This window comes from Hydractinia symbiolongicarpus, chromosome 6, assembly GCF_029227915.1.
Source record: "Hydractinia symbiolongicarpus strain clone_291-10 chromosome 6, HSymV2.1, whole genome shotgun sequence".
Taxonomy (NCBI): Eukaryota; Metazoa; Cnidaria; class Hydrozoa; order Anthoathecata; family Hydractiniidae; genus Hydractinia; species Hydractinia symbiolongicarpus.
Window position 1 is genome coordinate 20271089 of NC_079880.1, and position 72089 is coordinate 20343177.

The 72089-nt window shown below is 33.3% G+C and overlaps 5 protein-coding genes and 1 non-coding gene across 11 annotated transcripts in view; 2 read left to right on the plus strand and 4 right to left on the minus strand.

The window, feature by feature from the left end:
• Window positions 1-29587: 29587 nt before the first annotated feature.
• LOC130647450 (uncharacterized) lies at window positions 29588-30891 on the plus strand. 2 transcript variants are annotated; one of them, XM_057453313.1, is made up of 4 exons: window positions 29588-29890; window positions 29963-30225; window positions 30379-30499; window positions 30679-30891. In XM_057453313.1, the coding sequence occupies exons 1-3, from the start codon at window positions 29596-29598 to the stop codon at window positions 30496-30498; spliced, it is 678 nt and encodes a 225-aa protein (XP_057309296.1). In that variant the 5' UTR covers window positions 29588-29595; the 3' UTR covers window position 30499; window positions 30679-30891. The 2 variants fall into 2 exon arrangements, with proteins under 2 accessions (XP_057309296.1, XP_057309295.1); XM_057453312.1 differs by lacking the exon at window positions 30679-30891 and having other exon boundaries at window positions 29963-30464.
• A 597-nt stretch (window positions 30892-31488) lies between these two features.
• Window positions 31489-32658, minus strand: LOC130648166 (uncharacterized). Its single transcript, XM_057454203.1, has 6 exons — window positions 32472-32658; window positions 32321-32407; window positions 32155-32220; window positions 32030-32075; window positions 31799-31950; window positions 31489-31723 (listed from the first exon to the last, which is right to left on the minus strand). Exons 1-6 carry the CDS (start codon window positions 32656-32658, stop codon window positions 31515-31517), a joined length of 747 nt encoding a protein of 248 aa, XP_057310186.1. The 3' UTR covers window positions 31489-31514.
• LOC130647451 (uncharacterized) lies at window positions 32368-33485 on the minus strand. 2 transcript variants are annotated; one of them, XM_057453315.1, is made up of 7 exons: window positions 33348-33485; window positions 33176-33266; window positions 33017-33102; window positions 32835-32928; window positions 32679-32757; window positions 32472-32603; window positions 32368-32407 (listed from the first exon to the last, which is right to left on the minus strand). In XM_057453315.1, exons 1-5 carry the CDS (start codon window positions 33473-33475, stop codon window positions 32734-32736), a joined length of 423 nt encoding a protein of 140 aa, XP_057309298.1. In that variant the 5' UTR covers window positions 33476-33485; the 3' UTR covers window positions 32368-32407; window positions 32472-32603; window positions 32679-32733. The 2 variants fall into 2 exon arrangements, with proteins under 2 accessions (XP_057309298.1, XP_057309297.1); XM_057453314.1 differs by having other exon boundaries at window positions 32368-32603.
• A 476-nt stretch (window positions 33486-33961) lies between these two features.
• Window positions 33962-37088, plus strand: LOC130647449 (uncharacterized). Of its 3 annotated transcripts, XM_057453310.1 has the most exons (5): window positions 33962-34057; window positions 34142-34448; window positions 35327-35411; window positions 35657-36070; window positions 36357-37088. In XM_057453310.1, coding segments are annotated over exons 1-5 (828 nt in total). In that variant the 5' UTR covers window positions 33962-34037; the 3' UTR covers window positions 36359-37088. The 3 variants fall into 3 exon arrangements, with proteins under 3 accessions (XP_057309293.1, XP_057309292.1, XP_057309294.1); XM_057453309.1 differs by having other exon boundaries at window positions 35657-37088; XM_057453311.1 differs by having other exon boundaries at window positions 35738-37088.
• A 9099-nt stretch (window positions 37089-46187) lies between these two features.
• On the minus strand, window positions 46188-46277 carry Trnay-gua (transfer RNA tyrosine (anticodon GUA)). The gene is given in 2 exon segments: window positions 46188-46223; window positions 46241-46277. It is a non-coding gene; the product is annotated as a tRNA-Tyr (tRNA).
• Window positions 46278-68979: 22702 nt separating this feature from the next.
• LOC130647585 (uncharacterized) overlaps window positions 68980-72089 on the minus strand; it is a 9323-nt gene continuing 6213 nt past the window's right edge. For both annotated transcript variants that reach the window (XM_057453500.1, XM_057453501.1), the window contains 4 exons: window positions 71289-72089; window positions 70814-70919; window positions 70089-70564; window positions 68980-69293 (listed from right to left, as the gene is read on the minus strand). The exon at window positions 71289-72089 is cut by the window's right edge. In XM_057453500.1, the coding sequence (XP_057309483.1) occupies window positions 69285-69293; window positions 70089-70564; window positions 70814-70919; window positions 71289-72089 (1392 nt within the window). In that variant the 3' untranslated portion in view covers window positions 68980-69284. The remainder of the gene's footprint in view (window positions 69294-70088; window positions 70565-70813; window positions 70920-71288) is intronic.

Sequence of the window (72089 nt, forward strand, 5' to 3'; positions counted from 1 at the left end):
TTATGGAAGCCGAATTTACTTTTCGAAATCAATGCTGTACATTTAGTCAGAAAATAAAAGCACACAATGCAACAAATCAGATTTTAGCATTTCAGGTATAGGACTTAAATGCCACAAAAGGGGAGTGAGAACCATATTTTTGTGGAAGATTGTAGTTACATTTTAGGCAAGTCACAAAAGAAGTGTTATTAGACAGGTCAAGTTGTAGGTCAGGAAATTGTGTTTTTTAACCCTGGCAGTAAGAATGCAGCAGTTCCGGTAGCACGTAGAAAAAACATGGGTTCGCTCGTTCTCTTATACGGCATTGCATGACATAACACAGACATAATACAGTTGTTCCTTATGGAAAAATCCACGGGATCGTCCGTCCTTTATATATCGCATTTCGTGTTTCCGCACACTAACAGACGACGGCTACAATAAATTTTCAGACATTTGAAAAGTCTGAATTTAATAACGTCCGAAATTTTTTGTGTCCAAATTTTTAAACGTCCAAAATTTTTCAAACCACTGTTTTTCGCCAAACTTTTCAAGACACTTTACTTTTCAATGAAACTTTTTTTTTAAGATTTATTATCTATACAAAATTCATAGTTTTCCTCGGTTGCTTCGAAATTTTAAGAATTTTGGTGACTCTCTCAGTAATTTGAAGCTTTACAAAAGTTAGGCAAAAGTCCGAAATTCGGCTGAAAAAACGCCCTAAAATTTAAGGTCCGAAAATTTGAAGTCCGAATTTTTTGTACATAATGTATTATTATAGACTAGACTTTAACCCATGGAAAAATGTACCGGGTGGCGCGTTCTTTGTATCGCATTTTTTGTTTCTGTACCACGGCGCTTTTCTCGCAGAGAGACGAAATTTGGGTACTATTAAAGAGACTGGGTGACCCGTCCTTTATATATCGTATTTTGTGTTTCCGTAACAGAAGGACAAACAGACGCACAAAGAGACAAACGGAAAAATCCACGGGTTCGCCCATTCTTAACACGACTTTTTCTTCGCGCACAGAGAGAGGAATACGACTATTATTAAAGAGATAGGTAAAATTACTTGACCTCCAGGCTTGCCACTTATATTTTCAATATGCTCTTGCTGACCTAATTGTAAAGGGTAGTACAAAACTATATTTCGGGAAATTTTTACCACTCAAATTACTACCACCTCCCCCTATTGAAAAATGTTTATTAAAAAAGTAGCCCCTCCTCCTCACGAAAAATGCAAGTATACTTAGTAGAGTTTACTACGTTATTACAGATGCCGATAGTCACATTTTAGTCAGTACAATATGGTCAAGAAAATATCGCTTGTCTTTTTTCCCAAAGATTTTATACTAAGTTTAGTCGCTGATTTCAGGCTTGTCAGGCATTTCTTTTAAATTCCTAATTTCAAAAGGGTCATTGGCAACCCAGACTCTTTGGAACCGTGCTTTAGCAGTCTTAAATAATTAATACTATTTTGAAATGTATTTTTTTAGAATAGCTTAATTTAGACACTTCCGTTTCACACAAAAATATTGGATCTATTTTCAATGCAATATTTAAAACAAAATTTTATAACGGTTAACCCTTCGTAAAACAAGAGTTAACCGTTATAACCGACAAAACGTTAAGTCCATACACCTTAGTCATTGTTTACCTAGCAAAGTTCTATGGGCGAAATGTTTCTTTTAAAAGTATTTATTTCACATTTGCCCTGAAAAATTGTTTAGCAATTGGTTACATTCTGGGCAATATTCGGGTCCATTTTAAAATTAGCATTGTTCATTAAAAAGTGTACCTCCTTCTACGAAAGGTTAACAAAATAACAGTGAATAAGTTATAGATTAGTTATAATAAGGTTTAAAACGACCTCGTCGCCCACCACGACCTTGTTACGTCCAAAACGGTCAGGTCCATAGACCCGCTATGAGAAAAACGAAATTGCAAGAACTTCGTCCATACGTTCCCTTAAAGAAAAATAATTTAAGGTTAATTCAATGCATTACATAGATAATACCCAAGGTATACCTTAGTTTTACATGCTAACAAAATTTTAAAGATCTAAAAAAGTGATTTCTTACTTAGTTCCATGTCTGGAGCCGTTTTGGTGGGGTCTTCTTCGTTGGTCCACTCGACCCCACCCTGATTAATATATCGGCCAAATGACCGATAATTCATGGAGCCAGGATGTATAATCCTGTGCTCCACGAATTTAGCATATAGTGAAACTAAAAAGACGAGGTCAGCGATAATTTTTTTATTTCTGAATACCACTAATAGCAACAATAAGAATAATATACTTACCAAGTTCTAAATCGATTACAGCAGACGACATAATTTTTTAATTTGCTAAAAAATATAAATAAATCAATTGCAAAACATCACAAATTATTGCTATGAATTATTCCTAGATTATCAATATAATTTTGGATACTTAGAAAGATTCTTTGTTCAACAATGCCTTATTAATGGTCAAAAAATGCTACATAGTGACAAAAAAATACAGTAGTCAATTTTATACATATTTATTTGGTTACATATGAACATTTTATTACGTAATATGTGAACAATCCCTTAACTGTCTAGTATACTAATATTCTTTATTCACTACATACAACTTTGTACAAAGATTATATCTTAAGGGAATTCATTTCGCGGAAGTCCTATTTTTGTGAGAAATTTATTTTTCTTTGTTTATGCTGTCTTTTTATCGTCAAGACATGGAATAAAACTACTGAAGTTAAAATGTATTCGTAGTAAAATTAGTACGAATAACGTAGTCAAATTTATTTTTCATAAAGAAAAGTTGAGCAAGAATGAATTTTCGCAAAATGGACAAAAGCTTGCCAAATTAATTCCCTTGTGGTAGCTAAAAAAACTAAACTCACAAATAATCTATGCTATGGAACAAAACAATATCAAAGGAAATATTCAGTGCCAAATGGTTTTATATAACAAGTAAATGTAGCAACATATCTCGCCTACTATATACGGCCATACGTATCCAGAAGACGTTTAACGTAAGTAGCTTCAGAGGTAATTTAAAATCTTGATTTGAATTCTACGTGACGTTACTGCTACCGTATAAAAGTAGACCTAACAAACAAGTTGAATCTGTCTATTAACTGCAATACTGGTAAACTTCTAATAGTTTTTCTCACTTTGCAGCCTTGTTGTCACTAGCAACTATGAAGGGTCCTATAACAGTAAGATATTATACTAAAAACTGATCTAAACAAAGGGAATTATTTGAGGATTATGATGATTAGAAAATTGTGTAACTCTTAAAAATAAAATTAGAACAATCAAATTTCCAAACACAGGCTAAAACTAAGGCTCTACCACTCCCCACCCTTAATGCTACGCTTTCAGAAAAAAACTTGTAAAGTATATGCTTACCAAATAAATCCTCTACGTATGTCTCATCCTCTACCTTTTTCCCATATGTGATCAATTGCCAGGATGCTTCATGGATATCATTGTTAATGTAACGAAATTTCCTAAATGATTTACAACTAGAATGCTAATTTTCGTACTAAAGTAGCTACATTATGAATTAAGAAGTCCAAAAATCAAATTGCATGATCATTTGACTTTCCAAACTCTCTGTGACAGAGTAGTCATGAAAAATACTGATGTGAAAACTTAGCGAAAGTGGTACAATGACATAATCATGTCAAATTTTTTACAGAAGGAAATTTAAAGAGGGTGTGGTTTCAAAATTGTTAAAATAACTTAAAAATTACATTACACAATGAAAATGGTCTCGCCTTTATATATAGTAAACATTTAAATATAAAATTAATTAATAAGAGGTACTTGTCTGATTGTTTTTCATTTAAAATAACTGCCATGTTATATCTCCCAGTAGAATTTGAAAAAACTTGCTAACGTCTTCTACAAATTCCTTGAAAGTTTATTATAGTACCTGAAAACAGGAAAAAGACGAAAGAGAGCAACGAAGGAACTGAAACTGTACAGTATCATTCAAATTACAAAATACATTAACTTTCACATATTTAATGCAAATTCAATTCTTTTTTAACTGATTGTACCTTTGCGTACAACTTATTTTTGTGGATTTGGCTGAAAAGTGCAAAAATAAAATCTGTGAAATATTTTAAAAATCTCTTATCCGTAAAAATGTTTTATTTGTTCGTACTTTAAACCAGAACCTAGGACATCAAGTTTTTTGTTGCACATTTAAAAATTCATTTTTTTTGAATACCTTTACTACCTTTTTGGCATCTGCAAAAATTTATACCTCATATTTCTGGAAAATGAAGTAATCTAAAAATAAAGCTTTTTGGGCCAGATCCACAAAAATTTTGTACGCATAAGGTATTAATTGCCGGTCTCCTCCATCCCCTTATAACCGGACCTATCCTCACCGATATATCTCTTTAACGTCCTCACATTTTTTAATTTTTTTCCTTCGTGGTTTAAAATCAAGACTGTGTGATATCTTAGGGGATCATAAGTATCATATTGGCCAGTTAAGAATTATCATATAATAAAATCTTTTCATAATACTCATTTTGAGGAACATCAAAGTGCCAGATTTGAAATTTCAGGATTTGCTGACATTGGTTTCAATAGTTACCATACTCAATGATGGATCATACTTAATTTGTAAAAACTTTTGCAAAATAAACACAAAAAGTTCAAATCTAATTTTTGTGTTAACTTAGTAAAGCTTGAAACTTAGTAAAGTCAATCACAATGTTGAATTTCATGTTATGCAAAAAACATTTCTTTGTTGGCTTAAAAGTTTTCTCTCAGTAACGTTTCCATAAATTAAGTTATCTGAACCCCTGGCATAATTTTAAGTATATATGCATACGCAATATATGTAACTAAATTTTTAGAATGTCATACACTGTAAGCTTTTATTAACACATAAAATTTAGTACCAAAAAGGGGACTTAGCTTAATGTTAAAAACCTTTTGTTTTATATTCTTAGAAGGAAAAAAGACAAGAAGGTAAATCAACTTAAAAGTCAGGTTACAAACTTGATTATATTAGGGCCTTCAGTAACTTAAGACTTGCTATGTGTTAATGAGCATGTATTTTAGACAAAAAGCCTGGTAAATAAAAGATTTTTCAGTGTTAAATAAGGACAACTTAAATTTGATGCACAAATTATCAAAACTTTAATAAACTCTGAGTTTACACAAATGCTTAGGCTTCTTACAGGAAACGAGGATTAGTTTGCCTTTAAATTGAGTTTGTTGATAATAATCACACATCGTGATGCCTGATGTTAGGCGGAGTATTTTTACTTTATTTTAACCATGATTCTTGGATACAGCTTACTATACATTGATATTATAATCAAGTATTTGACTTCGGCTTATTACATCCAATAATTACGAATTCATGGGCAGACGGTTGTTTTGAGAAGCAACTATTCTGTCTGTTGAATTAAAAATGTTTACCATGATTCTTGGATACAGCTTACTATATATTGATATTAAATCAAGTTTTTGACTTCAGCTTATTACATCCAATAATTAAGATTTCATGGTCAGACGGTTTTTATTTTGTTTATTTTCTAAATCAAAATTTTACTTCGCATATTGACTTCACAACAAATATATGAACATATACAAGGTTTTTTAATGCATATTATCTGCAACATAGGTTAATTTCAGTTGTGATTATCATTATAATTGAGATGTGCATATAATACATGAGCAATCTGCAGATGGTGAAGGACAAACTGCATCTTCAATATCATCATCGCAAAACTCGTCAAGGTCTTTCAGCAAGTTGATATACTTTACTATAGTGATATCAAATTCTTTGATGGTTTCATTTAATAAAGCTTTCAGCCGCTGCTCTTCCTCTTGTCTGGCCTTCATACGAGGACGTGTATTAACGTACAAGAGACGTTCTTGAGTAATTGGCTCAACAAGAGCCCAATTCCTTTCTTTTTCGCATCTTGAAAATGCAGTGTAAGCTGTACCAAGGTTATTTTTTTCCATCTGAATTCATTGTTGTGACTTGATACGCATGTGGGTGGCAGTTTTACCATCTCCAATCGACATACCCTGTCTTTTAGCAATTGTTATCGCATATCCTGGCATCAATGGCAGGTCATTTCTGCTGCAACAATTAGATTCACATCGACCTTCAACAGCAGTAATTGGTAACCATGTTGGATGTTCTGGAATCCATATTGGGCCTTTATAATTTGGAAAATTGACAATGACAGCTATAGAAAATTCAGGTGGTGACATATTTTGCGAATAAAGGATTGCAATTACTTTTCCCAATTGCACCATTATTAAGACCGAGGCCCGTAAGACCTTTTTGGTTCTTAGTGAGTATTACAGTTGCACCAACTGCCATTAAAAATCTCCGCGGTATTTGACCCAGTTGGCTTATCAGTCAAAGAGTTGTGTTTACCACGGCCTCTTGATGAAATTACAGCAACAGGCACACCAAGGCTAGCTAATTTATTGTGATTTTCCTCATGAACTTTATTCCATGTTTCCATCAATGTAAGGACGCGACCATGCAAAAAGTTACATTTTTCGGTTTGTGGCAAAACATCTTCGTAACGACTATTTATATGTTGCCAGTCTTGTTGAGTGATCGATCCATTACGTATTCTAAGCAGTCGCTGCAAAAGAGCTAACTGATCTGGGCCTTGACGCATTGTTTCTGTAAGAACGATAACATCTTGAAACGAACGATAGATTGCATTGCCAGCAAAGTTGTTTGTAGAATCATCGTGTTTTGGTGGCTGATGTAGATCCAAAGCATGAATTGGTCCAAGCTGACCAAGGTCACCAAATAAATTGACAGCTGGTACACCACCTTAATAATTATCAAAGTCTCCCGTAGCCTCGAATAATCTTTGGCTGCACCAGGCCACAAGAAGCTTTGACTGCATGCTGCGTTCATCAATATTAAGTTGAAATAATTTTAGTTCATCATTTTCATGTATACCTGTATAATCCTCTAGTCTCAGACTCTCCTCCAGACCTAAAGGCTGGACACTGGAAGGTAGATCAGACAGTAAAATCAGCAGAGAGTCAACTCGAGTTCAAGAAAATACTTGGTTTCCACCAGTTTGGTAGAACAGGCTTAGGACAATGGTAAGCCAAAGAGTGTCCCACCAATTGGTACCCATTCTTACCGCAAACTTGTACCAGATGTTCTGCAGGACAATGAGGAAGACATTTATTATGCTCGAGCTGTTCAGCTTCATGTCCAAGGTAACTGGACTAAGTGGTGCTCGGTTATTAAATGCGATCTTTCTTGGAAGAACCTACTGTCTCTGCCGCAAAGTTTATCTTCGTTTTGCATCGGCGCAACCTATGACACGCTTCCTTCTCCTACAAATCTTGTCAAGTGGGAAATTCAAAATGACAAAAGTTGCACCCTATGTAAAAAACCCTCTTGTAACGTGTCCCACATTTTAGGCGCTTGTAAATTAGCCCTTTCACAAGGTTGATTTACGTACCGCCACGATACTGTTCTACGTGTGTTAGTGACAGCCATTCAGAAGTTCTTATCCGATTATGAGCCAGCAAAACCATCTAGATGTAATAAAATATGCTTTGTTCCAGCTGGTACACGTCTTCCCACCAAAAAGCGTTCAAAAATTCAGGGAATCGTTCACCTGGCCTCTGATTGGGGATTATTGTCAGACTTAGATTCGACTTAATAGTACCACCTTATCGTGATGTAACTCAACTTCGTCCGGACATTCTTTTAACTTCTGCCATGACCAAAACTGTAATTACCTTGAATTAACTTCCCATGCGAAGAGAACATGGAGACTTGGCATGGAGTTAAGGTTGATAAATACTCGTCACTTTGTTCCGTCATGAGATTAAACAATTGGTCTCTGCATTTCTTTGCTGTTGAAGTAGGAGCTAGGGGATTTTGTTCCGAAACAGTTAGAATCTGCCTCCGTCGCCTCGGCTTTTCTAACATGTCTGTGCGTTCCACTCTAAAATCTCTTACTGAGTCATCTATGCGATCGTCGTTCTACATCTGGCTATCTCGAGATTCTTTGTCTTGGATTCATCCTGGTAGGGATCCACAGCATACCGCTCAATTGATACCAAATGTTTCAAAGAAAGCATCCATGTCACAAGCAACTTCGACCACTAGCTTTAAGGACACGAATCCCCAGGGCATAACAAAGAGCTCCACTACCTTGCCTGCACAGGAATCACTAGGCAGCAACAGCGGCTTGCTAAATTTGGGCAACACATGTTACAGCAATTCCATCTTGCAATGTTTTTATGTGTTAATCGCAGTCGCCACAGCCATCTCTGCAAATGATTCCAATATGGCGATAGGTAAAAGTTTTGTGAGTATTCTACGCAAACTATCCTCCTCCAAGGTTCCAGTGAACACTTCATTTCTAAATGCATTAAAAGGTCATGTTTCTAATGCAAAGGGTGCTGCTTTTAATCCGTTCTCTCAGCAAGATGCCCTAGAGATTCTTATGTATCTCATACCAGAGTTGTCATTAGCCTTTCCTTTCTTTGGTAGATTATTCAACACTCGTGTAAAAATCTGCACTACTTGCAGCGCTCATTAACATTAGCACCTCTGTGCAAGTAAGTCCATTTCTTCAACTGCCCTTGACATCGACTGTACAATCTTCAATAGATAACTTTTTGGAGAGCGAAGAATTGTCAGGTGTCAACTCGTACTTCTGTCACTACTGCAATAGTTACCAAACTGCAACAGTTGAAAAAGAGGTCGCAGAGTGCAGTTCAATTTTGGTTCTGCAATTAAAGCGCTTTGCCTATAACAAAGGTCTTGTGTCTAAGGTTTGTTCTCCTGTCACATCTTACCCGGGCACCGTTTCCATACCTATTGCTGTAGACAGTGAAGTCTCTTGTCGCAAGCACTACAACTTAAGGGCTGTAATTAACCACTCTGGAAATTTGAACAATGGCCATTACACTACTGTTGCTTATAACCAAGTGCATGGTAAGTGGTTTCATTTCAACGACAGAGCAGTGGTCCCTTGCAAACAAAACTTGCTTAATGGTGTACAACCTTACATCCTTTTCCTTGAAGAGCTTAGGTAGATTGCAGTCAGCACCACAACTTCCGGCTTATGTCAGCAAGGGGGTTTGAACATTCTTATTTTTTAATTTTATTTTTTTATAATTATTTTTTTTTGTAGTCTTGTCTTTGGAGCGTGATGACTCCACTTATTACCCCAGTCAAAAAGAAAAAACAAAAAACAAAATAAAAATTATGTCAGCAAGGGGGTTTGACTACACTGGTCTTATCTTTGGAGAGTGACGACTCCACTTCTTGCCCCAGTCACACAAGATTGTACAGAGTAGGACAGATGAAAAGGTATGGATGAAAGAAATGTCTAGCTAGACATTTTGGGTACCTTGGTTCAGGAATATGAGTCGAAACCCTTGTACCCTTTACAGAAGTCCTTTCCTACTCTCTCTGTCTGTTTCTTTGTTCAATTTTTGTGCTAATTATCTCCTTGGAAAAAGGAAGAATTGTGTTCTTTTATATGACCATATTCTTTAGAGAAGCAAAACCTCTAGAATTTAAATTTTAAGACTTAACTGGTCGAGTTTATCATTGTGCGTGCAATTTTTAATTTTCATTTTTCTTTCTCAGTTTTCTTAGAGATACATCACCCAACGGATAGTCAGAAAGCTGGACAGAATTTAAATTCTTATCTTTTTTTTCAGTTTCTGTGGTGGTGGAGTCATTGAATGTATAGTGCGACCATTAGGTATGAGGACTGATGCTGCACCAGTTGGGGCCAAGTTCATAACAGCAGAGTTTCGCTTAAAAATACGACGAACGATTCTGGTGAGCGCGGTAATAATGAATGTTTTCCCGGCACCAGCTGTTCCTTGTATTAATAAACGTAAAGGCTGGGTACCTGTTGGCAAAGTTCCTTTTGCGAATTGTAATAAATGCTGAAGATTTATACCATTGACTGCTCTCTGTAATTCATTAGCATGTTTATTTGAGGTAAAGTACAATCATCAGCATGCTGCAATTCATTTCTTTCCGCTTCTTCAGATATAGATTGTAACTATTCTGCCCAATCTTAGGACGCTGCCCAATCTTTGGACATAAAATTGCCCAGTCTTAAGACTGGCCGGGCAGTCTTAAGACTGGGCAGGGCGTCACATGATTGGGCAAAAGACCATGTTAGGCCCATCTTTGGCGCCTTTTAGATTTTAAAGAAGGGATGTTCCACACGACCTCTGTTTTTTGCAAGTCCCAACAAACATTCTCAGGCACATTAAAACATAATATTTTGGGTAATGTTGAATTGACCCGGCCAGTTTGTGGACACAGTAGAGTGAAAATCGTAGCTAGCTAGGTAGCTGGTAGAGCACGTGTTATACATTTAGCATTTATATACAGCTTGTAGTATAGCGGCTAAATTTAAAAAAAAATGTTTATGTTTATAAAGAATCAGAAAAATCGTATTCAACCATATTATTAGTTACTTAGCTGTTAATTTCATTGGATGAGATGTTTAGCCAGCTAGCGAGCTGTAGCCAGCTAGCTAATATGGTTGAGTAGTTTCAATTTTTTAAACATATAATACATAGTATATATAAATTTTTGGCCTTTTGATTTTCCAAGAAAAGTTTCAAGTTAAAGTTCCTATTAAGAAGTAAATTCTAGAAATTTATTGTTCTGTTTGTCTTTCACAATTGTTCTAAGATTGGGCATGTACGTCCATAGATTTGGCAATCCAGTCTTAAGAACTGGCTACCCATTTGTCACTGTCGGAAGATTAGCCTGACCCGTCTTAAAACGGGTCGCGTTCCAAGATTGGGAAGAACATAACCATGTGTCAGCAGTATTTGGCCATTGACTACAAAAACTTTGAATTGGATAATTATTCCAATCAAATGTAGGCCCTCCATTGGGAAGAACTTGTTGTACATCCGACTCATTGATATTAGCAACGTGATGCCTTGCAATATCTCTCATAATCGATCTGCCTATGTTCATTTGTGCAATGAATGAATTTTGGGAACTTGGAGAACTTGCATCTGTGATGATTGACATGAAAACTGAGTATCGGTTTCATTATTGATTACACGAGTGTGACTTTGTTTTCTCTCACTCTTTTTATCGAATGATTGTTTAGCGTCCTTCAATGCATCTATCAGTATAGGGGACAGTTTTCAGTTTGAACAAAGGAAGCCAAAGCAGCAGCAAATGACTCATGTTGTCCCTTCAATTCTTCAGTGTTATGCCACGTTCCAACAGAAAATATAATCAGCATAGCTTTTGCGTAGTCCTCAGTAACAGGCTAAACAGGTTTTGTAGATATTCCTGTAAAAACTGGGACGTGATCTACTTTGCAGGTACAATTACATTTCTTGCTCCAGTTCAATAATGATATTTCTGGCTCAGTTCCTCTACGCTTATCGCTCAAGTATTTGTCCAATGTGCTATTCTTTGTAACGGTTCCATCTTCACCAGACGTATCCAATGCTCGGAAGCCACTGATACCAATGTATCGAAAATTCCTGGTACATCTAGTCAAACGGCCACCACTATTAATAAAATCTGCCGCAATATTGAATTAATCTGTTTGGTTTGCTACCCAATATGAGTAAACAAAAAATATAATTGTGATTGAAATAAAAAAAACCTGTATTTTGAAAAAATTACCTGCATTATCGACATATCAATAGACAATGTAGGTGTTTATTTCGTTAAAGAAACTACTATACACAATATTGACGCGGAATGTAGGTAGTTTAATATACTTGAAATTACTGCTGTTTCTATCAAATGTTGTTATTAATGTGTTGTAAGAACTAGATATAATTTTTCTTGAAGTTTAAATATCTTGTTACTATTTAATCCACCATTTTTTTACGATCATTCGTTCAGATAGATAATCCGATCGGAATACCCAGTATTATGTACTTGCAAAATCAGGCGATTAAAACCATTGAAGTGAACTCAGCTGAAGAATCTAAAATTTACTTTTTTTCCAGTGATGGGACTAATTATCGAAAACTATTTTGGCTTCCTGAATCAAAGAATGTAAAGATACTTCTGTGTTCGACTAACATAATATTTCACATTTATATGAGTGCGATGAAGTATTCAAATCTTTAAAACAACAGTGTTTGTTTATTTCGAAGTTTTAGGTTCGGTGATTAATTTAATTTAATCATCATGTCATGGCCCCTTTTTGCTTTTTATCGTCAAAATCTCATTTGGACCCATCAAAGATTTTGCTCATGAATGGATAGTAAATGATATAGAAAATAAAACACTGTTAGCTGTGTAGTTGCAAGTTGAAGAATCAAATCTAGATAATTGTGAATAAAATTTAGCTGTGACTAAAACCCAAAATGTAAAATTAAAATCTATTGATTGACCTGGAGCCTACAATTAAAGTTTAGTAAAACAACAGCTACGTGGGCAGTAATATCTCATTTTATAAGAATCACCTATACAATTGTCTCTAATTGCATGTGCCATGTTTGCAATTAACCTTTTTCAACTACTGAATAGCTAAGTTATTCGTGTAAGAGTATCGATGAAAATAAAATCGCTTTGTTTCACAACAAAAAGAAAGACATTGAACATTAAAAAAAATTCATTTAAAAAATATAACGAAGTTGGGAGATATTTAATTAGACATCCGCGATTATTTGCTTGAGTTTTTAAAGACACACAACGGACTTGAATATCGACAAAGCAAAACATACTTTCTTTATACTTTTTGCCCAATGTTTGGACAAAAAACGTTTTCCCGCCAAAATGCTTCTAGTGTGAACGTCGGGAGGTATTTTATAGACCAGCGTCTAATTAAGGGGCGTTTAACATCAGGTGGTGATTAACGCCAGTGGGAAACGAAATTAAGCTACAAAGTATACCTTTATAAGTACTAAAAATTGAAGTATTCCACTATTAAAAGATTAAATAGACATTTGTTTTAGATCTGCGCAGCATGATATTAAGGGTGTTGTTCACTGCTTGAATATATAGTATGCAATATTATACAATTTAACGTAGGGACTACAATACTGTATAGTTATATACAGCAAGGGTATAGATAGTTCACAAGTTAGTTTCGATAATGCTTAAGTGAGCGAACTAATTAAGCAACAAATTCTGTAAATTCTTATAATTATTCAGATGAATATATCCGAGCATTGACACCGTGACATGTTTTGAAACATGCCGAAGACTCCGTATGATGTGACATGTAGAAAAAAGAATGCAATTTCGTTTTATATTTATTCACTTTATTTTTTATTTCTCTACAAATATACTACAAATGGATCTTCTACCTAAACTGTATATTAAAATTAAAAATATAATAAACCATCCATACATATTAATTTATTGGATAAGTTCAAACAATCAAAAAATAGAACAAAGAGAAAGCAGAAATAAGAGACAGAAAATATGAAAAATGTTGACAATACAACGTCATTACATTGGGACGAATGTGTGAGATTAAGGTAAAAAAAGTATAAAAAAATAAGAACTAATGAAAAAAATTACTGATAAAAAATTATATACTGTTTTCAAATGTATTTACTGCAAAAAAGTCAGTTTTTACTAAGGATTTCTTTCTGCAATTATTAAGTGACTGAATGTAAAGAGTACAATACATGCCAATGCTTTTTACTTGGTCTAGTTCCTAAAAATGTCGTATTTTCACAATAATATACTTCTTTTTCGCATAAATATATCATCGTATTTTAAACCCTTTCATAAAGCATAGTCATAAGAAAAAAAGATAGTCTAGAGGCAACGACCACCGACATTGTTTGCGCAACCTATCCTTAAGTTGTGTTGGACGACCCTCCGATACTGCACGGAAGTTGATAATGGCGGCTCAAATAGGAGAGGATTACTTGGCTGGAGATGATCTTGATGATTTATTTTTAAGTTAATTGATGGTAGTTTTTTGGAAGATAATGTGGATTTTAACACAGAATTAGATGCTGTTGTAACAGAAGTTGTAAGCTGCAAGAAAGATGAGGTTTACCGTTGCCAAAATTGCGTTAAAATTTGCAAATCACAACGTGGTCTAACCAGATATTGCAATGTTAAGCATGCCTTGTCAGAAATGCCAGATGCTAGCCCTTTTCTGTCCGTGCCAAAATTGTCAAAAGAAGAAAAATTCTAAAGAAGCTACATCCATTAAAATTAAAATTAATGGTGAAAAGAAGTGCTGAGATATGTTTTGGTGACAAATGTTTACCTGAATCAGCAAGACGTATGTTTTCAGAGGATAAATTTAAATTTTCAACTGATGAAGCTGTTGAACTTTGGAACAAAATAAAGCCCCTGATTGAAAGTTTTCATGGTGATGCTGAGGATTTTTATTCTCATTTTTATGGCTTACTAGGGGATAATCTTTTACTCTTAAAGTTTGGAGATGTGACTTTAAGCAAAATTTTATTAACTGAAGTTGCTAATCACATTTTAATTCATCTCTCAGGAACCGATAAAGTTATGGCGTCTCTTCCTGATACTGTTTTAGCGATTACTGAAAATGAGCTGAAAAGTTTGCAATATATAGCTGGATTTATTAACATAAGCTTCACACAAAATTCTGTTTCTCAAAGAAGTGTACTGATTACAACAAGCAGGCTATTCTAAATTTACAGGCGTGCAAAGTTGACTGTGACAATTCGCAGACATTGATCAATATACGGGACAGAGGTGGATTGTGGAGAGTGAATAAACAAATTCAAGATGTTTTTCGAGAATTTGAGAAAATATTTCGATCGAAAACTTCACATTTCAGCACAACTTTGAAATGTTATGATCTTGTTGAAGATATGTTGAAAAACTGTTCTTTTTTTTCAAACTTTAATAGTGTTTGTTATACTGTGGATCCAAAAGGCAGCAAGGAAGTCAGTATAAACCTTCTGGAACATATGCTCATGTTGTATACAAGAGTTTGGAGTTTTTCATATGCAAGAGATACACGTGAAAAACACAAAGCTGCTAAGAAGGCTGCAAAAAGAGATTACTAAGAACTAAAATAAAGAAATCAAGCAGCAGCACAGACATGGGACACTGATTGACATAGTTCCAGGCATGAACTTTAAAAACTGCCATAACGGCTATTTTTATAGCAACCCATTTCATAAAAATCATTATTTGGCTTAACTTACCAAGTAAAAATAGCTGCTGCTATATAGTAATTTTTTGCAGCTTCAAATAGTAAATATTATTAAATTCTACCAACACTAAACTTTGTAGAAAGAAAAATCGTAAAAACAAACAAACTTACCCTTGAGTAGTATTATGGTTTAATCTGCCTAATTCCATAATAAAAATGAAATTAGCATTTCTGGAGTGAACCATCCACAAAAGCCAATCTCTAGTCTTTCAGAATAAGAGAAACCAAAAAATAATATTTTTTTAAATCTGTGGCTATAAAAATAGCCGTTGTGACAGTTTAAGTTCATGTCCGGAACTTTTGGGTTTACTGAGTCTCCTTTCTTTTCGGTAATGGAGTGTCATCAATGATGTTAAATTTACTGCTTGTCTCCTGAACATTCCCAGCAATAGGTCTTACGGAAAATTGAGCTTTGATGATATTATCATTATACCCAACATCTCTTACAGAAGGATTGTCACGACGAGATCCAATTGCACATTGTCTACCAAAATAGTTTTCTAAGTCATCCTGGCAAAATCTTTTTGAAAGAATATATGGTACACCATGCTCTAAAAGGAATTAAACAACTTCTTTGATTGAATTGACTGTAATTTTTAGTCCTTCGTGTGTCTGCCAAGAAATAAACATATTTGATTTTGCATTTTTTATAAAGTTTCCGTCACGCTTTTCAATAGATTCTTTCCATAATGTATAATAGGAAAGGAAATCATCCAACCATGCAAAATGTACATTATCAACAGACTCATAAGGCTTTAAAAATGGCTTTCTTTTCAACTTTATTATTATTATTATTAAACAATATTTATACAGGATTTTTTACACTTCAGTAAAATGAACTACTGCTATCATCGTGTGTCCTGTCAGTAAAAATATATAAAAGAAAGAAAAATATAAGCAAAAACTATTATCTACTAAATAACCACTCATGAGTTAGCTAAAAAATTAATATAAAACGCATGTACCAAGAAAAAAGAAAAAGAGAAAAAAGAAAAATGTGAAACTAGAATGCGCAAAAGTTAGAAACAGAAGCTACTTTAATAATTACTAAAAACATATAAAACATATTTTAAAAGCGAATATTTACATAAAATGTTGATAAACTAATTTTTTGAACTGAAATAAGTTATCGCAACAACGTATTTTTAATGGTAAGTCATTGTATAATGCTGCACCAAGATATTTGAAGGATCTTTTTCCGAACTCTAATTTTATACGTGGTAATTTCACTAACATATTTCGATTCCGTGTGTTAATTGAATACTCGTTGATAACAAAATACTTATTGAAATTTTCGCAGACAGTGCTCGTCAGACAGCTTTTTACCAAAAAGCATGCCCGTCCTTTCATCTTTCCTTCAATACTCCCAATCGTATTTTTTCCTCCAACTATTTGTCCGGCTCGATTTTCTATTGATTGTAACTTTTTTCGTTGGGTCATCGTTAATTTTAAATTTAAAAGAGAACTATACAACAAAATGGGTTCAATTACCATCTGATAGATTTTATAAGCAGCTTCAAAACTCAGAAATGGTCGCATTTTTCTAAGAAGGTTCAATCTTCCGGCTGCTTTCTTATATGACTTCTCGAAATTATCAACCAGGGTTAGTGACGAATCCAGTTCGTTTCCCAAATATATGTAAGACGTGGAATGATGAATAGGTTGACCCTGCATTGCCAATTGGATTGTATTTTTGGTATTTTTACGGGATAATCTTTTAGATGTTCCAAATAGCACAGTTTCTGTTTTTCCTTTCTTTAGATTCAGTATGAGTTCGTTATCGTTCAAATAAGTGGATACGTTTTCTAATTCATCGTTCAATGTTGTTTCTATTATATAGGGGTCAGCATTTGCAACATAGATGACGGTATCGTCAGCAAATTGAATACACTTACTTTTCTCAAGGTGTTCCGAGAAGTCATTAAAAAATATCAAAAATAGTATAGGACCGAGTATCGATCCTTGCGGCACTCCACTTACAACATTAAAACTTGCTGATGTTCGATTGCCAACTTCAACAACTTGTGATCGGTTAAAAAGATAATCTGTAAACCACAACAATTCTACATTGTCAACACCGTATGATGAAAGACTACATCGTGACTAATCGTATCGAACGCTTTACTTAAATCTAGGAATAGCGCTCCAACTAACTTTCCGTTCTCGGCAGCTTGTCTTACTTCGTCAACAAGTAGTGTTGTTGCAAGATGTGTTGAACGTTTAGCTCTATAGCCAAATTGGGAGTCATTTAGTAATTTCTCATTTTCTAAAAATTCCATTAATTGTGTGTGTACTGCTTTTTCCAATAATTTAGAGAGTATTGGCAACACTGAAATTGGACGATAATTTTCAGGTTTGTTTGTGTCTCCTGATTTAAAAAGTGGGACGATCTTTGCTTGTTTCCATGCGTTCGGAACTGTACTGGAGCGTAAAGACTGGTTAATAATGTGATGTAACGGAACAATTAAATGTTGCGCACAATCTTTAAGCATTCCAGGAGGGAGTTCATCAAGCCCAGTGGATTTCTTTCTCTTTAATTTCTTTTTAAGAAAATCCTTAATAAAAACTTTAGACACATCTTGAAAATTAAAAGATTTTCTAGTTCTGGAGCAAATGTGATTTGGCGGTTTCCAGATAAAGTTCTTCAATTTAAATGTGGATGACTTCAGATTATTTACGACTGTTGAAAAGTAATCACGGAAGGCATTGGCGCGAGCTTGATTATCTTTCTCGTTATTAGTAGCATTTTTTGTGTTAGCCTATGTCGGAAATATAGTTTTCACTGCTTTCCAGAAAGCTTTGGGATTTGTGCGGTTTTCGTCTATTAAGTTCTTGTGATGTTTAGCCTTAGCGTTTTTTTGCATATTGTTGCATTTATTTCTTAAGTCCTTATATTTCCTCCAATCACTTGCACTGTTGCTTTTTCTAGCCTTTCGTAAAAGTTGATCACGCTGGTTCATTATTGATTTCAAGTTAGTTGTTTGCACTCTAACCGATGACTTTGAATGGTTAATTTTATGCGTTCAGGAGAGGTGAATTTGATAGGTGCTTTTAACTTTGCTGGTTCAAGAATTTTTGTTTCCTTCTAGGCTGTAGATGATTTAAATGTAACTTTATGTGCTGTACATTTAGCACAAGGATTAGGTTTCACAGGCAAAGTTAAAATACTGCAAACATTTGAGCGATAATTTTGATCTGGGTGAAGATTTGACTTGAATGATTTTTGTTGAAATGTCAAATAATCAAACTTTTTGGGAATAACATGCTTTTGAAAGGATAATTCCCTGCTATTAGCACAATCTGGTGCAGCAATACCAACACATAATTTATAACCATTAAGTTCTGCTATAAAATTTGAAAAGGTGATTTTGTAAAAAGACTTTTTATAGGAGGTGTACAATTCATGATCGCTAGGTAACATCCATCCAAATATTCTCAATGAAAACGAGAGAGATTGATCAATGAATATTTCATACTTTGGGATGATATGGCCAGATGAAGTACAAGTAACAATAACTAGTGTGTCTTGAATGTCAAAATGCCAACAGCTGCTTAATGACAGTTTTGAAATTCGTTGACCGAAGTCAAAGAAGTTTCTATATATAGTATAGTGGTTGGAGAAGGTGGCGGTGAAAGATCTTGAATAATATTAAAATCTTCCCGTGTTTGAATTGAAGTGCTTGATCGAGGAGCTTTTGAAGTGGTTTGACCAATACTTTTTTGTGGAAGATTGAGATGAGGTAGCTCTCCTTCTTTCAAGCTTTTGCTGTAAACATTGAGATAAACATTGTCTCAATTTTTTTAAATATTTACATTTCCCATTTCTAACATTCTCATTTAAAATCACTAGTCTTTGTGATTTTGTGTTAAAAATGAAATCTAATCAACCACCCTTATGCCACATATACTCGATATCGAATGAAGATTAAAAATATTGTCTTTCCTATAACAATTTATAGTTCTTTTTTAAACAATGTTTTTGCTTCCGTACCTGTGTACGTCCCAATGTATTCAGGGGAAGATCAACGTTACTTATCACGCTACTAATTCGTAGCCTCACTAATAAGATGAACTATTCTTGGAAACAGGCAGCGTGGTGTTTTCACATGAACCATGGGAAGTGATATAGGGTTAAATTTGTTCTGTCTGCCAAAGTGCAAGAAGGGTGACTGGCTCCATGGTAACTTTAATATGGCTTTCTAAATATCCTTTCCAAACTTTTTGTTCCTTTTCGTCATTGTCTCTTCCTTAGCAATACTTGAAGTATGTACTCAAACATTCCAAAACATTTATTCGATTCCTTAATGTTTACTATGAATTTTTTTTATTTATTTACCATTCAAAATTGGGCATTTTTATAAAAAATCGTTACTCATATACCCCATTCACACGTAACAAAACTAGTTTAAATTAAATTGGTTTTTCTTAAACTGATTTTTATTAAAAGTTGGTTTTTACACACATAGAAGCATTTGTGAGTTTTCTGGTACCTTATTCCTATGCGAGTTCTTTGGGAGCAGTAAAAGATTGCTTTTTTGCAAGTACTTTGAAAGTAAGTACTTTTTAAATTTGATATTGCAATTTAACGTGGTCCCAGAAAACTGCATTTTTGAAGAGCATGTGAAATGTAACAAAGACAGTTTTGTGAGACCGTTTGTGTGTATGAAAATGTAACTCAGGCAGTTTGTGGGACCAGTTGCAAGTATGAAAATGAAACTTAGCCAGTTTTGTGGTAACATTTGCAAGTATGGAAATGTAACTTAGCCAGTTTTGTAGGACTTTTTGAAAGTTTGAAAATGTAACTTAGCCAGTTTTGTGGGACTGTTTATGGAGTATGGAAATGTAACTTACGCAGTTTTGTGGGACCGTTTATGGAGTATGGAAACGTAACTTAAACAGTTTTGTGGGACCCTTCATGGAGTATGGAAACCTAACTTAGACAGTTTTGTGGGACGGCTCATGGAGTATGTAACTTAGGCAGTTTTGTGGGACTGTTTATGGAGTATGGAAATGTAACTTAGGGAGTTTTTTGGGACCGTTCATAGTATGAAAATGTAACTAATGTAAAAACACGATAAAATACTAATTCAGTCAAAGAATTATTTCTTGACAAACTTGACTTGTTGCAGCAATTTCAAATAGGATGTTTAATATGGATGAGCGTATCGTGTGTCAAACATGTGTTTTTCTTGTGTTGTTTTAGCAAACTTTTAACAGTTTTAAAATTATTTTCCTCGGAAAAATTTTAAATAAAACTGGTACTATGCTGTTATTTTATCTCGATGGAGTCCCAAGAATTCTACCATTTTAGGGTCAAATTTTTAAGCTGGGTGGGTGCATGCGTGGACTTAAATATGGGTTTTACGTATGGCAAGAAAAGACTAAACTGAATTATTCTCTTGTGATGTGACATTGTGAACTACAATGAGCTAAAATTATAAAGTGTTTTTCTAACTACATCCAGCTACAACTACGCTCCAGAAAAAGTAAGGAAAATCAATACATTCTTAAACATATACAAATTGTTTTCAGGATTTCTTTGCAACCTATTTTGCAGCTTAAACATTTAATCTTCGCATGAAACCAAAAATACTTGCAAAAGAACAAAAACATTCTTTTTTATGTTGACAAACGATACAGTCAAAACGAAATGGAAAGCCATCTAAGAAAATTAATGGTAAAACTTGACGAACACCCTTACGTGCCGTCGTTTCTTTCCTGTCTGCCGCCGAAAAAATGGAGAAGCATACAGTGTCCAGCAGACGTGCAGACCAAATTGTTAAAGAGCAAAGACCTTAGTTTTCTGCTGGAGGTGACACCCTCTATTTGTTGAAGCAATTTGTTTAAAGTTTAAATTTTGATTAAAATTTTTTAACTACCACAGTGACTACTTTTCACGATGTAATGAAATGATGTGGCCTAAACTTTTTAATTCATATACACGTCTTAATATCAATATGTAAAGGGTATTTGAAGTCAAGCCTTTGAACATAAGGGTTACATTTTTTAGTGCAATATAAAAAAATGTTTGCTAATCTATCTTTCGAAACACTTTTAAAATACATAATAATAAAAAAAATCAATTAAAGCTTATATAAGAAACTTATGTATTTAAGAACAAAATAAATTATGTATGATACATGGTTGCTTCTTTAAAGGATCTCAAACGGAGAAGGTGAGCATGCTTCGCAATTTTATGCCACTATCAGCTAGCATGGTTGCATTAAAGGGCACCTTCATAGCTGGTGGCTCTAGTTGCCAAAATACTAAATGTGTTCACGTACAAACCATGTTATCGCACCTCGTCAAAGTCATAAATGAAACAAGCATAAAAAACTTACGAAATCTTATTATTGATCAACCACAGACAAGAGTTACAAATGGTTACTGCTACACGAATCGGGAACATTAGGCAATATATGATTGAAAAATACTTATGCCTGCGGTATGTTGATGTGTACATTGAAAAGAATATCAATGGTGTGTTTGTAACAGGAAAAGGGGTTTATAATCTTTGTAAAAGTTATGGCCAACAATCAATGAATTATGCATTCAACATCTAATCAATCAATAAATATGTTAGTTATTGAGCTTTCTCACCGATGAAAACCATTTCCGCGAGAGATTAAATCAATTTTAGCATACAAACTTAAAGTTGTTGAAACTTTGAATATCAGCAATCCAACCTGGAGTATCGTCTGGCACCAAGGGAGCAGATTATCAGCGTTTAAAGGAATTTCAACGATAAAATTGGAGAAAGAAAGAATTAGAAATGCAAAAACTTAATCGCTTTTGGACTATAAAGTTGACAATGAAGCTAAAATTCGATCAAATATTACGTTCAGTGCTTCCGATTTCGATAGAAATGCTTCCTTTTGCCAATAAAGGATGGTACATTCAGCTTGCTATTGACAAGGGAGGATGTTTGATTGATGTATCACTTTAAAGATTGTATTTATTATGTCTCACTAAAGTACAGAATTTGTAGAGAAACTGTTAAAAAAGATGTATTTAAGTGACAAAAGTTGTAGCTGGAAACCTGGATCCTCATTCACTTTAATCCAAGACTTATATTCCATTTTGCTCTTACCGCGGACCGAATAACGCGAATTTTTGTTTTTTTGTTCCGCTATAAAACATCGTTGCTTTCCAGAGGGTAACGTTACGCTCTCTTCGAGATCTAAAACCCGGGATATAAATTAGTGTAAAGACGGAATTTCAACGTTCACTCCAAACTTGTCATCGTCTACCTGCCATTGTTTATAGCGCATTTAGATTACATTTATAAAGTTAAGGGATACTATTTTTTTCCTCGCGCAGCAAGCCCCAAATCCTCTATTTTTTAAGGGATTCAGACAATGTGAAAAGTGCGGCTAGCGCTTATTTTGACATTTTTTTCTTGACCCACACCCCTCAGGCTGTAGAGTACTGGCAAGAGATGCTGTTTGGCTATTTAGAAAAATGATCAAACAATCCCTCCTCCACTAAATGTCCATGATTGACTTAACTCTGCAAAAAATTTCTATAATAGAAAAAGTAACTCTAGTATCATTTTTGCGAGTTTAAATTTTTTTTGTAAGGTGGAGTACATATTCTCCACGGATGGTGTCGCCATCCCAACAACAGAATATCAGAAACAACACTATTCGCTGTATGAAGACTTTTAAACTGGTAAAGTGCATCGCGGGATGTATGTTAAATTTCATGGTAGAACACGAAGACCAAAAAGAGGTTCCGTTATGTTGCCTTTGCTGGAAGACAAGACGCTGTTTCAAATTAGAATTGATAGTGACAAGAATGAAAATATAAAGTATGAAGAGCAATTTAAAGAAGATACAGCAGTTGTTTGCTCAAGTAAGCTTGTAAGTTTTTAGTTGGTTTTACTAAAATTCTAAAATATTTCATTAATAATTTGGAAACCTATAAAAACATTCTTCTTTCCTGGTGTAAATACCTTTTAGGTATAATTTATACATAGGCCTATTTTACCGTTGCTTGATTAATCGTCCTCTCTAAAGGGGCGGTTATTTGACTATAGCAAATGAGAATACTTATTTGAGTATTTTAGAAATTTTGAAACGCTAAAACAATTTTCTTCTTATAGTCATCTACAGTATGATATTTCATCTCCGAATGCCCTTGTCTATCTTTTTGTTTAAGCAGTTTTATATTTTTATTTATTCAAGTATAGGAAATTTAGCCATAAACATTTACGCTCAAGGATATGTTTTTTATACCTATTTATATGTAAGAGACATATAAATCCGCTGTTTTTATATTTTATAACCATCAGAGTTTCCTGAAAACATAACACAAAAATAAGATTTTATTTATCGAATTACCGCCTCCACCCTCTTTTGATTACGCCCACCCTGAAAGTTATAATTTGCGTTCGGGGCGCTTAATCAAGAAATTACGGTAGTTTGTTATGGAAAAGTCATCGAAATAATTTCACCTTGTTTTGCTAGTTGATATTTTAGATTAATTATTTGTAACTCCTGTTTTAATTGTGTTATAGAAAAGTCATCAACATTGGAAAAACTTCATTAGAAGAATAAAAACCGTTCAAGTAAAATGAAATCATACCGAAAATTCCATAGTAAAAACAAAAGCAGAATGTGGGCACTGTTGTGATTGAAATGCTTTTACCTTACTTTCCATTAAAGGTAACACTTATCAGGAACATAGATTTTTGCTGACGCAAGATGTAATTTATTTTATAGACTTTGAAATCAGCGTGTTAAAGAAGGACATAATTCAGAAGTATGTTACAAAGAGATACAAATTTTACAGCGTGTAAAATTTCGATTGGATTGAGTACATACACTTACTAAAGTCTGACGTTACTATGTTTTAGAAAGCAGTTAAATTTTCTAAAAGATCTATAAATATGCGTGGAAGAACCTGACATTACACAAGCATCTGTCACGAGGCAACAGTTTCAGCAGAATTGAATCTTATACGATTATGTACTAATCTAAAAATTGGTTCACCAGAATAACACTCTTATATTTTATCCTATTTATATTTTGTTTATTACGATTTTTTTCCTATGTGGTAAAAGTCTACTGTATCGCTTCAAACATATAATGAGATATCAATACAAATGCACAAATAAATATTCTTCAACACAAGTAATTTTTTGGTTGTTTAGCTCGATTCTACCGACATTCCTTCAATCAACCAAAACTCATGCTTACGTAACAATGAGATAATAAATTACACGGTCAGGTAAGATAATTTTAAAGAATTGTATTACTCAATTGTAGTGCTCAATTGAAGTACTCAATTTACCAATGTCTTGGATAGCAGTCTTCTAAAATTAGGTTTAGTGTAAAAATGTTATCAACAAAACAACAAAGAAAATTCCAATTTATCCTAAAATATATTCAATAAAATTTCCTTCCCTAAACTCTAATGGTTAATATCAATTCACAATGCTTTCCTTTTCATAAAGTAATACAGAAAGGATGGCCACTTGAAAAAAACTATTGGACCAGTTTTATTACCCACAAAATTGCGTTAAATAATATGTGAGTCTTAAAAATGAACATCGACTTTGTCTAACCATTGACAAAAATAAGCATAATGTTTTTGTGCGCTTTTTAGTAGAGACCACTGCATATTCACGATATACTAATTTAATAATACTTTAGGAGTTTGTGCAGTATAATAGTTTGCAGCTACCAGGCTACCAAAGTTTTGCTTTGCAGATGTGTAGGCCATGTAAAATTGAAAATATGCTGCCAGAAATTTTTGAAATGATCAAATTATCGATCAACCCGCATACTGATGTCAGCAAAAATTAGTTCGGGTAAGGATTTTAAAGCTGAATAAATAACCTAAGGAATTAAAGATTCTTTTCACATCTTCCCAACAATAAATTAGAACAGGAAAAACAACAGTATTGGAGTAACTTGATATATTGGTATGGAATTTGACGTATCAAGCTTATCTTGCCAGAATCTTAAATAAGTTCTCTAACTACAGAATGTTCTTCAGATAACAATCTTTGTGCTTTTTCGATGTCCTTATCCGCCAAACTGTCCGTTGCCTTGTCGAATTTGTCCAAAACGTTTTGGCAAAAGTTAAATTGTTGTTGATTTCCTTTACCTTTTAGACTGACGTTGGCCAATTTCTTTTGAGATTCCAACGTTTTATCAATTTTTGACTGTTGGCTGTCTAAGAAACGTTTCAGCAACAAAGATAGCAGATGCCAATGTTTGCTCTTGGTGGCGTTGAAGTGTATCTTCCACTAGCTGTTGGATACGCGTATCGAGTTCTTCAGGATTCCACATGCTGTTTAAAGTTTGCGATGCTTAACACACCACCAAAGACCCAGGCTTACCGAGGATACCACACGTGCATTAATACTATTCTGAGTCGCATGCGCATAACCCGAAAAGTCGGTTTACATTGTAGTGCAGAATCCAAAAAGAAACTTCGTTCCCGACTTATCGCAGAACGTCGGAAACAGCGCAAAACTGGCCTTCTAAAAACTTATTCTGTGTATGTAGAAACAGTTTTTGTAATGGCTTGCGTAAAAAACTTCTAAAGCCGATAAGTCGTTAGGTAAAAACTGGACAAAACAGTATTAGTTTGACCTCTCTAAACCTCTCTAAACGTCGTACACCACAAAATCCTAGAATTCTTTACTTAAAAGCGATTTACCATCTCTACAATTAACTAAGATCGGGTTAGTTCACTGTTGGTATAGGCTAGCAAGACATTGAAAAGCAACACTTTTACCTAACCTGTTTTTATTTTGTTCACATATTCAGCCTGGCTTTGGTTACGCTTAAAGTATAGGCAGTGTTCACATGTTCCGGGTAGATATCATTCCGGAGAAGAATCAATTCAGTAAGTAATTTGTACAGGCAAACTAAAAGAAACCAAAATGTCGGTTACCTGATAAATCGAGTAAAAATTTGAGCGTTTGTTTACCTTTTAATCGGAGGAAAATCATTCCAATTTTTCCTTGTCGGCGTTAAAGCATGGACATCAATGGTTCAATGAATGAAATTTTATGGATTTTAGGTTAAATTGTGAAATTCAAGAATGAAGTTTCAGTTTAGATAATTGGTTACGTAAAAACAAAAACAAAGTATTTCATTGCTAAAAATTGTATAATGCTATCCACCTCCTCTCTACAGAGAAAAGAAAAATTCGAACCTCAGAACCCTGCTCTAATATTTTTCGCTTTTACGTCTTTAAAAGTTTTAACTTTGTATCGTCTCTACTTAGAGCTCGCGTAACCAAGTGTGTTTTTAACTTTCCACGTCTGGAAAATGCTTGTATCATGCTCATCTTTGCGAATATTCAAAAGCTTGTTGTGCAGAAAGCAGACACGACATCTTTTATTTACCTATTTTTAGTGCAAAGAGATTCCACCATCTACTCATATATTCGTTTTTTTTCTCCAATGAGGTAACTGCTGTAATGTTAAATTAAACAAGAATTCGCAGCCGAAAGTGTGGGATATATTATCGTGCAATTATAGTTCATTAAAATTGACACACGTAAACTATAAAGTTATCATGTCCTACAATAGCATGAATAATTTATGTCCACCACTTAATCAAAAACCAAAAATAGCCTTAAGCTGACAAAAATCCGATATGTGTAATAGTTTCAATAGCTAAACGTATGAAAAGAAATACCAAAGCAAACCCCATGAATTATTTTAGAAATAAAAAAAAGTACTCCAGTCTGCTACATGAGCCTAAGAGCCTGATTATATGGACCGAGTGGAATATTGAAATATATGTAAGCATGTTCTGTACGAAGTGATTTATCGTAGATATGAACTAGCATAGTATTGCCAAACAAGAAACTCAAAAATAATGTTAAAGTCATTTTATTGATATAAATTTAATGGGGAGTCCGCAACATGCTGAGGCTAGCTAGCTATATATTCTTATTCAAAAAAAGATTGAAGAAAATACACCCACAGAGAAAAATCAGCGTTATATAGACGTTGGTTAAACTTTAGACATATACACACAAGTCACAAGCCAGGTGTAACACACGAACAGAAAAAGTACAACTTTTAATGCAGTAGATTGGTCATAAAAAACACCTGTCGCACGATCAGTAGAACATTTACAAAGGCGTACTCCTCGGGGAAAAAGTAAGTTCACTGGATATTTATTTTAAATAGAAACACGGGAAACACTGTCTGCCTATAATAGCTAACACAGCTTCAGAAATTCAAATTTTAATATTTAGTTTGAAATTATCTAAAAACATTGATGCTATGTGATGGATATCGATGAGTCAACTCTGGGGAAATGCCACTTCAACGGGACATTCAGAACATAAGCTTGTGGTTCGTACATAATTAAATTTTTTCGTTGGCTAGCCATATTTTCAAAAAAGTGAATAGACGAGAAAATTTATTTACATGGCTTTTTAAAAAACTGAATAAGCAAATTATATTTTTTCGTTGGCTAGCCATATTTTCAAAAAAGTGAATAGACGAGAAAATTTATTTACATGGCTTTTTAAAAAACTGAATAAGCAAATTATATTTTTTCGTTGGCTAGCCATATTTTCAAAAAAAGTGAATAGACTTTTTTCGCGTTTTTGGCTATTCATAATTTTGAAAGTGAACTCGTTCGCAGAGGTTTTATAAAATAACGGTGGAGGAATCCAGACAGAACAAGAAAATAAATATGGCCGCCGCAAACACACTGTCGGGGACAACTGCTACTACTGTGACAAATGAAGGGGTATATATCTTAATTCTTCACATTATATATTATGTTCTATAGCTTAATTTCGTTTGTTAAATTAACTTTTTAAGGTTCTTTGTGGCTAACAACTGTTGGGCAAAGTGAAAGTAGGTTATGGATTTTGGTAGAGCGAGGAGATCTAGCTAATGATGGTTTTAGCCTTTTTAGGTAGCTAGAACCTATTTACTCGCTGTATTTATCACTAGTTAAAGTGGGTCATTATTTTTTAGATAGTTTTATTTGTAAAAGACAGAGGTTATGATACAGATGTTTTGGACAATATTAAAAAAAGTCGAGTGAGTTTTGAAGCTTTTGTGATTTCGTTTATAGCGACTGTTTTTATTTCTTTCTGGTTTTCATTGGTTGAAAGAGGCTTTCTTAAAACCGTTATGGCACATTTAGGTTTGTGGTGATAGTATGCATTTGCTGAATTCACAAGACCTCAAAGAAATGGGTGTTGGACTGGCTGATTCTCGACTTTTAATGCAAAAATTTTTATATGAATTAAAAAAGGATCAGTTAAAGAGTATTGTATCATCAATTCGGCAGGGAAGTAGTAAACGGCGTGTTGAAAGTAAATGTAAAAGTAGTACCATACCCATTGAGTTCAGTTGGCAAAACTTTGAAAAAAAGGGATACAAAAACAAATACAGCACAGTAAGAATTGGTCAGGGAGGTGGACTAAGAAGAAACAAATTTACTTGTGACACATTGTTATCACAGGTATTAGAGCATTTAAGGTCAGTCTTCTTTCCCTAACGGTGAAAGCAAAGAGCATGGGAGCATATCATTGATGAGAGTTACCTTAATTGGAACCTTGAATGAAAATATTGAGCATCTTTCCATATCGTTACAGACATGTATTGACAAAAATTCATTGAAAACGATAAAATTCTACTTGCAAACTAAATCACTTTGACTTGCTTTAATGGAAGGGATTCACAGTGATAGCTCTGGAGATGATTTTGAGATAAATAACAAAGTAAGAAGAAAAGAATCAACAAGTTTGGTAGGATATGATGTGGAAAATATTTCTTCTGACGAACAGCAAAAGAGTGGAAACAGTGATGCAAAAGAAAGAAAGCAAATAATAATAGAACAAGACAGAGAATATGCTCTCTTGGTGGCTGAAAATTTTAAAAAAGAAAATCAAAAAGCCTCAGCTTTGAAATCCTTAGAAAGAAGACAACTTGTAATTGACCAAGATGAAAAATTTGCTCAATTTTTGGCTAAAGATAAGGAAAAAGAAAAGCTAAAGAGTGACAAAGAGAATGAAGTAGCCTTAGGCCAAGGGAATAAACTGAGGCTAGAAGGTCTGGTAGCAGAGGAGCCAACCTTGGAGGAAGATTGCATACTTTTGACTGTTAACCATATTGAAAGAGAAAGAGTACAAAGATTATTTATATCTTGTTCAAAATTTTAGCAGGTGTACATATGGATTTGCTCAATAACCCAGAGTAGCAGAAATTTTGTCTTATCTTTCAGTCCTACAACATATATCAAACCAGAAGAACTTGTAACTGTTGCTGACAACAAAGTAGTTAGCATGAAATGGGAAATTCATGCAGTTTTTAAATCAGATGACGACACAGTTGCACACAGTAGCAAAATTTGTTGTCCAGTGTGTGGAAAACAACAAAGCTTAAAAGAAATTGAGGCACACACAGCTGCCTGTGCGGATAATACTTATATTGATCTAATAGATGAAAACATAATAAAAACCACCATGAATGAGGCAGAAAAATGAAGAAAAAACTTTATACGAAGAAACATATTGTCCTGCAACATCCAATGTATTGATGGATCCTTGTGAGATTGAAATAAGATTGAAAGAGGCTTTAGTCAACCTAAATGTAAACACAAATGGAATTTCTTTAAAAGTACGACGTAATCATATGTTTGCTGATTTTTGTAAAAGATTTAGCCGTCCATGGATTAGAGAACATTTAGGTTCAATGATTGTTGTTACTTTCTATGGTGAGTCAGGTGTAGATCAGGGAGGTTTGAGAAGAGAATTTTTCTCTGGTAGGTCTTGCTTTTATAGTTCATTTTTTGAGTTTTAGAAATTATTTAGATAAACTGTTTAAAATATTTTAGATGCCATGGAAGAGGGAAAGCAACAACTGTTTGTAGAGAGTGATGATGGTTACATTCCTCGTATCAACTGTTACGGAGATATAGCCAATGAAACATTTAAATTGTATGGCGAATTAATGGTATCTTCAATTGCAATGACTGGTCCTGCTCCAAACTACTTCGCAAAATGGGTTTACAAATATTTCATACATGGAACTAAAAGCATATTTGGTAGTGGACTTAAAATGACGAAGGATAATAAAATTGGAGAAGTTTATTACAAGGTATATTATAGTGAAGATAAGTTATTATCTGTCATTGTAGAAAAAGAAGATGAAAAAGAGAGGATATTTTTTTATTTAACTTTTTTTTATAGCAAGAGTTTACATTGCCATAGCTATATCTGTAATGTATTCATTTTAACGGTTTACTTGTAGTTGGAGAAAATAACTGATGAAAAGGCTTTACAAGCAATGCTTTCTTCTGATGATGGAATGGATGTATTATGTGAAATCGGCTATAAGGGAATACCTCAAAGAGCAAAAATGCCATATTAAGGTAAGTCAACAAATGCACCAAATACCTTCTTTCTGGAAATTGGGTTTTCAAACTGCTTTGATAAATGCACTGAATTCATTTCATGAAATAAGGCAGAAGAGTCCAACCTAAGGGACTTATATGTATGTGTTTCATTCAGATATTACATGGTAGGGTTAAAATGTTAATGTATTTTTAAGGTCGATTATGCTGAAAGAAAAAATGCAACCCGTGATGCTTGTTCTTGATCAGGTTACCGAAGGTTTTAAGACTCTATGGAATTCTCCACACTGTGCGATCCCAGCCTGACTTATTTGAGTATGTTTTTTGTACTAACAAGAATTCGAAAAATTTGCAGTACCAGTATACAGTGAACACGGTTCATCCAAAAAAGTGTTAGAAATTGACACGTTTCAATGCTTCATGGAATTTATGGAATTGCTATTCTACGAGGGTAATTTTTTCGATTGTTTGATTACTAAAAACAAAAAACAATATCAGTCTCTCGTACGAATATAAAAAAATAAACAGTGTTATATTTAGTTGTTTTGTTTCTACAGGTGGAAGTGATGGTTTACAACTGTGCGATATTCTAAAGTTTCTTTGTGGCGTGAAGTCCATTCCTCCCCTCGGGTTGCCTTCCAAGTTGAATATATTATTCAAGCATTGGTGCGCAGGGAAGTCGACGCATTGTAGATGCAAGCCGTCCGTATCAACGTGTTCGTTATCGTTAACACTGCCAGTACATTACAATACTGTTGATTCAATGAAAGAAGCGTTTATTGATGCTGTAAAAATGACTTACGGATTTGACTTATAGAGATGACATTCTTGCGATTTATTGTTCACAAATTTGTGTAAAGCGTTATATGTTGCTTTAGTTGAATATTTTATTTCACTCCGAAACAACCAGTAGTTTGTATTTATGTTGATGAGAGAAAGAAGTTATGTTTCTCTTTATATTTCAACGCGTCTATGGACAAAACCTGTTGAACTAAAAAAGATAGAAATTCTATAGAAATATATTTTTTGTGTGCTATATTTTATCAATGGCTTCTATAAGTTTTACAAAAAGTTTTTTAGCTTCATCGGCGTTATTCGGAAATGTTAGGCTTTTGTTAATCATCAATTGAAGGGCAACTTTCTCGAATTCTGTATTACACCCTAGAGGATTCTTTTCAGTCGTATATGGCTTCGCTAGTGTAAGATATGCTTGGTTGATATTGATTTTATATTCGGAAGTACCTACAAGGAAATATAAAATTTGTTTTATAAAAAGTTTTTCAATACACGATTTCGAGAGAAATTTATTGTCATTACCGTAGGTTTCAGGAACTGCATATATTATATCGGGTCGTCCACTAGGGCATTCTTGATTCGGGTAGGGACGTATCCGGTGAGTGTTGTGCACTTCTCTCATATCGTAAAGCTCTTTCTGAATTAATCCATGGAAACAAAATTTTAAGCATTCCCTTAAAAACATGTTATACCATTTAAAATATTGAACTTTTCGTAAAAAGAACTTTTTTTAATCCCTTCAAAACAACATACTTGTGAATTATGTCGCTGTTGTCCAAGGTCCATCTATCTCCATGTCCTAAATATAAGTTAAGATTTTTTGTCATTTCCGTCTTTATTCATTTAATAAGAATCAGAATGTGAGTAGTTTGACGGACCTTGAAATAATTTATCCACCAGATTGTGTTTTGGCGCTTTAACTGGGACCAGAATGCTTCGATTCTCTAGAACGATATCTAGTCATTTTATTAAAAAATAGGTAGAAGGTAAGCTTAATCAATAGTCCTCTTACCTGATTAGTGGTTGACTTTCCAAATCGGAAACTGTTTTCGTTTTGACGGAAGAATACTTGGATTGCTGCAATATTTAAATTTTCCGTTCCGTGATCTGATCTAATTAACCTCGATGTTCCTAAAACGAACAGAAAAAACATCAACAAAAAGATTGGGATCGGAAAACCGTTCATAATTAATACCTCCAATCGTTTTCACATAATTCAAGAAATAGTGCGCGACAGCTTTTGGGCAATTGTTCGTAGACGAGGTCTCCAGCTTTTGGGCAATTGTTCGTAGACGAGGTCTCCAGCCATAACAATTTTCGCGAATACCTGGTATAAACGAACAGAAATAAATCGATAATTTCCCAGGTTTTTGACGTTTCATTTTTCTCTAATTTTACTTACCCGTCTATGCAGCCATGAATGCAAAAACCGTACGGTTTTAACTTGTCGTACCCATCTAAATGCCACACTTGATTTGGACCTAGTAAAAACGGTTCGAATTCCAGTATTCTCCACATACCAAAAATGGGAAATTTGGAGACGAATTCGAATTTTTACCTTGCAAACGTATTTTCTTCTTTGTAAACGCCTAGCCCTTCTCAAAGCGACACCACACGGATCAATCAAATGTTGCAATTGCCTTATCTTCTCCCTTGGTAATGAAAAAATAATAATCAGTTTATCAGTATTAGTACGTGTGTTGTAGCATACTATTCACATGAAATATGTGAAGACTTTACCTGCTAGTTTGGATATTATACACTGCTTTCAACTTCTGATGGAGACTTCTGTAACCCAAAGCTGACCAACTTTCACCGATTTCAACCTTTAGGAAAAAAATAATGACGATGAATCTATCCAATGTGCAAAAGTACATTCAAAATAAAAGGTGGCCATACTTTGATAACATTATATAACAACTGATGTGGACAAGTGTTTTTCCGCCTAAATAATACGAGAATTGCAAGATCTCTTTTTAGTTGGCGCAAGCTAAGAGAGATAATTGAAATTAATGAACTACATCGTGTAAAAATTGGAATGGGGTAGAAGTTTAAAAGAAAAGTAATGCACCTAATTTTTATAATGTGAACTCCATATAACACAGATATTATTTCTTTGTAGCTGTAACCTTTGTTGAACAATTTCTCCACTATAACTCTCCCTACACAATAAAGAAATAAGGGGTAATTCAGCGACATACTACGTAAAATAAGTACCTAAATCAAATTTCTTGACTTAAGTGTTTCTATTATCGTTGCCATTTTGAACTCTCGTTGGGAGCAGACATGCGCATGCGTACTGTTATTTCTGTTAAAAATAAAGAATAGACGACGAATTCTTACTAGCTTATCCACTTTTTTGAAATTATGAATAGGCAACTAAATTTTGTTTCATGTCTATCCACATTTTTGAAGTTATGAATAGGCAACTAAATTTTGTTTCATGTCTATCCACATTTTTGAAGTTATGAATAGGCAACTAAATTTTGTTTCATGTCTATACACATTTTTGAAGTTATGAATAGGCAACTAAATTTTGTTTCATGTCTATACACATTTTTGAAGTTATGAATAGGCAACTAAATTTTGTTTCATGTCTATAAACATTTTTGAAGTTATGAATAGGCAAGAGCAATGGCACTAATGGGCTTCCGTAATATAGTAACTAATAAATAACTTATGACAATTTAAATCTAAGGGTAGACATTAATAATTTTAATGAAATGTTTTGAAGATATGAGTTGAGCCTGGTCAAGTAAAAATGAAAATTCAATTCCTAAAGTATTTTTTTTAAAAAAACTTTTCTTAAAGGACTTTATTTTTCTGACTAACGTGTTACTTGTAACTGTTACATTTTTATTTAAGGATTGGTATTTCCCTTCTTATCCTTTTCTTTCAATCTGGCGCTACTTACATCACAAGGCTGTCTTGTCGATACCATGGAAATTTCTCTGTGAAGAAGATGGACACTTACTTCCCTGGCAAGGTCGATCAAACCATAGTAGACATTTCTGAGAATGATTGCCTAAGACATTGCGTGGCCACCAACTTATGTTTGTTTGTAAATTATTCAAACCACTCCACTTGTGAGCTACTGTCATCAAATGTTGCTGCTTTTGAAGTCAAACCAGGGTGGACTTTTCGTTCAACAGACTATACCGTTGGACGATATGTAAGTTAACATCATTTAACTTGAAATTTTATGTTACTATCTGAAAAGGACAAATATTGACAGTAACTTTCAGTATAGCGCTTATTTCTTTAAATTGTAACCTGCAATAATCGCCTTTCAAATGTAACAGACATACATTGGTCCATGTTGTGTATATCGTTCAGTAAAGCTGAGAGTCTTGGATTCATTTGGTAGTAAAATAATATATTAGCCGTATTTCCGTGACTGTATGTCTCGTTGAATCCGCGTAACAAATACCAAACGACACAGTAATTTGAATCTTTAAAACTCGCAATCTGCATTATTCTATAACAGTCGATAAGACCCGTGGAAAAATCCACTTAGGCAGAAGAACAATAGAAAAGATCTGTCATTTATATTTTGATGACATCAGCAAATATTTCAGTATATAGAAATACTTTTTGCTGATCTCATTTACCAAAAAATTAAATTGAAAAGGCAAAAAATACCGTTTACAAAAAAGTCTTACACAAAAGTTCAAATGTCAAATCGCATGAAATACTCACAAGAAACAAAATACCAAAAGCAACAGCTTGCAAGGTGTAAAATCTATTTGATAGAAAGTTTCAACATTAACAGTCAGAACACCGACTACAACAACACCAACACTAACAATAATAATAAAGTCAGAAATAATACATCTCAATTATTTACATTTTATTATGTGATTACGTTGAAAAGTTTCAATATTTGAATCTGAAAATGTCGGCTACATCAAAGGAAAATGAACACATCCACTTTGCCTGTTACAGGCAGACAGACAGACAGACACACTCGCCGTATTATCATAAAGATCTGCCGTCAAACAAGTCTTTGTAAAATGACTAGCGTCAATTTCTATATTTTTTTTATTTTAGAGAGGTGCAGTATGCCGAACTTTGCAACCCTGTCAGATAACAGAAAAATGTATTGATGCTTGCAACTCTCTTGGCTACGAATGTGGTAAGGTGATATTTTCCACCTAGTAAATCTAAACTTACAATACTTTTAAATTTTTTTTATCATTAAGATACTCTCTCCTGACTTCTCACAAACCTTCGTTATCCATAAAGCGGAGCAATCCTAGTAAATATTTCTAGATTTCCCTTCAGTGTGTTAAGTGTTATATCTAAATAAAACAACGATGTTCTATATACATCATACTTTTGGACTAAAGTACGTACTAACAAGGACTACTATTTTTCAAGTGGTGCTTAGGAATGTGGCCAGAAGTAAATCTACGTCCGCATCATCTGTTTTCGACGCTGTGTATGCTCTTTCTCATGCAGTTGATGGAAGTTATAGCTGGCCTGGAGAGCCATTTTCTTGTTTTGCGACGGCTTATACTTCCAATCCTTGGTTTCTTTTGGATCTTCAAGAGACAATACTGTTCGACTTTATCAGATTGTACAACAGAGTGGATCATAATTTTCTTTTTATAAGACTGAAAAATCTTGATTTTCATATTGGCGACAATGGCGAAGATCCCGTCTCAAATCAGATTTGTTTATTAAATCAAGATCAATCAATGTTGGCGATAAAAGATTACAGCTGTGAAATTGGAAATTTGAAAGGGCGCTACTTATTCATTATATTAAGAGGAACGGAATATCTAAACTTTTGTGAGTTGGAAGTTTTCGTTAAATAGACTAACTTGCTAATGATAAATGTTAATACAAGTTTTGTCTATATATACCGAGAAAAATTACCCGAGGTCAAAAGTATAGGCCAAACTTGCTAGGTCGATATGCTAACTTAGGGTAATATTTCCCGAGAAAGATAGATAAAACAGTGTATGTTGTATTTATTAACTCATACCTGTTTTGATTGGGTTTGTAAAAACCAGGATTACTTTCTAAAGATTTTCTTGTTATCCAAGAATGTTCGGTTTAAACTTCATTGCTTTAGAAATCAAAACAATCGAATAACCATTAACGTTTTTACAAGCACAGTTTATATATCGACAGAAGAAGAGTCTATCACACAAATTCGACGCTGTATTGCTTTATGATGCTGAATATTCATGTTAAAAAAGTAGTTACTTATGTGTGCACCATCAAACATAGGTTCAAAATTATTAAGTAGATGTAGTGTTCTGTGATGTTTTGCAATGTTTTTTTTACCACTTTTGTTTGAACTAAGTAGGTCTGACATGTGTTCCTGCTGTTTACTTAAAGCTAGGCTAGGCTAAGTTTCGACATTTTTGGGTTTTTTATTAGTTGAAGAGATAACTACCACATCCAGATCAAAAAGAAAGTAATCGACTTTTTACAAACCAGGATGGAAACAATGAATTGATTAAAATTCTTCCTTTTCCACTTTGTGTTACGTTTATCTCTAACCATATTGCACTTATTGAAAGTTAATTCTGTAACAACTTTTGCAATTATGAGAGTTACCTGGGGATGTAACAGTTGTTACGAAAACGAAAATTTTTTTAGAACTTTTATTGAATTAATGTGTTTTTAAAATAATAATGTAATAAGGTTAGTTTTGAAAAGAAATACAGTACAAATTCAACGATGGTAATTGTACAGCCACACAGGGGTAAACTGTTACGGATGTAAGACTCTCCTGATGATGTAAATGTTGTTACGAAAAGTTTTGTAGAACTTTTATTGAATAAATGTGTTTATTAAATATTGATTTGTTTTGTCGTTTTCACATAATCTTCTTATTTTTTTGCATATTAAATGTTTTTCAATAACAAGGCCGGAATTGTCTCTTTTATAAGACGGCAGAAGGAATGATACTGACTTTTGATTTAACCACCCTGAATACTGTTTTCTTTTATACCCTGTGTCACGTAAAGCTGGCCGTCGGAGTTATTTTCTTTTAAAGTCTGCAGGACGAAAGTTGACTAAATAAAACAGAATCCTATATTTTTTTAGAATTTATGTGTAAAAATAAACTCATCGCTGGGTGGTTTCTTTTCTCACTCAAATTAGTTTTTCTAAAATCTTTGAAAAAGGTTTTTAACCTTGGTAACATTCTTAGTCGATAGTCACGTGCTGGGTCGGTGCATTGTTTTGTTATACATGTTGCTAAAAATCGTGAACGGTTTATTTACGATCTTAACCAGAAGGACGCATATCGCTTGGCAATTAAGGGCCCACGAAACGGTTTCCTTATCGGTATTAAGAATAGGTTGGTTAGATTCGAAAACACTACTGACAAAAAAGGCTTTAGAACTTACATAGCATTCTGGTCACAAACATTTTTTTAGTTTGATTACTCAACCCTCTACTTTTAATACCATTCCGTCGGCCTTGAATCCATGTTTCGCAAACATGACGTCAAATAACGTTTTAAACGTCTCTAATCTTATACGCTTGTATAAAGCATTTATTAAATATTTGCTTAATGTCCAGCTTGGCTGTTTAAGTCTTTCTGAAAAAAAACTGGGTACATGTAAACATCCTCCACTGAAATTATAAACTAAATAAAATAAATTAAAATGGTAGCCTGTTTCTTCTTCTAAGGTATGGTATATAACTTTCTCAGGGAGCAAGTCATGAAATTTTTATACGTTTCAGAGTTTAAATAATTTACTGTCAAGTGGGTGAAAATATTAGTCGATTTCACAATACTTACCAACATGTTTGTTAAAAATCTAACCATTATAGTCAGTTTTTGGAAGATTGTTATTAAGAATCTTAACAATGTTGGTGATAAGAAAAATCCACTTGATAGATGATTGTTTGATGATGTTTGGTAACCCACCAAATACAGCTTTTTGATTTCCGCCGACCGCTACGCGAGGCGGAATCTTTAAAATCGCCTTGAGGGATACAGCTAGGCTGGATGCACGGGGTTGTGATATTTAGGCTTTAGGCTAAAATATTTGCTCGGACCCTGTCATTGTTATTACCTGAGAAGCCAATAGGAAAACTTCGTTTCTTTTACAGCTAATAAGAGTACAGACTTTAAATAATATGATCTTTACGATCTTCTAGTATTCTACATTCCTTGGCCAAAGCTTTGAGGTATGACCAAAAGCATTTTGAATTCTTGTCGTACGAATCTTGTCCTTTTGCTGTGCCTGTGGGGAATTTCTTTTAAGGTTGGCTTGCTGGTGGGAACTCCAGAGTAGTTTATATTATAGTATACTTGATATAAGGTAAGAATTATTGTATTTTGATTAGCTAGCTGGTGTTTTTTAGCTGACCTGCACATGTCTTTGTCTATTCACCAAGAAGCTAGCTAAGCTATAGCTAGAATAGGGAAAGCTAGCTAGCTACCAGAAAAGCAAAGTTTTTAGTTGTGTTAATAGTTAGCCAACTGGACGTAGGTAGCTACCCCTTTCTTCTTTAGTTTCACATGGGTTTTAATTATCCATTTCATTCCCCAACCAACCAGACGCATTATAGATACAAAATATTTTTTTTCGATTGGATAAAATTATACTTGAATTTTGTAAAATCACTTGTCCCCAGCTACAGTTAACCCCATCATATAGTAGCTACCTAGTTAGACATGTTTCATTACGACACAATGGTGTTTATATTTCCAGACCCCAAACGCAAATTGACAGGCTAAAATATGCAGGCGATAAGCCATAGACTATTTTATTTCAAACTTTATATCAAAGATTTGTTTATTGATCACTTATATACTATGTTTTAATCGTTTTTTACATCTATATTATAACCAGGACATGCATGTTTTTTTGTAAGCTGAAAATCCAGTCCAGATATATATATATACGTTTAGCCTTTCTAATTCACGACATCGTCGACACTGCAATTGGCCAAGGCGAATACCCAGGTGCATGTACTTGCCATGGGTTTTATTGCAGTTGGGTGTGACTTAATTTACATATATAAGTTTTATTCTCATTTTATTATAAATTTCTCTCTAAATGTAACTACGATTTGTGTATGGGAGCATACAATCACAAACAAAATATAAATTGCCCACATGAAACAGAGTTTGCTAACTTAGAGCAGGCAAATGGTAGCTCATGTTGAATTTTTTGCTGACGAAAAATAAATTGAATTAGAAAGGCTAATGTTTAAATACTTTCATAGACTATAAGAACAAAATTACGAGTCTACAATTGCTATATAATACAATTAAAGAACACTTGAGGGTGAAAAAGCGGAAAATCTGCTAAAATTTAGAAGTTACTATAAAAAACCTGACCCTAATAAAATTAAAGCATCTTTAAACTCGCAAGAAAGAATGTTTTTCGTCTTTCTGGTGATATTTCACTGAAATTGTGGTTTACCGATGCTGTACAAATTTTTGAAGAAGTATAACCAAAAAAATCAAATATTTTCACAACTAATAATAATTTTTGTATTAGTCTTTCTTACATGTGAAATATGTTGTGAACACTGTGAATAAAATCATGTATATATCTGTCATGTATATACGTTATCTTTCCTGGTGGTTTATAAATTAGATGGGGGGGTAAAAATTAGGGGTAAATATGTTTTGTATGGAAAAGTATCCAATTGTACTATTTTCCCTCATTTTTTGAATGTTTTTTCTTTTTCAGATCAGCCTTTATCAAAACATCCACCGTTGGCATTTTGAGCGAGAGAGTAAGAATAACGCCTAAATTCTGAAACATTCAAAAGTTCAATGTTACATAAAAGAATTTGTATATATCATAAAATGTCCAAAATTTTCTAGATTAATTTCAAAGACATTAAGTTAAAGCTTTTATTTTTTAAAGAATACTATATGTAATTTTTTATTTTATTTATATATAGACATTTTTTATTTATAAGAACATGAATATGGAAGAAAGCCCTTTCAATGTTTTTAACGTTTGAAATGCAGCCTATAAATATTCTTGAGATGTTCTTAATTTACCGTAAATGATGAAAAAGCACATGGAGTGGAAGCTTATTTAATTTCCTCCATTACAGGGGTCGCTTAATTGGCAGGGCAGTTAATTAAGTAGTAGTGCTTACTCAGCAGGAGGGGTGATTATTCTGTAATTTACGGTGTTACCGTAATTTGATGATAATTTCTACAGAGTGTAGCACTTGGACTTTTTATATTTTTTAATATATTTATTAAAAAAAATTGTATTCAAGCTTCACAAAGCCTTAGAATAATCTTAACATGTTCTTAGATTTTAATACTTATGTTCTTATATGCTTTGTTTCGTCCTCAGAACAAAAGATATTTACGCTGGGCTTACTTTGATCGCGCTTTGTTCTCTCAGAATAATCTCACACTATGTAACATATTTTAATGCCATGCTTATTATCTCTGCTGATGGCGGAAATCTTCAAGCCATCGGGCTTCTTGTTCTAGTCTTTTATCTCTTCCAAAAAATGTCTCCCTTTGTGGTCACAAAAAATAAAGATTTCTGAAATGCAACACTGTGACCGTTTGTTTTGCCAAAAACACGTGTATGCTAGACTTATTTTTACAAATATATAACCCGATATGTTTCTCACTAATGACGCAAACATTGATAAAAGTTCTGTCTTTGTTTGAAGGAGAGGCGAACAAAAAAGAATTCTAAATCCTAAAATCTACTAGGGTAACTACTATAATAACAAATAAATAACTATATTTCATAACAAAGTATCTGTATATCTTCCTAACAATCATCTTACAAAATCTTCATAGTTGTACGGGATGAAAATAAGTAGGTTTTGGATGTACTTACCAGTAAACATCAAAAATAAGATCTTTCACTTAAGATAACCATGAATATTTCACGTGCTATAATAATAAAAGCATCTTACAACCTTTGTTTGAACTTCTCTGAACTTAAGAAATATCTGTTATGACCAACAACAATATTTTTTTCATGTTTTGAGTCCCTTTTCCACAAAATACTACGAGCTTAGAAGGAGGAAGTTTGTTATGATAAGAAGGCGCCAAGTTTGAATAAATACACAGACCGAAAACATTCAACAACAATTTTTTTTCACAAATCTTTACTTTTTTTATCTGCACTAACAAAGTAAAATATCAATAATATTAATAAAATAATAAAAATGTTCTTCACATGTTGTTCAACATTTTTTGCTATTTTGATCTTAAACTTTTTTCTAACATTATTTTGTGCATAGTGTCCCGTGAGCATCACAATAAGGAGAAATATGTTCCATTGTTTTTTTAATCTAGCCACCCGTTTGGCCAATGTGTAAAAATACTGGATTTTTAAAAAAAATCAGTACTTACAGAGGTGTAAACAAATTTAATTGGTCGGTTGGTACTTGAGCTCCGGCTGTGCATCATTCGATGATATCTCGTTGGTATGTGTTAGTAGAAAGGTATGTCGCAAGGAGGACATACGCCCCGCCCTCGTGGTATGTCGCAAGGAGGTAGTACCCTCGCCTCATCTACTACATGTGCTACAGAGATAGCATCGGATCGATAGCACAGTCGGTAGAGCTATCTCCCGGTAAGGGAGAGGTTGTGGGTTCAAGTCCCACTTGATCGATCATCTTTGCAGCACTTGGGAAGCTAATGTGCAAGCTTACTTATACCAAAAGATGTAAACAAAACAGGTATTTTTAACACACTGCTTATATTTTGGGTCTAGTTTAATGCCGTTCTGCAAAGTTTGGAAAAATGACCGTTTTTATGTGAAAAACATCAAATTGTTATAACCCTACGAATATTTTCAATATAAAAAAATCTTCGTCTTTTCTTTAGGAAGTTTCTTGTTATGATGGCTGGAACATGTAAATTGATTTATTTATTATTTATTTATAAAGCTAACTATGCCAGCCGGTCTGGTCTTTGAAATCAACGCAGTCATTATGAACTTTTATTCCGCAGCCGTGCCGTGCGCAGTTCGCCTCTCCTTTAAAAAGGTGAACTTTATGATATGCATTCGAAATTAGGAAATTATAGTTACGTTTGCATTATTTATTTGTGGCCAGTTTATGATGGTCACGTGATCACACATTTTTTTCTATTTGGTAAACTGACTATACCAACCTCGTTCTTATACCTTTACCTGATTTATCAACGCGACAAGCCGAAAGTTGTTACAAGTAGAATGTCTGAAAATCTGTCTTTATAAGAGCTTTTATTTGAGGTACATTTTGTCTGTATGCTCTTTTTCTGGTAGTTTTTTCAGTAACAAAGCTGCTAGAAGATAGCAAGCTAGTTACTTGTCTGTAGCTAACTAGCTGTTGTTAAGGTACAACACCTTTTCTATTTTAGGATCAGGAACAGAAAACAGTAAGCGAAATTTTAAATTTTTTTACCGTTTTTACCAGTCCTAGTTAGAAAAGTTTCAATTTTCCAGCACTTTTATAAAGTTAAGTTTGGCTACTTAGTAAATGCCATGGTTTAAATTCAGTGCAAAAAGTTGAAGCGAGGAGACACATATTTTTGCCAATGCGTTCCATTTGGTGCGTTCTTATCAGAACATTGGCAAGAATAAAAATAGCGACTGTTTTCATAGATACATGAAAGTTTCTTTCAGAAAAAAAATACTATTTTACTATGTAACTAAGCTTTGTCTCGACTTTTGATCAAGTTCATGAACGAATAACTTGCGAAAAGGAAAGCCATCGTAAGCCGAAACCACCTAAATTCTACCAAAACGATTGGTTTTAGTAGGCCTTTGAAAAAACTGTTTTTGCCTTGTTAACGTGTATCGCCAATGTGATTGTGGAATTCCGAAAAATTGTTCGAGTACGTATATTTAGCTGACGAATCCTCAAAACAATAGGCGTAAAGAGCGATATGCTCACAAAAATGTATAAATTACGGGTTTGAGTTTGTCGTTATTTGTCGTAATTTAGCGAAAATTCTGGACTTAAAAATACCCCAAGAAGTATATAGGTTTGCGTCAGTTCTATTTTGGGGAAAGAGTCAAAGTGTTATATGATTTGTCGTATCAACTTCTGATAAAAACCTCTTCTTCAGTGCTTTTTTAAAAAATAATCACGGTATATGTGTGCATGTTTTGAATCAAGTCGTCATGTTCGGTAAAAATAAAATTATTAAACGGAAAGTAAAATTCTAGCAATAATGAATCTATAGACATCATTAAATCCAGAACAAACCTTGTGAATAAGAACGCATCCGCCATTTTTCTAATACTGAATCAAAAACCTAAAGATTATGCTTACAATTTCTGTCGTACGGAATTTTGTCCGTGTACTGTATCCGTTCTAAACAAGTTTTTATTTACAAACATTATGCAAAAAGCCATTATTATTTTACAAAGAGGATTTTCATAAACTAATGTCTCCTTGGATCCTTGATATTGTTTTGCACCAAATTTTCCGTCTGACAGATTTTTAATCTTGTTTAGTGTTTTATTACAACATGCATCATACTTAAAATTATTTCCTTATTTCCTTATAATCATCGACAGATAAGATGATAATGAACCGCATAATGGTATACTTTTTTTCTCCGACAAATTATTTTTTGAATTATTACTGTGTTGCGGATAATAAGATTGTAGAAGTTTTGATTGAGAATAGATTTGAAAAGCTGAGAATCTGAGTAAACCCTTAGTTCTTTTAAACATTTAGAAACGCCCTGATGTTCAAGTTTTGATCGAGCTCGAATAGCGAGGGAGTTGAACTGTAAGAACTGTCTGTCCAGCACATTTATCGTTAGTGAGAATATTCTCAATATGTTAAAAGCGGTTAAGCGACAAAATTACAAAAAACTCAAAAATGAAAAGAATCTAACCAATCCGCAAATTATTTTTAAACAGACCTGTTGTGATTCCGCAGATAATGATTGCATGCTTGGGTATTGGGAAGATTTTTTCATACCGAAAAAGTTGTTGCAAATTACTGACAAAAGTTCCTCAAATAAAAAGTAACGATTCCGATGAGGAGACCAATGGAACACAAATCACTTACAGCAAGTGGGCTCGAGTTGAGAAAAAGGTTCAAAGGGCTACGTGACGAAACAGCGTTCTGACTGTGTCAACAGATGAAGGAAAAGCGCGAAAAGCATCAAACAATTTTTAATCGAAGTTTAAAACAAGCAATCACTCTAGAATCATTCTCCTGTGTTACTAAAAGCATTAGGATTATGGAAGAAAAATTTTTACTAATAATGAAAGTCATTGTCTGGAGTGACGAGATGGTTTCGATGCAGATTTGTGTTTATGATGTTGGCGATCAAGCAATTGTTCTTGAGTGGCATTTAGTCTTTCCTGCTCTTAAATCGGGAAAGGTTTCGGTAAGAAATCTAGAAGAATTTGTCCACGCTGCCATCGTTACTTTAATAATATCAAATTACATGTTTTTCAGAAGTTTCAAAACACTTTAAGTACACAAATCTTGGAAGAGAGATAAGCAAGAAGAATGTACCGTTATCAAAACACGATACATGGCGTATTACCGATCTCAGAAGAACATCAAGTTTGTGGCTATCCAGATATAAAGTCGATGATAATACGCGTGGTCACTGTCTTGCCAATTACGAAGTCAGTAATATGGCAGACGAATGGCTTTGTTGCCCACTATGTAAAAATAGTTTCATAAAAAATACTTTTATAAGTTATAATAAGTATATATTATCTCTTTGGCAGAAAGGGGGGTAAACGACCCCCTCCCACCAAAAAAAAAGATATCATTAATTACAATCGGCGAACGCAAAAACTTTTTTTGCTATATACAAGCTCTTTTCTATGTTCAAACTTTCCATAAAAGCCGTGTTAGCCGGTTGCGTACATATTTGTACATACGGTTTCTAAAATTTTTTAGCAACAAACATTTTGCTGATTTGGATTTACTGTATAATGTTTTTTTGTTTTTCTTCACTTCTTCTAATTTTTAACTTCTTTCTGTTGGATGGACAACCTTTTTGACTATTCTTTTTTACTATGTTTTGCATTAATTGCAAAATACACATTAGCATTTTCCAAAAGCTTGCATAAATAACAAGAAAACATTTTATAAAGCAAAAAATGCAATTATTTGAAGAATTGTAATAATTTTTTAACAAAAATATTAAATATCTGTCGGACGGATAATTATGTTTTTATGGAATCTCGTTAACTGAAAGACTTCATACCACTTAAAATGTTTGTAATCTTGCCGAATATTGGTTTTGTCCGTCCGACAGAAGATTGGCAAACTAAAGTGCCAATGAAAATAAAAAAATTATAAAGTAAATTATTTTGTTCCTATAAAAACTCGAAAAAGAAATGTTAAAAGCAATTTTTCAATAGATCTAGAAAAAGGACTAAAAAATCTTTTTTCTTTTTTTTATCGCGCTTATCTGGCAGACGATTTCCTAAGGGTATTCTCAAGTTTTATATTAGTTAACGTTTAGTTCCCTATAAAGAATAAAAAAAAATAAAAATTTTTCTGTCTAGTCAATCGCCATACTAAGTTTTAAACTTTAGGTGTGAATGGTACATGTAGAAACTGAGTTTTAATTAAAATCAGTTTAAGTATAGCCAGTTTAATTTAAACTAGTCTTGTTAGGAGTGAATGGTGTATTATTTAGGACCTTAAAATGAAAATATCTCTTGATTTTTATTAGATTAATTTTTATTTCTTCCCTTGTTTATTTCCCTTACTTGAAGTGATCAGTTTGCTTTGTCAATACAAACCAATCCTTAGTTGGATTAATTTGATTTTTATTTACGACATCTGACGATAAATACCATTTATCATTATAAAATCGAAAAAAAAAGATGCCAAAATCTTTTAGAAAGAGCAGAGTAGAGACTGAAGATGTTAATGCTCTTCAAATTCTATCATAAAAACCTTAACAATAGTTAAAATAAAGATTTAGTCAAAAAAAGTGTTAATAGATAAAAGTTTTGTCTCCACCGAGCCGGATTTGAACCAGCGACCTAAGGATATCTGTCCCTGCCTCCACTACAGTCCTCCGCTCTACCAACAGAGCTATCGGTGGATACACTGCATTGTGAAATGATGGAAGTATATAAAATAACGATTTGCTAGACAATTATTTTCCTAAGCACATGTCCTAATAACTAATTAGCAAGGAGGTAATATCGGTGTAAAAAGTCGCCCTGGTTACTAATTAATGATTTGAAGAAAATGATTCAGTTAGCGGTTAGCTAGCAATTCTGCAGCCTCGGCATCGAAATATTTCGAATCCTCCTGTTTAACCTCACCTTATTTAATATCTCTGATATTTTTGATAAAAAGAAAAAAAAGGTTCAACCAGGACTTGTTTTAATTCTGAGGTGCAAATAAGCACGTCGAAAGATCCAAACACAAAAAGTTGAAACACAGACAAAGTAAAAGTTGTTAAAAAACATAAACAAAGAAATTAAATACTTTACTACAAAAGAGAAATGGTTGTTGCTAAAATTGGCCATTGTTTTGGAAAAGAATAGTCCTTGAAAAATGTTTGAACTGCAGCTTCAGTTGTTAGGAGGGGAACTTTATGTTCGTTGTTGTAACAGTTAAACACATCCTTTTTGTATGTTTATTCAGTGTCTTCATTATTTCACTCGCAGAATAAAATATTCAAACTGTGAAAACAATGACGTTGTTTTTGCAACAATGACGTTGTTTTTGCAACAATGACGTTGTTTTTGCAACAATGACGTTGTTTTTGCATCAATGACGTTGTTTTTGCAACAATGACGTTGTTTTCGCATTAATGACGTTGTTTTCGCAACAATGACGTTGTTTTTGCAACAATGACGTTGTTTTTGCATCAATGACGTTGTTTTTGCAACAATGACGTTGTTTTCGCATTAATGACGTTGTTTTTGCAACAATGACGTTGTTTTTGCAACAATGACGTTGTTCTTGCAACAATGACGTTGTTTTTGTAACAATGACGTTGTTTTTGCAACAAGAAAAAAGCTCCTGAAAAACAAAGTTGTCCGTTACGTTATGCTTTGGTTCGATTTATAAAATTTGAAGGCACTGCAATGCAGACAAAAAACCAGAATGTCTATAAGAGTACACATAGTTAACCTTTTAGTTAACCTTTGCTTCGCATAAAAATGTTTTCAAGGTTTCTTACTAGGCGCGTATTCGGAATTTTTGGTTCTGGTTCTCCGACTTTTCTAGATTTTTTTTAAGCAAACAAAAAAACCCCGGAAACAGAAAAGTGCATTTAATTATAGAAACCTATTAGATAATCTATGCTGCAAAGTGTTTGCTGTTTATACGCTTTGAAAACAAATGCATGTTGTAAATATAATTTCCCAGGGCTTATTTTTTCGCAATCTAATAGTGGCTAGTGCTGCGCCAGCACGCATATATCTCTTATAATAATACGAAGTGTATGTGACGGTCATAGCGGATATCCTCATTTCCTTTAATATTGCCGAAATTTTCTTTGAAGTCGCCGAAAAAATTATGTCTTAAATGTTAAATTTTATGACGTTACGGCGCGACGTCAATAACACTACTTTTACCTCCTATATTAAATTAATGAAGCCATTACAGTGCACTTAAAATTTGAGGCCAAATAACCTGGAAACGAGGTGGTGACGTTAATTATTTTTCACCACGTGGGTAACTAGGGACCACCTAGGACCAATTTGGGTAATTTTCCCCAACCTAGGTCCCCAAATCCGTTTCGGAATGGGCGGGTTGATGACGTCTCTGCAACCATTTGTCAAAGACGCATGATCCTATACATTTTCTTGATCAGCGTTTCAAGATCTATACGATGAAGGCAACAGGTATACAAATTTCTAAAAAAAATTTTTAAGGTTTTGACGGGTCTTTGCTGACGTCAGCAAAATTTTTAATCCCTGATGTCTCTATAGGAGTTCGTCGAGAACATATGATCCGGTACATTATTTTAACCAGCATTTCCACCTCTACACATAATAGACAAAGAATAAACAAATTTAGCGAATTTTTTTTATCTGCACTGCACTGCTGACGTCAGCAAGACATCTAAGCAAACTCTCTTTTTATTGACCTTTTGCCTAAGTGGATTTCTCCACGGGTTTTATAGACTAGTCAAAAAGTAAAAAAAAAAAGCTCTGGGGACGAGATTACATTTTACTCGAGAAACCTTTTTTAATATCTTTTTAAACTGTCTATTGAAGCAGGTAAAAGTTCTCTCCATTTTGTCATAGAGTAAGATGTAAATACCTCGCTTGCTAACATAGGGACCAGTTTCCGCTCTACAACCCTTTATAATATTGATTTAGAAGTTAAATAAACGTTAGTATAAAAAGCAAAGAACCAACAGAAGGTTAAAAATTTTCGCCGTTTCCTGTATGATACAAATTTGAGAGAGTGACCAAGAAGCTGAACTGGGCTATCGAGTCAAACAAAACAGGCTAAAAATTGCTCCCTACAAGTGTTTACTCGTGCGAAGACTGCGCTGTTTGAAAGTCAGTAATGAATAAAAACAGATAGAATGCTAACCTATAACAAAAAGGAACAGACCCCAGTTTCTCAAGAACTTCGCAAGATCAAAGAAGCTCCCATTTTAATATTATTCGCTTTTATTAGACTTTTTTATTAGTAAGAGAAAGTGCAAAAGAAAGTCGTTTCAGGAAACGAGATACCACTTTTAAACAATTAACGTAGTCACTTCCACTGTTTCGAAAACAGGAAACTAGAAACTGTTCAAAAGAATTTTCTGGTTACCTGATGTCTTTGATAAACCTTTTTATATTAAAAATTGAATAGAAAGGAACATGCTTCGCACACGGAGTCTGTCGGATATTCTGACAACCCTAAAAAAGAAACTTGCCTACTGAGGCATTATGTCTTAAATCTGTAGTCTATACTTTGTTAAAAATCGTTTAAATTTTAAAAGAAGGATTTTCTCTGCGGTTAACTAATACTTTTAAGACATGCTTCCCATAAGCTAACGAAACATATGATTTCTATATAAACGCTATGATAATTTGATCCTTATTTACTGACTCACAAAGTTAAATTAAAGTTTTCCCACTAAAATATTCTCGCATGAACAACATAATTGCTATTTTCCTCAAAATAAAATGGTAGAAGAAACGAGGAAGTTAAAAATGCGTTTCTGATATAAAAAACAAGTTAGTTAGTGTACACATTCTATTTGCATCGCCACTTACAAAATTTAAAAATCGATCTACCAAAGTAGCCAATTGGCGGATTATAAATTTAAATACAGCAAGTATGATTTTAAGTTAATTCGTTTCATCAAAAATTACTTATATAATTTTATGAAGCTGACAGATTTTTCCGCAAGGTCTTGTTGTTGTACTGGCCGGAATAACAGTTGTTGCGGTTTCTATCGATGTGACTGTTCCACTTGCGCCATCTTGATTGAAAGTTATCGCCTGGTAATTGCTGAAACATCAGCTGAACTTTTAATTGGTTTTGATAAAGTAATGCTTACCGTACTGAAAAAAGATTACTCGTATTTAATCCATTTCAAAATCTTGACTGGTCTAAAACGCGTAAATGTGCGTATGCAATTGTATCTAATAATTCGCTGGTGTGAGTAACCATGTGAGTCCACGACACGCAAAGTACGGGTCACTTTCTTACGAGGTGGCGTTACGCTAAAATTTACCAAGTTAAAGAAAGCGCAAATCAGGGGGCTACTATTTAAACTTTTATTTCTTTTTTTTCGTTATTTTAAAAATTAAAACTCATTTAATAACACTAAATTCTTTTTAATTTTATTTTTAAATGTTTCTATTTGTTTTGTTTTTTTTTGTTTTAAAAGCCTATGGTCGTTATAGTTCGAATAAATTTAATTTTACCCCCGGATGAATGTGTACGCTGTATCTAACGGAAACAAGTTGTTTATCAACTAAAAAAGAAAAGCACAGCGAAAAAGGTTGTCTGTTTTTCAAAGTAATCCTGGAAAAAGTGATTTCAAACAATGTTGCTCATCATGAGGTTAGATTAAAGCTTATATTTGTTTTTCTATATTTTCCATTTTTGTGTTCTGGAACCGATCATGAAGAACGTCTAAGGAGATATCAGGGATTAAGTATTTTGTTAACGTCAGCAAAGACCCGTCAAAACCTTAAAAAAATTTGTGTACCTGTTGCCTTCATCGTATAGATCTTGAAACGCTGATCAAGAAAATGTATAGGATCATGTACTTTTGATAAACGGTTGCAGAGATATTAGGGTTTGAAGGTTTTTTGATGTCATCAACACGTCCATTCCGAGACGGATTTGGGGACCTAGGTTTAGGAAAATTACCCAAATTGGTCCTAGGTGGTCTCTAGTTACCCATGCGGTAAAAAATAATTACCATCACCGTCTCGTTTCCAAGTTATTGGTCTCAAAGTTTTAAGTCCACTGTAATGGCTTCATTAATTTAATATAAGATATTGGTGTTAAAGGATATTGACAAAAAAACTCAAAAAACTCGTGCATTCGAGTACATATATATACACATAAAATTCTCAAGGATTGTCTTTTATTTACCCTCCAGGCTAGTCTAGGCAGGTCTAGGCTAGTCTCAGTAAAAAGACACTGTTTTAAATTGGTGAAGAAGAATACATCTGTTTTGTAACGTGAACTTCTTTAAACATTCAATACTGTTGTACATGAATATAATTTATTAAAAAAATCGCATACTTACGATTACATTATAATTATGTGTTGTTGTACTTAGTAATAATTTGTTTCAAAACAAGATACTGACTAACATAAATAAAATAAACTTTCCACAACTTAAGATTCCAAAATTGGCAAAGTGTGCTACAAAACTCACAATCAAATGGAATTTTGATTACTTTAAAAATTAGATAAAAATCCATTTGTTTACTACGGCGTTTTGGTATTCCAAGGACTGTCCACTGAATCCATCTCATCAAATAAACGTGTCAGTTGTTTATGAAGTTTACAGATTGTTCCACAAAGTATTTTCCTTCTTGTTGTCTGCGTAGTAGTCATAGTGGCTTCTGTCCAAGTAACTGTTGCTTTGAGATAGTGTTGGGTAAAAGAAATTGACGGTTTATTATTCAAGCTCTCAATGTTTCCTCTGACGGTTATATCAGTTGAACTTTTAGTTGGTTTTGATAAAATATGGCTTATTGCACTAAAGAACAAAAATGCTCTTATTAAATCCATTTCAGAAGGTTGACTGGTCTATAACCTGTAAATGTCCATATATATGTATATATACGACTTTATCTTTATATATTTATGTCGAAATCATCATAACAGAATGTTTTTGTCTTGAAAAACCTTACCAGTAGGGTACTATTTTGCATAAGTTAAGGTAAAAACAGACACGTGTCTCAGATAGAATTTAAATAACAGGAAAACTGATTTTACCTTTAATTACATCATGAATATCATTTTTAGTGGTACGTATTAAGAGTGAATTATAAGAAGGAAGAAAGGCTAATACATAAAACAAATTCCTCTTCCTGTCAATACATATTAAATAGAATTACTTTCCTGTAATAACCTGTTAAATTTGGCATCGCCACCAATGCTAACCTTTTTGCCTCAAACAAACGAGTTCTCTCATAATGTGTTAATTATCAGAACAATTAAATACTTTGTACAACAGCACGTGTTTAATAAATTCAAAAAAAAAGGGAGTTTTTAAATGATTTGGTTATTTTCTCTTATAAATTCTTTCACAATATCATAACCAACTAAAAGGAATGGACAAGCTCTCGACGTCACCTTGTTTAATAAGAAGCAGTTAATTCCAGCAAATTACATATTGTGAAAAACACTTGGTTTTTAAATGCAAACATAATAACAATACAATACAAATTAAAATAGCGTTATTTCAAATGTGTTAAAGAATTTCCTTTCAGATTCCCTTTGATTAAAGCTATATAATTCGGTTTTGCATGTAAATTTTACCTGTTATACATATGTCAATGACGTTGCAAAACGTAACGCAAATGATGTTGCATTAGCTTCTATTTTGTTCAAATTTTGCATCGTGAAATTATGTTTTTTGCCAAATAGGATCTTATGTTAATGTTGATGTTTATGAATTGAATAGCTAAATATGATATAAACCAGAAATTTGTATTAGACTCCATACTCTATATCATTGCTTATTCTTTTGAGCAGTAATATATTTTAAAAAAGGAAGACATCTAATAGCCAAATATCATCAAACTTACTAATCAAAAGTTGAGATCAATTAAATATATTGACGACGTTTCGGTTTCTCATTAATCAGCAAATAGAAATAACGGAACAGATCCAATATTTCTATTTAAAGTTGGTTTATCCCTGTGGATTAAAAAGTCTCCTTCAGTTCTAGATTGTAATTTAATGTAAATTCTCAAAACACGGCCTAGACTGACGGTAGCTATAAACATGTCCGGATACGGCTGAAAAACAAGGAATTTGGTCTTTTTTTCCGGCTAAAGCTTTAAACGTCGTAAAATAGATAGCGTTGCAGCTACCGCACTTAAATTTATATACGACTTTTGAACGTAGAGCCTTTATGGGTCTATCTTTAAAGCGGAAAGAGCTGAAGAAAAAATGACCTAACCTTACAAGATAGTAAATGCTTGTAGAATGTTTTTCCTAAACGAGGTCGAAGCCTCAGTGATACATTCCTCAGAAAAGGCAATACAATAATAAGCTCACGCTTAGAAACAATTAATTTATCTAACAGTTAATTGTATCTTACGATCGTAATGTTTAAATATCTTTAATAATACAGTAGACTTCCTTTATTTCGAATGCCGTTTAATTCGAACTTTCCGTTATTTCGAACAAATTGCCAAGTCCCTTCAGTTTGGCTTATTAAAGTCTTATATTTTGAGCTGCTTAATTCAAACGCCGCTAATTCGAACAATTTGCTAGTCCCAAGGCTACATATTATGCTTCTTAATTCGAACTTTTGTGTATCGATAAATAAAATCTCATGGGAAAATAAAAAACACGTTTTCATTTTTATTCATTTTTATTGCATCAATGGTGGAAAAATTTCTTTCAATTTATCAATTAAATTGGCATTTCCAATAAAATGAAGTTTACAAGGAATTCGGAGGCTTCGCCTATTGCTAAGCAAACAACGTTAAAAGATTTTTATGAAAAGTTGAAGTAAAGTTGTAATAAAGTTATATTAGCATAAAACCTTTAAATGTTTATTAAAATTCTTTTCTTTTCTGAACTTCCGATAATCCGAACATTCGTTAATTCGAACAAATAATTTAGTCCCTTGCGTGTTCGAATTAACGGACGTCTACTGTATTTGTAAACGACTTGATAAAGGCCGTATACGGCCGAAACGTCGTTAATATATTTAATTGATGAAACTGGTGATGTTTTCTTTTACACTCATTATATCTATACAGACCAACATCTGCAACATGAATCAAAAGTCGATTAGAATATTTATTATCTTTTATGGTTTAAATGTTCATATGTTCAACAAAATATTGTTATGATCCAGAAAGAACGGTTAATTGACTAATTAAAACTTAAGAAGTTAATAACATTAATTTAACGTCATAATTTCTAACGTGAATCCCCGAACTCGTTTCGGTAGAGTAGGGTTAAAGTCGTCATTACAAAAGGCTACCCTAATATCTCTGTAACCTGTTTTATCGTGTAACTTAGTTCATGCAAATAGTATGATGTGCTACTTGGCAAAGAAAAAAGATGATGAAATACACGTGGTGAGACTGGCAGTTGTTGTGTATATGAGTGAGTAGAAAGGCGTATATTATTTACGAGTAGTGCATTTTACTTCTAAACTCCGCAGTGTAAAATAACCGTCCGTTTAAAGCTAAAATCAGCGTCAAAATCACTACACAGTATTAACAAAATTTTTTTTTTTTTTGAAAAAAAAAATCAATTTGGTTATTGGCTTAAGTCCTTTATCTCCTTACCCGTTCGTTCAAAGCACGGTAATCTCATGCATTTTGATTAGCATTTCAAGTTCTATTCAAAACAGGCAATGGGTAAAAAAGTTTTTGATTTTTTTGAATCATTGCTTACGTCATCAAAATTTAAATGAAGTATTTTGTCGTTGTCTCCCTATCTATCTGTATTCTTCCACGGGTTTAAACGGCTATTCTATTAAACAGTACCAAAACTAAGACCAAAATTGGGTAAGTTCCTTAAAGCTAGGGTTACTCACAGCACACATATCGGAATTGACATCTTAAAAAAACACAATTTCTGACGTCATTAAAAATTTTAAATTTCGTCAAAAGGTGAAGATTATGTGCACTTTGTTGGTCAGCATTTAAAGTTCTCTATAGTAGAGGCTATCTGCCTCTATTATGGAGAAACAAATTTCTATGAAAGAGATGTTATAAACTCCTTATATCTCCTTAACAGTTGGTCAAAAGCACATAATTACATTTTTATTTCTGATATGTAATTAGTACCATAATTTAAATGATAAAGCATAAAATAATAATCTTAATTAAAAGCAGATTTAACCCATTTTTCTACTGGCTAATGGTTAAGCGCAGTGGAATGATAACGTCAGAAATTGCTCAGCTAAGCTTGTGAAACTTCCTAAGGCCTTGGTGGAGTTTAAAGTACTATAAAATGGTGACTAAATAAGTTCAATATATAATTTCATCAAATTGAGAATCTGTTTATTAGCCACTTTAAAATTAATACTTTGACGAACATTACATAGGACAAGCTTCATATTAAATTATTATCACAAATCTTTTAACATTTTTAACAATGTATAACCATCAAATAAATTATTTTAATTACAAATCAATAAAAACGTTTATTACAACAAATTAATTTGTTTTTCATTCACTTTCATTCCAATATTTATAGTTTTATAGCATCCGTTCATAAAATCTTTTTTATTTTTCCTGCCACTTACCTACAAATCAATAGAATAAACAAATCCCTACTTGAACTAACCATCTAGGACAGGCATCACAAGCATAGTTTTCTTCTCTTTGCACAATCTATAATGAACATCTCGATATAACTAACCAAATTCAATTCCTCTTGGACTTAGCCCTAAGTAACTCTTATAAAACCTTTCTATATAAATGAAACCCCGATATTGTGAACTCTTGATTTAAGACACCTCAAACTGTTTTAGAAAATCTTGTTCGGTTTAAATTGCGTATATCAACAATCTACTTTAAAAGTTTCATCCATGCGTTATATACTTCCTTAAAAGTGTTATTTTAAACAATAAGCAAAACCCAAAGTGTCTGTAGGTGTATTAAACACTTAAATTCCTATTGATATGTCACTGTGTGTTCATCTGAAACGCTAAGATACTTCAGGTGCATATGCGAAAAGCAAACTTACCATTTTGGAAAATGACGTCGTTCGTTATCCTTTTTTTTAGTTTGCTGAATATCTATGGAGCAAGACTTCAGCAATGATATTGTTGAGAAAACCTTTTGCTTTATATCATAAGTTGTATCCCTCAATAATTTTTGACCCAGTGTAATTGGTGAGGGAAAATTTATTTCTTAATTAGTTAATTTTCAATTTAATTTTTTTAAGCTGAAACTGCCATTACATATACGTACGTAGTATTCATTCTTCTTTGTTTATTCCCTTTTTTCATAGCGCGTGCTTCTGAACGCCACAGAAATTAAAACTATTGCCAAAACAGGATTAAATATTTAACAAAGTGAGAAATCATCAGTTCGAGAAACAAAATTACTGCCTAGAAAGTAACTAGCTAGCGATATTAATCTGTTAAGTATTGTCACAACGTCATCCTCGTCCTCAGGGCTTATTGCCTGATGTCAAAGCTGCTAGCTCTTGCTTGACGGCTAATAAGACTCTGGTACAGACTGCTTTTCATAACCAGTATATAGGTTACCATGGATAATTTGTCTCGCTGTTATAATTTATGCAGCTAGTAAAAGCAACTTTATCGAGTCTCCGCTCATCACATGACAAGGACAATGTATTTTGTTTGTTTATGTTTTTAAACGCTTGACTTCAGAAAGTTTTATTTTAAACCATGTTAATATATGTGACCCTGAAGCTATATTTATATTGATCTAGTCGCTTAAGAAGCATTGCTTATTAACAAAATGTGGCAACGCGTAATTACATGAAGCTAATATTGTTGAGATATACTGATACACGAGATGACCTAGCTCAATTAAGCTGGTTAGCTTTTTTTGACAAGTGTAGTATCTCTTTGGGAAAAATTGTAAGTCTTAGATTGTGATATTCAATAAGTAAATAAAACCTTTCTTAGATAGTCACCTAGCTTAAATAGACTACGGTTAAAATTGGTTAAAAAATGTAGCATTTTGGTTAGCAAACTTCAGTCCTTATATCTACGCTACAAGTCCTTTCCTACCCTCAGCTAGTAACATTCCCAGTTGAACTGTGGCGAAAGTTTTCCCAGAAGTAAACATTTTTCTTTAAATTCCTTCTCACGGAAACATTGTTTGAGGTTTCAAACTCTTATCGAGTGTGGATCGTTACCTTCCGAATTATTTGAATTCATTTAAACTTTGTGAATACCTTCGTGTGACGTAATGGACTAAAATAGCTTACCACTGAGAATGTAAACAATGGAATTCATCTATATGTTTAGCATGATAAATTCACCACTGATGAACATGATCCGAGTTTGAAGTCTGGTTAACATTTCTCGGACTATGTTGGTATAACAATTATAGGTTAAGATAACCAGCTAAGAAACTTGTATCAAGAAAGACCTTAGCAATCTAATGCCTGACCCAAAAGATCTATATAATAATACGCCAGTTCTGTCTGTCTGTCTGTCTGTCTGTCTGTCTGTCTGTCTGTCTGTGACTTTTGCAAAGTGGATTATATTCTTCCCTACTTTCCTTGATAAAATCTGTAAAACATGGCCTATAAAATTGTTCTTTATCCATAAAATAATATTAACGTTAAAGAAAAGTGTAACAAATTAATGAAGCCATTACAGTGCACTTAAAATGTTGTGGACAAATAACTTTGAAAAACGAGGTGGTGACGTCAATGATTTTTCACCGAGTGGGTAACTAAGAACCGCCTAGGACTAATTTGGGTAATTTCCCCAAACCTGGGTTTCCAAGTCCGTTTCGGAATAGGTGACGTCATCAAAACGCCTTTAAACCGTAATATCTCTGGAACTGTTTGTCAAAAGTACTTGATCCTATACGTTTCCTTGATCAGCGTTTCTAGATCTATACGATGAATGCAACAGGTATACAAATTTCTAAAAAAAATTTATTGTGTTTTCACGGGCCATTGCTGACGTCACCATAATTTTTAAACCTTTTTATCTTATTAACGGTTCAACTAAAGCACATGATCATATACATTTTGTTGATCAGCGCTTTAAGGTCTCCACAATAGAGGAAACGTGAAAGCAAAGTTCTAATTTTTTTTAGTGGATGGTTTGTTGACGTCATCAAAAATTTTATCCTGCCTCAGTGGATTTTTCCACGAGCGTTATGGACTAGTTAGAGATTAATCTACTTGTTTATCACTTAAATGTGTTATATATTGTATAGCTAGCGGCATAAATGTTTTTTCAATATTTTGTAACATTTCTCATAGTCAGGATTATTCTTGTACTTTAATATTTTTGTAACAAAATCAGCCATCTTTATAGTAGATCGTTGCATGCATTGTGACGCATGAATAAAATATCCATGCTCGATGTAAGCCAATCGCATTACAAAACTTACTAGCCTGTACCAGGGGTTTCTTTGCTGCCGGTCTCGATGTCAAAAAGGCAAGAATCCCTGAGGACGAGGTTGTAATAACCTGTTAACAGCACAACATCTTTACAAAACAATATAAGGACGTGTAACAAAATGTTTACTTTCTGTTTTGCCTACATAACTAACTTCTAACTCACAAATATTAATGTAATATTTTCTACTAAAATATTCTGTTATATTATTTATAAGATTGTCCATGAAAACATCCACTTAATTCAGAAAAACATTGGTTACAGAAATAAATTTTGGTGGCAGCAGCAATAAATCCGTCCTTATGCAAAGAAGATCTTTCTTTCGAAGTTTGTTGGCCCGTTGACACTTTTATGTGCTGAACAAAGTAATTTATATGATCATGTGACCTCAACGAACGATTAAGGTGATATAAGAGATTAAACATTTTGCCCCGTCACCACACCCAAAAAATTTGTTTACCTGTTGCTTTTATTGTGTAGTGCTTGACATGATGATCAAGAAAATGTATAGCATCGTGTGATTTTGAAAAATGCTTGTTCCGAAACGGAAATGCGCTAATGACATGGAAAACAACAACTTGAATTACCCGCACGCACCATCGGAGGTATAAATTACAGATTAGGGAAATAAATCTCCCAAACAAGTTACATGGCTGAATATGGAGTTCTAATACATCAAAAACAGTTTCAAGTTATTGTGTTTCACCAAAAAGTTCTCGCAAAGTATTGTGAAGCTGACAGATTTCTTCGCAAGGTGGTGTCGTTACAGGAGTACCAGTTAATGCGGTTTCTGTTGATGTGACTTTTGTTTTCGCGCCATCTCGATTGAACGAAATCGATAATTCATTTCCCAAGCTCTTAATCTTTTTCTTAATGTTTACATCAGTTGAACTTTTAGTTGGTTTTGATAAAGCAATGCTTACCGTACTGAAAAATAAAGTTACTCTTATTAAACCCATTTCAGAAGATTGACTGGCCTAAAACGCGTAAATAAAAAGTAAATATTAAGTTTTGGTTCCTTTTGGCGTAATTGCAGTATTAAGACTCTTATTATCGCTATTGCTCAACGTTAAAACAGACATGGTACTTATCAGATAGGTAATCTGATAGCTTAATAAACCTTAATTATACAGTTTCGTTTGCTTTAGAAGATTGCTATGTGACAGATACTAGCAGTTCAAGAAAATACAAGTCTATAACGTAAAATAGTTAAACACAAAAAGAATATACTTACATATATAATACACTTACATATATAATGCACTTCACTTCGCGCCTTGAATCCGTGATGCCGCATGAATTGGAATGAAAATATCAATCTACCGAGAGGTCGTGCGATTTTTCATTGTAAATGTTTCAAAAGTTATGGCTATTTTTGTGTTCTATATTAGTGGTAAAAATTAAAAGAAATATGTGCATTTAAATACCATCAACTTTTGGCACAAAAATGACTGCTTTTTTAAAAAATAAGGTTAAGACCTTTACAAACTTTATGATATCTATGGACTGCTTACGTATTTTTGGACGACGTTTTCAGGGAACTATAAGAAATACAACTACCATAGTATTCTTGTGTGTGGCGTCTTTTTTTCGCCATATTGGATTTTCCCATAGTAAAATATAATTTGATATAATAAACAAACGTTCACTGTGTTTAGTGGGTTATTTTGGGTCTTTTTAGGGGGAAAGGGGGAGGAGAAAAATAAGTGATTTAATGTTGAAAAAATAAGGATGGCATTATTATATTCTGATGACGTCATTGCTTTCTTAGTCACCCAATTTGGCTTCAATTGCAATTCAAATGCAAAAGATACTAACACCAGAATATATTCTATGTTTTTAAAACTTAATGTAAGAAATTTCCACATCTTCTCGTAATAAGGAAAAAGTTAAAATCATAAAATATCTAGTCTATACCAAATCTAGCACAAAATTTATTTAAAACAAACTGCTGGGCCAGGGCAGATTTAGTATTGCCGGGTGTAAAATGGCATAAAATGTGTGTATGCTAACAGGGCGCACAAAAACAACTTGGGTTTGTTAGCACCCCAACATGACCAGGGCGATGCCTTAAAAACTACCGCCTTTTAATGCGCTCTTAAATAGTTAAAACAGTTTAAAAATTGACTCCTAAACTCGTCGTTTTTAGACAGCTTAAAAAGGCTACGAAACAGCTGTTGATTTTCAACTGTTAGAGCCTACACGAAATTCGAGCTAATGGCGGTGAAAATGTTTATGATCACTGAAGACAAAAACAACATCCTAAACTACCTTAAATATAATATTGCATATCCAAACACACCTAAAAATAAACTGATCAGTTCCCTACATATATTGCATATCTATGATTTATTCGATATAAGCACCTACCTTGCTTTTAAGTCAAGTTTTCTAATAAAATAAGCTTCCAACGTTTGAACTAGCTAGCTAATATCATCCGAAACTTCGCATAGAAACATACAAGTTTATTGCACATAAAGCCAGTCGAAGCCGGAACAATGTTTTGAAATCTTTCTATAGCTATTAATTATCTTCTTAAAAGTGGTAGCATAACCTTGTTTACCAATTACAGCTCCCCGTGTTCCCTCTGTTCTTTAATCTATTTCACCGACCGTAGCTTATTTTGCTGCCAAGGAGAACACTGTAAGAAAGTTTTTCTCCTTTCAGAAAATAAAAATAAAAAAGTAGGAAATTCCTAAAGAAAATTAATTATTTATTAACAGATTGTCTTGAAAATTTCGGTCCGTTTATTACACGCCATTTTTCGGAAATTGCAGGGATTGAGTTTATTGAATCGCTTCGTAGTAAGTGTTATTGGGGAAAATTTGAACATAAAAATATAAAGTTCATACAGAATAAAACATAAAGCGCCACGTGCCCATTTAATTTTCTATTGTTTTTAAATTCAATAGAAACATATGCGTGAGTCACTTGACCCAGTTAGTTAGCGTAAAATCTAGTGAATGTAACTTTCTTCGAACTAACAATAATTTACAGACTATTCATCTATTCGAACTTTAAACAAACCTAATAATATTTGGATGTGGCTTTGTAAACAAGTCTGTTGAATATACGTTACAACATGGAGGAAATAAACAGATGGCGTCTTTTTTCGATTTTGTCAACAAAGTTTAATAACTTCTTAAATGCCTTAATTAAAAAGACAGATTTAATTTGATTTCATTATTCTAATCTAATTGTTTATTTAAAGAGGGCTTAAATGAACATATATATATATCAAATTCCTCTAATATTTTCTGTTGAAATGACTATGTTGAGGAATGGCGCGCATTTTTACTACATACGCAGCTAATTTGACTTTCCATAGATAATAGACCTACATATGATTTTGGAATGTCTTTAAAAGCAAATATTATGCGGATATTCAATTACAAACATTGCATAATACCATCTATTCTGTAAGTCATCAGCAATTTTCTCATTATGATCTGATACCAATTGTTAAAGAGCAGGTAAGACATAATGCAACAATCAGTTAGAGCATCTGCATCAATGTGTCTAGAACGCACAAAAGCGATTATAGACAATAAGAGCGCAAATGTCTTGTTAGTAACGTGCTCCAATTGATCAAAAGTTATGCTTCGTTCTACAATTAAAGTAAAATTGTTGGAGAGGGATTCGAAAAATTCAGATTTTGTGCTCACTATGATTTGTTGCAATAGGGCTTTCCGGAAACAAACGTTTATAATATGGATTAAAAACAGGTTTTTCTTCTGTATCTCACAAATTAGTTTAGATATAAAGATAAAACCATGGTTGTTACTAGCCTTTAATTTATTTCTGATTAGCTGGTCGTGACCTTTATGCTAGATAGATAGATGTGCATATTTTACATGGGTAGCTTCACTAATATCGAGGGATATACCCTGTCTATTATATCCAGGAGGAGCTACGGCTTAGATGGAGAGTCCTAGAGTACTTAATGCTCGTTTTAAGCTACGCAGACCCAATTGGGGCCCGCGCTCTACTAGACAACTCCCGGCAACATACAACGGCCCACACATGGAACCATCTCCCCAATTTCCCTCACATCGCTTGGGTTAACCGGGGGCTATGGTAACATTCACTCACCCATGTTGAATCGCCGTCAAGAGGAATCGAACCCCGTTCTCCCGCACAGAGTACGAGAGCTATAACCACTAATCTACGGTGCCACATAATGTTTTAACACCATTCTATTGATTGCATATATTAACTTTCATAGTTTTTAGTTCGTGAACTTAATTGAAAACTATTCTCTCTGTAAAGCCATTGTAAAATAGTTTGTCTATCTCTTGTTTACGTTTTTCCTTAAATTGTCGTTGATATAAGAGCTTTGAATGAAGCAAAAGACGCTTTTCTTGTTTGTAAGACTTTCTTTTGTTTTATATTTTTTGTTCAGAGATTTAGCTTGTAGCTAACCTTTCCAAAGCAACGTTCGTTAAAGATATAGCAGAGTAAACACGCAATATTTGGTCCTAAAAAGAACCATGCATTCCGCATTTTCCCATTTTTTGTTAAACACTGGATTGGCTCTACAACATTGCGAACGTACCTCCAGTGTATTTAACCGAACACTTTTCAGTTATCTGTTCCTGCTAGACGGTGAAAGCAAAGATAGCTTGCTTCTTGAAACCTGGAATTAAACCTGCATTAAATACAATGAGTACGGTGTACTCGCCCAACAATATTCCAGTTTTTACATAAACATTTGAATTATTTTAGCTCACATGATCATGTAAGTTCGGCCGTGTAACTTTTGTATAAAATCATTTTTTTTAAAAAAATAGAAAGGTCCTGTTTTTTTATATGATAGATGATCCATTTTGATTTCTGCCGTCTCCGCGCGGCATGGCATCTTTAAGGTGGTCTGGTGATAGATGGAAAGATAGAGACACCCCAGAGCAGAGTGAGAATAAGTTTGATATGTAGTTTCCAATTTGTGAAGCTCGGGATCTGTATTATAATCTAAAACATACACCTTCATAATAGGATCAAGAGATGCAAAATATTTGTCAACATTTTTTTCAATTAATACAGGGGCAATTAAAGCCCATAAAAGTGAATTAACATGAAGAATTCCATGAACTTCAATTTCAACATGAATTGCATAATAGTTAAATTCATGCAATTCACCCATCAACCATACATTGTATTTGAAATGTCTAAGAAGTAGCACTTGATTAAAATTTAACTAAATGCATTGCTCAAAATTTTATCAATATTTTCCTCATCAATATTTTCCTCTTAAAAAGGCTAGTGAACCTTTTTCCAGTATAATTTAAGTGGTGACACTTAAATTATACTGGCAAAAGAAAAGCCTGCGCATTTTATTATAATTTATTTTAAATTATACATTTTTCTTGCGCCTTTAACAGGCATGGTAGTTTCTGTCGACAAGCATTTATTTGAAAACATTACAATGTTCAAATTCAATAAATTAGTAAGGCTAATCTGTTCCTCCGATATAGTACATGAACCTTTTGTGATAGTTTGTTTGGTTAAGCTCTTAATGAAAACATTGTTTCATATGGCTATTTACTTCAAGAAAACCTTAACCTGTCGTTTAAGAACTGACTATTTTCCAAGAACTATCATCTGTGGATTTAGAAAGTGATACAGTCCTCAACATGCTTTGCTCAATATGTTACGGAGTTTCCCAACTCCGTTGCTTGGACAGCTCTGGTAAAGTTGGTGCTGTTCTTATGGATCTCTCAAAAGCCTTTGATTGTCTTTCTCATGACCTATTGATTGCCAAACTTAAAGTGTATGGTGTAGGCGTAGATAGTGTTATATTTCTCTTTTTCTATTTACAAAATAGGAAGTGATTGGCTTAAAGTTCTTTCAGGAGTTCCTTAAGGTTCTGTACTAGGCCCTATTTTGTTTAGTATTTTCATCAACGACATATGCCTTATTGTTTCTCACTCTTCACTTTGTAATTTTGCAGATGACAACACTCTATATGTTTGTGATATAACTATAGATAATGTAATTAGAAAGCTAAACTTGATGTAAAGAGTATTACTGAATGGTTTGGTCCATTTTTAGTCCATGTTTAGTTATAGAATTGTACAAATGTTTACACTACATTGGGCCTAGCTTAATGTGGTCTACATTTGATAGGGTGTTCCACCCTTGTGAGCTCAGGAGACGTGTCAGTGTTAGAATCCCTAGGGTTCGCAACAATTATGGTTTAAATTCTTTCAACGTCAGAGCGGCACAAGCACGGAACCACTTGTCAGTGTCCATAAAAAATCCGTCCTCTTTAAATGAATTTAAAGCGTTGTTAGGTAACACTAGCATAAACTGTCAGTGCTCTATTTTTCACTAATGACATATCTATTTGCAAATGTTTTTAACATTACTGTTGGTGTAAATTAGTTGTTTTGACCATGCAGGTAAACCAACTCTAAATAAAGAAATAATAAATAAATAAATAATAATAGCAACAAGCTTCACGAGAAGTAGTTTTTATAAATTATTTTATTTCTTGTGATCGCTTGTCAATGAAAAATGTCTTCTGTAGGTGAGGAGAATACTTCTTCTCCTCTGTATTTACTTTTGTTGTAGAATAGGATTTGTATTTATTCTTGTTTTTTTGCACTGCACTTGTCATCAAATCACAATTCGGAGACGGTGACGAAGTGTGTTAATCAGGGTTAATTTATGAAAAAACAAAGCAAATACAGCCGTAATTTTGCTTCACATTCGACTACATTTACCTAGCTATTTTAAAATAAACAATGTAAGTTGTGTCGTGAGAATCACTTTAATAAGTAGTAAAGTTTAAAATATTAGAAATTAATACTTTTATATCTGATAAACTAGACGCACAATCAGGGCTTTAAAATTTGTATTTTTCGTTTCATTTTTAACCGTAGGTATCGGCAAAGATTTTTTTTGCTCATTTTTGTTAGAGTATGGTACCTTTCACATGATTGGGTGTTGTGAAAAAGTACCAACCATAAGACATGACATATCGGCTGAGCATTGGCAAGCAATTGCTCAAATACATCTTTATGCCTTGGATATTGTATACTCTCCATTGGATATCTCACCAGTATTCATCATTGCATGCCTCTACGGTGAAGCAGTGTTGACACAAGATGATTTGATATTATCGTTTAAACAATATGTATCAGTAGAGGAAAAAAGACACTATCACTGAGATGATGGAAACATTTGAGGAGAACAATGATGCCCTAATGGATATGTTGTGTACATGTAAATGCCACAAAATTGTGAAAAAAGAAAAATTAAACCTGATATTCTTGAATTCGCTCATCAAGAACTTATACAAAAACCTAAATATGTAGCAGGTTGTTTTCCTGAAGTTCTGAAATCATCCAAAAAAGAGATACTGTCGTTACAGCCATTGAAAAACATTCATAAAGCAAATACACCTTCAGCCAGAAAAGTTATCAAGACCTTAGAACTTCCAAGGTATATCAGTGAACAGCAACATTCAATTGTTTCATATCTGACACAATAAAATCTTTGACTGGCAAAGAGTTATCAAAGTTTCTTCGCTATGTTACTGAGTGTTGTGATGTTTATATTCACTCGACGTCGCAGTTTTTAGTTCCAAATCTTTTGGAGTTTCGATAAAAATTTCGTGCGGTCGATTTATAGACTATAATTCTTGAAATTTGTGAAAACGACAAGGTGTAACTGTATAAGTTGTACCAAGGTCAGGAACATAAACCAATGGTTTTTAGACTTCGGCACTTGCCCGTAACCAAGAATGAGATATTTTTGACACTAATCCAAGGGATATATTAAATCGGTGAGCTAGATCTTTATTAAGTAGGCCAAGACGAAGCTTTAACAATATCAACAAAAATTCATCTTTGGAATGCAATTTTTGTTGTCTGCCAAATGTTTTAGGCGTACCGTTAAACTTTCTTTTAACCGGATCAGAACAATATCTTCTCTGAACATATGGAGATATAAAATCATGAAGAATATTAAATACTTCAATTTGACATAGTTTTGAGTAAGAAAAGTTTTATAAAATGGAGTAAAACTTGGCTTTTTCTGTGATATAACATTTTTTTCTGTTTGTTTGTTGTATCCAGTAAACAATTATTCATGATAATTAGTAAGGAAATTGATAATAAATATATAACTATATTTTGGAACTTGATGTCATCTGGATTCTTGGTGACGGTATTATTTATTTTACGGTTGTATGGTAGTTTATTGTTAATATCTTTGATACTTAATATTTTAGGCAGAATAGGAGTTGATGTAATATGTGTATTATTTATAAAAGTATTGGTTTCATCAGGTACAATAGCTATCGTGTCTTTATTATTATAAAATAGCTGATTATTTGATTTTGAGTGTTGCGGCGTAACCATATTTGTTGCGGAAATATTTTTTGTGATACTTCTTCTAGATGAATGATCAGACAAATTTTTAATTCTTGAGGAAGCATTATATCCAAGATTATTCGTGGGTAAAGGATTTATTAAGGAGGGTTCACCATCCACAAAATGTCCAGAACAAACTCTGCTATGAGCATTCGGAGTCCAGGGTTTACCCTTGGCATCCACACGATTAATGAGTCTAATCTATTTATAATGGCGAACAGGATCTTTCTTTGCAGTGGCAAATGGGTATATTTTGAATGGAGGATCACAAGAACAATTTTTATGAATAATTCCATCATGGATGATACAATTAATAAATTTCCATTTTTCAAGCTTTCTTGAACCATTTTTACAGTCCTTTACGGTGCAGAAATAAGAAATAGTCATCTCTTTGATTAGTTTAAAAATCAAAAATAAACAGGTACTACCAAGGAAAGGACCGCTAATAACAAAAACAGCTCAATTTTTTGTGTGCACGTTACATGCACTCAATTAAAAACGCAGAAAATCCTAGACAACGGGAATTGTAAAAGCGTTTCTACGTACAAAATAATTAAACAAGAAAAAGTTGAAGATAAAAATAGATAAAATTTTGAACAACATTTTATACTACTGAACTTACTGAAATTTGTAATTAAAATTTGTAATTGAAAAAGGTAAATAGAATAAAGAGTCTTTAATATAGATAAAGCCTCAATATAGAGTGTTCGATTTGTTGTTAAAGGTTTCTGGTCTGTATATCAATTAAATTTACCGCCATCTCATCATAAAAAACTGCATTGTTAAAAAATTATAGTATTTTGTGGAAAAGGGACTTAAAAGGGACTTATAAAAAAAAATTGTTGTTGGGCCTGACAGATATTCCTTAAGTTTAAAGAAGTTTAAACGAAGGTTCAATAATGCTGTTGCTACTACAGTACGTAAAATATTCTTGGTAATCTTAAGTCAACGATTTTATTCATGATGTTCTCTGGTAAGCACATCTAAAACCTACTTATTTTGACCTCATACGGCCTTAAAAATCCTCGTGAAATATGGTTATTTATTTTTGATTAAAGTAGTTATCTTTGAATTCAACAAAAAACCACATAATTGTAAATGCATAAAAAGAGACAAAGTCGCTTTGAATCATTTTTTGTTCTCTTAGTTATCTTGTATTTTTGCTATATTTTATTTTCTCTAACTAAAATCTATATTCTGGCACAAAATAATTTTTTGTTCACCTCTTCCTTAATTACGTGAGTCGGTGTACGGTCCCAATGTAGTTGGAATTTTATAAATAAAATAAATTTATTATGAATAAAATTGAAATACGATATAATGCTGAATTATTCTTTTCCGGTAGCGTCAGCGGAAGTGTGGACCATAGGAACACAAGGTGTGAAGTTTCAGTGTGAAACACTTTCTTTTATTACAAAAACAATATACAATTCATTTATCTAATTATACGCAGTTCGTATCGATTTTCGATAGCCGCCACGAAACAATCCTATGCCACAAACTGAAGTTATAGCAAATAAATTATTTAATAATTCATCACGGATAGGGTGGGACAGCATTATATCGTAAATTTAATTCATAAATTTATTTTTTTTATAAAATTCCAACTACATTGGGACAACTACACCGACTCACATAATTAAGTTGCCAATTACATTGCGGCCTTAATTAAGGAATTCTATAATATACGAGGCTAATTTGATTTTAACCTATCAAATTTGGCAAGACTTGATAAGAGGGTTGTATTTGGTAACGATCGTAAAGTCGAATGAATAAGGCGGGAAACTTGACTTTGGCATCCTTAAACAAGCACAAGTATTGATGAGAAATGTTCCAAAATAGCCACAAAGAAAGCAGTTTGCTACAATTTTACAACTTCGTATATTTATTTAGAAATCGGTCCTTTAGGCGAGTAAAGTCAACAGAAATCAGATAAATTTTTTCTGACAAATTTTTACAATTTTTCTGTCTTAAAATATGAAAACAAAATAAGAACAATTTCATGCTAAATATGGAGAAAAAGTAAAACACCACAACTGAACCCAGATCCCTCTTTTTTTTTATAAAAGTTTAGTCATCCTTATTTTCCTCACCAAATTTAGCTTTTAGAACGAAATGGCCAGTAAAAGCTAAGAAACACAAAACAGTGATCGAAAGTGATGACAAAAGAATGAAGACATGCACATACTGAAGAAAAAATAGTCCTCCTACAAGGTGTTGGGTCTTTGGTCATCCTTTAGGTCCCAGGTCCTTATTTAGGGTCCTTTTTTACAGTTCTGGGTCTCGGGTCTTTCCAAAGTGTTTTGAGTCTTCCTATAGCATACTGGATCCAGGATCCTTATTCGAGGTCCTGGGTTCTCCCGTAGGATCTTGGGTCTAAACTCTGTGTAATAAAAAATTCTAAAGTAGCATTACTTGCTGGAAACACTGTAATTTTATTATAAAAAATTTTGATCGAGAAATGCTTTTTAGGTTCCACCTGCGAAAATTTGTTCCTCAAATTTTTTGTCCTTTAAGGTATACTTGCTTATCACACTTCTAAAGTTCGTTATATCAATTACTTTTTACGCCGTATGTATATTTATGGAGAATTCACATGGAAGCAGAGTAAATCATTTTTTAAATATAATTACAATAACACAATGTTTTTCAAACGCCTGAACATAAAATTCAGCATTTTCCAAGTTATTTGAAGTGATTTTGTTGTTGTTATTTGAGTTCTTACTCAAAGTCGACAGTATCTATCAACTTTTTTAATAATGGGTATTCAAAAGATTACAGAAAAAGCAATTACATCAATGCGGTGATAATAATTAACGTTTTGTGTGTTGTAGCACCTTGAGTATGAATATTTTTGGCATGAGGGATTTTTTCAGAAAACGTCTGTCCCTTGCAACTAAGAATCGTCTAAACAAATAATTGACTCCATTCCAATTCCTTGATACATTCGTTTTTAAAATCTTCGTCATGATGGTAATATAGATGGTTATTATTGGTTCTAAAATAAAAAAATAAAATAAAAAAACCGAAAAAATAGGACAAATATAACCATCATGGAATCCCCGATACAAAAGTCCGTTTTAGATGAGTTGCTATTTTATTATAAGTGTTGCGGATAAATAATGAACCTGTAAAATTATTTTTATAGTAACAGCGATTTGTTATTCTTTTAAGGTCCTAAGATGACAGTGTACAGATGACAGGTGAACTGGGATTCGTAGTCTGACATATATACCTCATAACATGTGCATTATTTAGTATTGCGTAAATACAAACTTCTGTTATAATGGTTAAAATATATTAATATTATCTTCTGTGTCTCAATTGTATTATTTATTTAAAAAAAACACATTTCCGTTCAAGCAATCAAGGACGAAGGTTTTTATAAAGGTTTAAAATCAAGATTTTCGGAAGCTTTTTATCAAGTTTAAACAAAGGTTTTCGTTGCAGTGCTTAAGAAGTTTTAATAAGTTACCGTCAAATCAAACTAAGTTTAAAAAAATCCAAAGATGCAAGAATGGTTAGTACAACTTTATTTTTCATTTTAATTATTGTACATTTTTGAATTATGGCGTGGTTATTTCTGATATTTCTTTTGTATATATTTTGTTTAAACTTGTTCAATGTCAATGTCAAAAGTTAGAAACGTAATCGGATAGGGGTTTTTAATTGTTATTCCGTAAAGCGGGCAGGTAGGGTCGGAACTATGTACCTCTTAAAAAACTGTGTTTCCAATTGCACATCCGTTGCATATCTGTTGATCTGTGTTTATGAATAATTTAATTCTACTTACTTTTTTTTGCAAGATAAGATTTTGTACTTCTTTTTCATTTAATGAATTAGATCTGCCAGCAACATCCAAAGCCGTTTCACCGTCATCATTCTGGATGTTAACATCGACGCCATATGAAAGCAATAGTTTAACGCATTCCACATTGCCATTCGAAGAAGCTAAATGCAATGGTGTCTGTCCTTCATCAGTCATGTTGTTTATTTCAGAATTGTCGCGCTGAAGCAGTAAACTTAGACATTCTTTGCAATCATCATTAGCAGCTCTGTGGTACGCATTCCATTTGCTGATATGGTCAGCTGTCCAGAGGTTACAGCCAAGACTTATAAGAAGTTTAACCATTTCAGTTCTTTGATGCTTTACAGCTAGGTGAAGTGGCGTTGCTCCTCTATCACTTGTCATGTCCACCATCTCCGGATGTGTTAACAAAAATATTCGTAAGCCTTCGACATCTCCTTGTTGTATGCAATGGTACACACCTAATGGGAATTATTATCATGATTTTTAGTGAATCTTTTTAAAAGGGTCTGTGATAAGTGGATTATTTGGGGAAATAAAGTGCAGCGTCTCTTTCTTTTTTTAAAAAAAGAAGTATTAATTTATTAATTTTGACAAATGTGTACGACAGGCTCAAAAACTATATCAGAAACCTTTGTTAGGTAAAAACATAAAGCTTTGGAGAGCAATTGTTAATATACTTTTTTCAGGAAATTAATTAATTTTCCTACTTGAGAATGATTTTTGGCGTTCCCTCCTGGAAGGGACTTTTCGTTCCTGTGCACCTTCAGTTAAAAACTCCATGTCCTCTGTGTCATCACAGTGTGCCTCCATTTCCTAACATATATGATATATCATAAGTCAATATTATAAATTACAAATTATTTCATACTTATGTCATACAATAACTGGCGGGCAAAGATGATAAAAAAAAATATTAAATATAAAATCTTCAATTAGTAATTAGTTTTCATAAATGACTTTTATCTACATATCCATTTAATCCAGATAGCGGTTGAGAAAATTAAAATCTTATTTTCCTTGTTGCGATGTTAAAAATAATTTATTCAAATAGTTGAAAATGCTGAAGCATTTTAGAATGTATAATGGAGTCAACAGTTTAGGGGAAAAAGGTATCGGAAATTTTTCACAAAGTTGTTTATTATAACATGACAAACGGATATGAAAATAGAAACTTAGTGGTACCTGTAATAAGTTTTTCTTAAGATGCTTTGTAATATCGACTAGCATTTCTGTGAGCCTCTCCGTAGCTTCTTTAGTAAAAGTTGAAATGCCAAAAGTTGCTGTTACAATATCTTTGTCTTCTTCATCTTCATTGCAATCAATGCTGACAGTACAATGATCCAGTGAATGACTGTAAAGGATTTGAGAGAATTCTTGAGTAATTATTACGGATCTTACATTTTTTGCAATCACGTCTTGTTTTTTTTTAGTTACATCTTCATGCAAAGACATGTCAAAATAAAGATGGAGTGACTTATATTTGTAACCCACGCAGGTAAGTGAAAGTTTCTTTTGCATTGTTTTATTGACAAGTTCGTCAAACAAATTTGTTAAGTCCTTTATTAGGCAAGATAATTGATCCTTATTAATCCGTTCAAAGCAGCTTGGTATGTTATCCTCGTCCGATTTGATGTTTAACTTGACTTTTATTTTCAAGGCGCTCGTGTTGTTCTGTGTCTTAACGTTGAACTCATCCAAGTTGATGATCAAAGAATCCTTATTTATTTGCAAAAACTCGGATACAATGCTGATGGCACACAATCCAAAATTGATTTGAATTATCTTAGAGGGTTGCGAAATAACATTTTTTATGTCACCCAGCAGTTTACGATATTTAGACGAACACTCAAATCTAATTTCCAGCTTAGTTCTTTGGAAGCAGATGTTATATTCTGTCGTAAAATGCTGTCGAAACACATCTCGTCTTGTATTTAACACAAGATCAAACTCAAATATCTTCTTATCACGTGTTTCTATGCTTAT

Bases quoted from the DNA above. Each gene is read 5' to 3' on its own strand.
- LOC130647449 (XM_057453309.1), top strand. From the start codon at position 34,038: ATGAAAATTCAATTCCTAAA. The intron at 34,449-35,326 runs GTAAGTTAACAT...TTTTTATTTTAG, and splicing joins ACTATACCGTTGGACGATAT to AGAGGTGCAGTATGCCGAAC. The intron at 35,412-35,656 runs GTAAGGTGATAT...CTATTTTTCAAG, and splicing joins CTCTCTTGGCTACGAATGTG to TGGTGCTTAGGAATGTGGCC.
- LOC130647451 (XM_057453315.1), bottom strand. From the start codon at position 33,475: ATGTCGCTGAATTACCCCTTATTTCTTTATTGTGTAGGGAGAGTTATA. The intron at 33,103-33,175 runs GTATGGCCACCT...TTTTTCCTAAAG, and splicing joins TGTTATATAATGTTATCAAA to GTTGAAATCGGTGAAAGTTG. The intron at 32,929-33,016 runs GTAAAGTCTTCA...TTCATTACCAAG, and splicing joins TATAATATCCAAACTAGCAG to GGAGAAGATAAGGCAATTGC.
- LOC130647450 (XM_057453312.1), top strand. From the start codon at position 29,596: ATGAGGCAGAAAAATGAAGAAAAAACTTTATACGAAGAAACATATTGT. The intron at 29,891-29,962 runs GTAGGTCTTGCT...AAAATATTTTAG, and splicing joins GAGAAGAGAATTTTTCTCTG to ATGCCATGGAAGAGGGAAAG.
- LOC130648166 (XM_057454203.1), bottom strand. From the start codon at position 32,658: ATGAAACGTCAAAAACCTGGGAAATTATCGATTTATTTCTGTTCGTTT. The intron at 32,408-32,471 runs GTATTAATTATG...TGTTCGTTTTAG, and splicing joins TTATGTGAAAACGATTGGAG to GAACATCGAGGTTAATTAGA. The intron at 32,221-32,320 runs GTTTCCGATTTG...ATATCGTTCTAG, and splicing joins CTTCCGTCAAAACGAAAACA to AGAATCGAAGCATTCTGGTC.